Genomic DNA, 52,742 nt, shown 5'->3' with positions numbered 1-52,742 from the left:
TACAACATTTTTATGCACCTTAAGTGGGCTTCATTTAGCATTTTCCTAAATATACCAACTTATAGAAGAATAGAAGTAGTACCTTCAGAATTGATTTTGTGATTCGTATGTATATATATTACTCGTTTGTATATATTATGTTTTGTTCATGTAATTATATTCTTATATTTGGATGGATTGATTGATAACTTGGAATACAAGGAACTACATAAATTTTCGAACATAATTCATAAACCAAAAAAGGAAACATATTTAGGATGGTGTATTTTATAGGCCCTGATAAGAATATATATTCTTACAGCATATCTTATACAAAACCCCAACTTCACATTCATTTATTCAATAAAACAAGAAATTAGAAAGAATGGAGAGGTATGAAAGAATGATGGAAGTTGGGCATGGATCATCGATCTGGTGTAGTTTAATCATAAGGCATTGGATAAGCAAACAAGCGAATTCTTTGTGTGAATGATGTAAGTATTGTTTGAAGGTCTTGCAGACATGCATCGGAATGGATACATTCGGCGTGACCTCAAATGTGACAAAGCTTCTTGTTACCAAAGATGATGATGATGTATAATTTTTACTTCATTAAGCATAAATAAGAACTAAGTTGGTTTTATGATTCAACCTTATCGAGCTTTCTCTCGAGTAACCTTGTAATCGTCAAATCAGATCTCTCTATCTCAAACGACTAAACACCATCATTCAAAGTTTAATTGTTCAAAATCTCTATCGCTAACTCCTCTCGAATATCAGTGATTTTAAAGTCATTAAAACCGATTAATTTTTTCATGAACTAATTTGTAACCCCACAAGTTCCTCTCAGATACCTATGATTGATTACTAACTACTTGGAATTTATATAACAGATAAAAACAATATATCAAACTCAAATAAACATGGATACTCGATTAAACGTTCAAAATATATGAATAACAAAGTAAATAATCCTCTAACATGCTCACATAATCCACTTGGATGTAAAAAAAAATTAGCTACTCATAATAACAAAGAACAATAGTGAAAGTGAATATACACTACCGAAAGCTTGCAATGACGAAATCCAAATATATGTTCGGAAGAAAATAATGCTGCCCTTTTATATAACTGGTCTTAATACCCGTACGATGTACGGTAGCTATCTAAATTGATCATAAAGAATTCAAATATGCCTCAAACATGATTCGTGAGTATGAAATAAATTGTGTTTAAAGTACATTGATGATCAAAACTAATTTATAATAAACAGTAAGAGTTAATGACATAAATAGTCCATGTGGTTTACCAAAATAGTCACCTTTCGTCCTTAAAAATCCAAAATCTCAAGGACAGTCCTTTATAGGAGGATAAGGTTCACGTTTGGTCCTTTGACTATTTGACCGTCACCTTTTCTCCGTTAAACCCCCAACGTGCCTTCCACGTGAGGGGTATTCTAGTCATTTCCACTATAAAGGACGAAAGGTGACTATTTAGGTAAACCACAAGGACGATTTATGTCATTAACTCTTTACAAAAACCTGATATTTTTTCATCATTTTGTTTCACTTACTTAAAGCGTAGATACTCTAAAATTAAATACATATATACACATACATAAACACAATAATACATATATTTTTATTTGAAGATCAATCTATCCAATTCCATTCACCTATTCAAATGAAATGGCTACCATTAATCAAAGGCAGAGAACATAAGAAACAAAAGAATGAATGAAGATGGGGATACCACCATTTTCCTGCAAACCACTGCTGGGCTTTTTTAGGCCATCTGACCATCGAATCTTTCGTCGAATCTTTCAGGCCATCTGCTATATATATCTAAATGATGACGATGGAGTTGGGGAGGTCGGCGTTATGGTGATCGGATTTTATAGATAAAGGTATACATCTGGATATAAATATCGATTCGAGGTGGGGCGCGGTGGTTGGATTAGATATATATGGATCTAGATATAAATGGTGACAACAAATTTTATAGATTTAGATACAGGCCGACGGTGTGGTGCCCGACGGATATGCGAACACAGCAACATGTGTGTCTCCGTTTATGGCTGCCAGATGTGGTCTGGAGGGTCGAGTGGGGGGGGTGATGTTCGTGCTGGTGCTGAATGGGCATGACGGAGTTGGTGATGAGTAGGGCCGATGGCTGCGGTGAATTGTGAGGTGTCGACGGTTTTTGGTGGTGGGGTGATTAGCGGTGGTGGTAGTGTGGGTCTTATATGACATGTGGTTTCCCGATGGGGTGATGGAGGTCTGGGGTAGGTGTTGTTGATGTTGATGTCTAGCGTGTGGTTTTTCGGTGAGGTAGTCGGAAACTCCAAATACAGTTTCAGAAAAAGGTACAAACTGTAACTTAACGAGATAGAGAGAATGATAGAGAGAGGGGGTGACAATATGAGATATATGAAAAAATTTAGAGATATATGTATAGATTTATACATAGAAAGAGATAAATGCAGATGTATCGATATATCCATAGAAAGGTTTAAAGGGATTGCAAAAGAAGAGGATGATTTTTTTTATTATTATTAAAAGAAATAATTACACCTTTTGTTTTTTGTAAAGAGTTAATGACATAAATCGTCCTTGTGGTTTACCTAAATAGTGACCTTTCGTCCTTTATAGTGAAAATGACTAGAATACCCCTTACGTGGGAGGCACGTGGGGGGTTTAACGGAGAGAAGGTGACGGTCACATGGTCAAACGACCAAACGTGAACCTTATCCTTCTACAAAGGACTGTCCTTGAGGTTTTGGATTTTTAAGGATGAAAGGTGACTATTTTGGTAAACCACAAGGACGATTTATGTCATTAACTCTAAACAATAATGATAAATATAATATATGTTTAGTTCGTTAGAGTTTGGATTACCTTAAATTTTGAGAACCACATCAAAATCGAAACTTGTAAGCATAGTGGATGATGACAAATAGCCTTGTGATTTTAGATCGTAAACTCAAAATTTTAAAGTTTTCATGTTAATAACTTATTATAACTAATATAAATAATAGGAGTTGAAGAATTTAGGAAGAAAAGATAATTTATTATTGAGAAAACGATCAATCCTAAGTCTAATAAGGAAATTCTAAGTTTAATAAGGAAATTAAATTTATATACAACTAAAAGAAGCTAATTTAAGAAAATAAATTAAAAGGACACGTGTCGATTAAGGATTCCGGCACGTGTCGTTTCAAGAATATGCCAATCCTGTTTTAGTTTATTGGTAAATATATGTATGTATTTTGAACGTCTCCTCTTTCTCTAAAAAAATTTATAAAAACACAATGTTTGTATTGAACATACGTGAGCTTTGGCCCGGTTTAGTATGTGGCCCTTTCCTATACTGATTCATAGAAAAATTAAGAAAAGGAAATATTACATTTCTCATCACTTACAAGATTTTTACTTTTTCGTCTCTAAAGTGGAAAAATAAAGTAGAAAAATAGCAAAACAAATCCTGAACTGGGCACTTTTGGTCACCGCACCTAATTGAGTTAGTTTTCTCCGTTAAGGTTGCCCACGTTCGTTATTTTTCTCACTTTTCATCATTTACATATTTTTCACTTTTTTTCATTTTGATAATTTCAAAACTGTCTATTGATAAAGAAATAAAATTTATCGAACAAGACAATGACACAAATGTATGACTTACACGATGAATAGGTTAATGGAAAAAGTTTATCTACACCGATGGGTAGTTTTGAAATTACCAAAGTGAAAAATAGTGAAATAAAATGGAAATGTCGAAAGTGAAAAAAACTAACTAACATGGGCAATTTTTTAACGGAGAAAAACTAATGTCGTTAGGAGAGGTGACCAAAAGTGAAAAAGTGTCAAGTTTGAGGATTTTTTTTGAAAATTTTCACTTTTGGATGAAAAGTGCGAATCTTACATGTTTAGTTTCCCTAAAGAGAAAACTAATGCAAATAAAACTCTTTTACTTTGTAGCCGTGGGTTTCTTCTTTTGGTCAAAATCTCCTTTATTCATGTTGAAAATCTAGGATAACAAATTTAATATGACTTCATGTAAATTGGTTGTGAAGGTTCCTAGCCGACAATATATATATATATATATATATATATATATATATATATATATATATATATATAATATATATATATAAGGGATGGGAATATAAGGCTGTTAGGTAGTTAAGCTTAGGTGTGGAACACTCACATATTGTTTTTTTAATCCATAAAAATCAGGGGGTCATGTGATTTAATTAAATTTCAACAGATATTAAAAAATTAGTATGTGAGGGGTTCCACATCTAAGCTTAGGTGTCAGATAACCTTATATTCACTTTTTCCATATATATATATATATAATATATATACAGGGAAAAGTTAAGGTGGTGTTGTTATGCATCCAAGTTGGGTGAAATCCCTCTCACATATTGATTTTTTTAATCTATAAAAAACATGAGAGACAATTATTAATTCATTATAAATTAAATATTACTTGTAAAAAATTAGTTTGTGAGAGGGATTTGAACCAACTTTGGTGCATAATAGCACAACCTTCACTTTTCCCCATATATATATATATATAGTTTCTTTATTTTGAGAACCATTTTTTTTGTAAGAACCATGAGAACTCTTAAATTATATATTTGTTCACAAGTTTTTTTTGTTCATTCACATGTGAAATGATATAAAAATGTATGTTATAGAAGAAACTTTTTGAAGAAACCTTAAAAGTAGTCTTTTATGAACTTGTGAATGAATTTGTTCACATTTTCTGTTCACATGTGACACACGACTATATATAAGGTTTTGAAAAAAAAATTCTTCTGCAACATATATTTTTATAACGTTTCACATGTGAATGAACAAAAAAACATGTGATCCACTAGTACTAATACCCGTATGTGTTGTACGGTTCACTTAAAACTTATAAACATCAACAATATAGTTATAAAAAATATGTCATGTAAACCTGAGCATACTGTCCGTTTGAATGTCACTACTCAGCTCGATGGAACGACCTTTCCACCCGCCATTAAAAAAAATAATCAAGAAAAACATAGAACGAAGGCTAAATCAATCAATTTAAATCTAATAAATTAATTTTTTAATCCCTCGAATCAATTAACATTGAATACAATAACATATATAATAATAACATATATAATACCGAGAGTAAATATCTGTGCGTTGAGGTGGTGAGTTGGTGGGGGTGATAGCTAGGTCATAGAGTGTGATAGGTCACAGGAGTTGATATGTCATAGAGTATGATAGTTAAATGCCTTAGCTGTAGATGCTCCGTCCTGGGATTTAAAAATTCGTTGAAAGCATATCGAATGACATCTCTAATGAAAGAGCATGAAATTTTAGGAACACCCATACAACTTTTATAATTTATCGATGTACGATTTTTGAGATAAAAGATTTTGAATGAATTGGATGAATTAATGATTTATGGAGGAGAGAGAAAAAAAATGATTGTTTAAGATTTGAGGAGAGAGAAATGATATTATAGTTATTTTAGGTAGGAGGGACATTTTGGAGAATTACTTAAAATCAATATTGAAAATTTAAGTTTAATATTAAAAAATTTGAGAAAATTTGTTTTATAACGAGCATAGTGCCCGCGTGTTGCGACGGCTATAAGGTGATAGATAATATATATAAAAGGGAAGCGGTGGAGAAGGAGGGCAGTGGCAGAGGGTAATAGAAGGCCGATGAGAGTGTGTAATGATTATAGAGAATGGGGAAAATGAGTGTATATAAGAGTTTTATGTTTAAGTAGGGGTATTTTAGGAAGAAAAAAAATGCTGAATTTTAAGATATTCAATACTCTTTATAAGGGAGTATAGATATAGTATAGATAATAATAATCAATACACTATACTAATACTAATAATCAATATAAAGTTTTTGTTATACATCCAAGATGGTTCGTAAACTATCATAAAATACATAGATGCTTTTTACCTGGATTCAGAGGCGGAGCCAGGATTTCATGTTGAGGGGGGGCTCAACCGTATTTATTTCCCGATCGTTGTATACATTATAATGTGAAATAAATAAATATTTAATAAAATTTTAGTAAAAAAGAATTTTATTACGATGATTTACTTTTATAGACTAAATTTAAAGGTTTTACTTGAACTGTCATAGCTAGAGATCAAACATTTATAAATTAGGGGTGACTTGCTTTGAATGGAAAGCATAAATGGTTGGCGGGAGCTAAGCACCTCCCAGTCCCCCTATTAGATCCACCCGTGCCTGAATTCAATGCTTAATACAAATAACTTTGATAGCAATATAACATGTTGTCGACTTAATTGTCGTCGAAACCAAAAACTATGATGATATTATAAGAATTTAGTATTTAACTATTTATATTGTAGGACATTAATAGGACGTTAATTAAAACGAATGAGATTATTACTATTACCCGAGATATATCGATCCATACGTATCTACTATGATAATTTATTTAAAAAATATATTAAACTAGGGTTTAGGTCCGTCCAATGGACGCGTAGTCTTAAAATATATTAATCAAAGCTAAAAAATTGGAATTCAAATATATTAAATAGATATACCGAAATCAACTTGAAAATTTGCTAGTTGAATAGTCACTCTATCGGTCAAAATACTTTTAAAATTTTCTGCTCATTCACCATTGACCGAGTCATGTATGATAGTGCTCTGCAAATAGCAAAAAAAAATGAAAAAACTGGTAAGTTCTCTTAGTGTGTTTCTATATATTTAATCCAATTTTAAAAAATAAACCCCAATTAAATTAACCATAAGAATCGAATAAACATACTTGTCTACAGATCCAGGAAAATTATTCAGGATAAAAAAGAAACCCAACCAAGGACATTCCAAACGTAGATCAAATGATTTTATCGGCTGATGCAAGAAAGATAGGGAAACAAGTTTATGATAAAAAAAAAAGGTCGAGCCAAAAACCTTGCAAAGCCATCACTTGTTGTGTTAAATCCTAAATATAACGTGGTTCAAAGGGTTTTATCTAAAGGTATGATGTGTCATATTTTATACCATTTCCCACGTGACTTTAGAACCAATTAGTCATTATTTTTATAGTTTTATATCCAACTTTCGATGTTTTGAGGTTGTGTTAAGTGTTTTCAGGTTGGAAAACGATTAGACGAATGAATTGGTTGATTTTGATCACATATGGAAGAAACGGGATAAGGATTTGGTCGAAATCAAGGGAAAGACGAAGAAAACGAGTTTTGGAGCTAGTAACGCCCGTTACAACCATCACGCCCGTTACATAAGAATTTCCCAAAATCCCTGAAACGGGGCGTTATGCATTTAAACGGCCGTGAAGAATGCGAAGGCGTGTAACGCTCGTTAAATGGATAACGCCCGTTAGGGCCCTAGTACAAAGATAACGGCCGTTAGTGACATAACGGGTGTTACACGGGTTTTTTTTGTATAAATACACGATTAGGGTTTTGCATTAAGGGTCGAATTCTTGCATAATTTTTCTTAGGTTTCTCATAGTTAATAGCACTTTGGAGCAAACGAGTTATTAGGGTTTTACATCTTTTTAGCTTTGGATTGTAATCATTATTGCTACCAGATTATCTGCAATCGTTTGGTATAATACGATTTTTTTTTTCTCTATTTGTTTGTTCTTGTCTTTTTAATATGAGTAGCTAAATCTCTAGCACCCGCTTGGGTAGTAAGCATGTCATATGGTCGATTTAATGTTGCTTGCAAGTGTTGAACAAGATTTTTATGTTTAATCGTAGATCCACATTTATTTGGGTTTAAATATTGTTCTCATCTTTTATATTGATTGATAATTGTGATTAGAAGTTCGGAAGAAATCTATGTTATTGTCAATTGATTTATGAAAAGGTTAATCGGTCTATATTTAACCTAAAGTCGTTGGAGTTCGGAAGAACCTAACGATAAAGATTTTAAACAATTAAATTCACTTTGAATGTGTAAACACTTATGATAAAGGAATCTGATTAGGTGAATAAGCAGTTCGGAATAAAGTTTTTAAAGGTTAAATCGTAAAAATCAACGCAGGATCTAATGCTTAATTGTTTTGAAGAGAAATTAAACGCGGAAGCAATGACTATATTTAGAGCAATTAAAGTGTCAAGTATAACGGAAGTTCATCTTGTCTATCTTTTGAGTCGTTCAATAAATGCAAGTAATGTTTAGACCCGATGATTGGCATGTGAGCTGATCCAAGTAGGTGTTCCTTTTAAAACTGTGTTAAGATTCAACAACAAAATTCTCTTTGCGATTAATCCTACAGGATTACTAACTTTTTCTTCTAACTTTTGCAACGTGGCAATTCGGCCACAAAACCCCCTTTTAATTTGAATCATTTTATTTTTACCAATTGCTTAATAAGTCCTTGTGATCGACCTTGGTTTACCAAATTAACTATACTGCATACGAATGGGTCCACTGCCCGCAAGTGTGTAGTAGTCAGTAGCTAGGTATTTCGTGTTTATAAATTTAAGACTAGAAAATACATATCAAGGTATTATTTAAAATTGATATCATGTTTTTCATAAGATCCGAAGTATACTTGTCATACACAAACTAAAATGATGAACTGTTCCACCATGCTAAATAATCATACTAAAACATTCAACACCATCTCAATATGTAACATTTTCCCCTGATAGAATAACAACGGCTAAAAAGTTACACCATTAATGAGCTAGTTTCAAAACAGATTGAAAATAATCATAGTCGATATATTAAAGTAATCATAATCATAATCTTACTCATAGCAAAAATTGATTTTTTATCTAAAAGCTTATAGCATGATATAATCGTAAATCTTAAGTATACACCATTAATGAGCTACTTTCAAAACGATATCAAAATAATCAAAGTCAATATACTAAAGTAATCAGAAACCTACTCATAGTAAATTTAGACTTTATATCTAAAAGGTTATAGAATGATATAATCATAAATCCTAATATTTAATATAGGTTACATATACAAAATTTAATATATAATATTTAGATTAGTTAAGTCATATATTACAACTTAATCAATACAAAAACTAAAGAAGAAACATATGAAAATTAACTCCATATAAATATTGATTTTAGTTTACCTTTTTTTTTTCAACTTTAGTTAAATAAAAAATTTACAGTTTCTTATATTCTAAAAGTGTAAACTATATAATTTGAAAAATACATACCAATTCATCAACAAAGACCATCTCGAACGTTTTGATTTTCTTCAGGTTGTTCCACTCCGAAACATTTCATACATGCAAAACACGGATTTGTAAATGATGGTTAACATGTGTTGGCTTAAGATCTACAAGATGAACTAATGTGGTCAATTTTTTTTTTTGTTGAAGAAAAAGCCATAACGAACCTATAATGGACAACAAACTAAATTAAAAGAAATAATAATAACAATAACATAAGAATTAATGTTAAAAATAATAATAATAATGATTAATTATGTGCAAAATATATAAAAAGAAAATCCCTTTCGTAGTTGATCGTAACTTCTTTTTTTGTTGTCGTACGTGAGTTATTATAGATTACCAATAAAACCGAAAAGTGTAAATTAATTATTTTTAAATTCGGTGAAATTGTAAATTGGTGATGAAAAACCAAAAAGTGTAAATTAATTATTTTTAAGTGTAAATTGGTGATGGAAAACCAAAAAGTATAATTAATTATTTTTAAATTAGGTTAAAGTGTAATTTGGTGATAGAAAATCAAAAAGTGTAAGTTAATTATTTTTAAATTGGGTTAAAAAGTTTAAATTGATGATTGAAAACCAAAAAGTATAAATTAATTGTTTTAGATTCGGGTTAAAGTGTAAATTGGTGATGAAAAACCAAAAAGTGTAAATTAATTTAGATTAATATTAAAAAATTAGAGGATTAATAAGGATGGAGGGATTAGGCTAAACATAACTTATAATTTGAGTAGGATATACGTCGTTCATAGAAAACACCATGTGTCGCGTAAATGATGCTTTAATTTTGTTTTATTCTATTGGTAGATATATTAATATTAAAACTTAATTGCAAAATTGGTCCCTGTGGTTTGTACATTTTAGCAAGGGTGGTCCCTTTTCGAGAATCATTGTAATGGGGGTCCCTATTTTGAGAATTTTTGGCAAAGATGATCCAATTTTGACGGATCCATTGAAGGTGTCCGTCAAGTGTACACTTGTGGGGGTATTTATGTACGTTCCACCCCACAGGGACCAATTTTGCAACTAACACAATTATCTGCTTGTTAGGTCTCAAATAGTAAATTTATATACACTTTAAAATTTTAATAATGGAAATATACCTTATATAGATATTTTTATTTTTGAAAAATGATTTATATATGTACTTTTGTTATTATATAAGCTTAAATAAATAAATGATTGTATGTTAAAAATTTGATATTTATTAAAAAGAAAAAAGCAAATCTGTTCGATTAATATAAATGTCATATATGTTATTTTAGTTATCTATTATCGTGTCAAATACACACAAAGTTAGCAACATTTTTTGAAATAAAATAAATTATTAAGTAAATGCAAATAAAAAAACTTATAAATTCTAATTTATAAATATAAGAAAAAGCAAACTAGTAACTTGATATTTGCCTTAAAAAATAAAATCTTTGATATATTCTTAGAATGTAGATATAAGTTATTATGTGAATTGGAGTTTAATCATCAATTGAAGTATTTATAAGTTTTAGAATTTCCAGTGAAAATATGTTTTTAGTAATTTATAAGAGTATTATGATGGATTTTTAAAAATTGTAAGTTAATTAAACTTTTTCAATAACTATTAATATAATGAATAATTAAAAAATTTTAGTTTCATATTTTTTGATTTACAATTTTAATTATGATACATGTAAATTTAATTTTTAGTCTAACTAAGATTTTTAAATTATTAAGAAGTTGTTAAGCCAATAGTCCTTTATTATATATAAAGAAAAATTGGTTGCAAGATTGGTCCCTACGGTTTTCCATTTTAGCAATGGGGGTCCTTGTGGGGTGGAAAGTACATAAATACCCCCATACGTGTACACTTGACGACCACCTTTAACAGATCCATCAAAATATGACCAATTTTGTAAAAAATTCTCAAAATAGGGACCCTCATTGCAACGATTCTCCAAAAAGGACGCCCTTACTAAAATGTACAAACCACAGGGACTAATCTTGTAATTAACTCTAATATTAATATATAGGCATCTAGCCACATTGTTATGTACCTTGGCTTATTTTAACTTTTCTTTCAAATCACCATGTTTTAGCTCATTTTTATCGTCTTTCATCATGAACCTACGATTCAATAAAATCACATGTTGAGCATCAAAAGTCCATCAGAACAAACATAAAAGAGATTATATCACGTAAAGTAAGTATAAATATAAAATAGTCGATATCATGAACCGGTGGGAACCCAAGTAGAAGCCAGAGATTGGAGCTTTGAAGAAGTATAAGTGACTAAATCATAGTAAAAGCAGCAGTCAAGCTGAGGCCGATGAAGAAGCTCTGAAAATGGCAACTATAGATAGTGGCAACGATGTGAAGGCAAAAAGAAGACAGGTTGATCTCATGAACGAGAACCCATGTATCATTAACAAATTGCTTAATGTTCCTGTGTAAGAAAACGACAAGTTCATGAAGAAGCTAGATCAAAAACCGATGTGATATGTTCATCCATATGACCATACTAACTTCGTAGTAAAATATATTGGTCTTTTATACTTTCCCCTTTTACCATCTAATGTTTGGGATGTCCTTCACCGCTATAATCTCCTACATGATGTCATGATCTCATAGAATTATAACTTTTAAACTTTATAAGATACGTATATAGATTCATCAAACCAAAAGGCTACAAGATGTTCCAAATTTGGAAAAATTTAAAAAAATGGAACACGTATGCCATCTATTTTAAGCATGAACTAAACGATTAAAATTACATATATAAAAGATGCCCCAAAAGGGCCATGAATAACTACCATTTCTATCTCGACTAGAAATCCAAAAATACAATAATTAAACAATATAGTGAAACATCAACCGCGTAATGGATAACATGATTTTTATGTTTCCAGAATAACCACCACCATACAAAACAAGAGATTTTCAACGCACGTTTAAATTTGGGTGGGAAAAGGGAATTGTGTACATATCATCAATTGTGCATGTTAATAGGCAAATCAATATTGAGCCAGTCAATGACACGTTGTGCGAGCTCGTTGAAAAAGGCACAAGGTGAGAAGTGATAATCAATTGATTCGACACTATGCTTACAAAGAAGACAAGATATGTCACTGATTTCCAGCCTTTCCGACTTAAGTTTAAGCGAGGTTGAAGACAATCGGGAAGCAATATCCAAACAGAGATATTCACTTTTTAAAATACTAATGAATTCCAATGTGTCTTAATCGGCTCAGAAGGGAGAAGGGCATGTTCAATACACACGAACTGAAAAGCCATCATGACCTGGAATGTTCCACACCCAAGAGTCTTCACACCCAAGAGTGTTGTGAAGCCTCGCTCCGACCAAGGATAGCACTGCATCAAGACCAAACCCATTCCCCATTGTTCGATTCTATCACCGACTCAGGCTTGTTTATTTACATCCAAAGCATATAATCGCGGGAAACTAAGAGAAAGAACCTGGTTGTATCCATAAATCATTCCAAGAAGAAATTATCCTATTACCGAACCGTCTAGAAATAAAAGTAGAGGGAACTGTAGATAAATTATGAATTTCCTTGAAGGAAGCACATAATTTTCCCAAAACACAACTGTTCTTGGTTGTGAAATTTGTGAGACATTGCTGACCGTGTATTGTCATGATAACTCGTATCCAAAGAGCTCCTTTAGAAGACATAGCCCAGCATCTCCATTTGTACAACAATGCAAGGTTTAACTCATAAATTTCCAAATACCCAAACCTCCTACAATGCAAGGTTTAACTCATATATATTCTTAACCAAACTGGTACAACTGAATCAAATAGAAACTATTTATATTTCGGAACCCATTTAAACACAAAAGCTCATTTATAAGTATCAGATTATCAATATTTAGGGTTCTAGGGAGCTATATAAACTGTTTATGTTCACAGTAATCAAAACACCTATCAGTTTGGAAGCACATGGTTAATTGTTAGTTTGTTAATGAACACCTTCTAATTTTGAGACCCTATTAGATATAATATATGTTCAAAACTTCTTTCCCGCATGGGATGCCATAAGGCCCATAACAGACTACGAACTCTGGTTTCACACCACTTTGTCATAAATATAATATTATATTTTTCAAAAATATCTTATAATGTAGGTATTTCACTACATACACTTGAACGATCATAAGATATGAGCCACAAAATAGCGATGTGCGTAATGATAGATTATCAATGTCATCGGTGTGCATCATAGCAGGAAAAAAGCATATATGTTGAACTACTTGAGTCTAAATCTGCTAGGAGTTTAGAACTTTACCGTTCCAACTTGTGCAAATAGGCTGCTCGCTATTTCATTAGGGTAATAACGAAAAACATCTGACCTGAAATCAAACAAGAGGATAAAATGGCAACAATCAACATTTTTTTATTATAGTTCTCGTGAGCATAAGAGCAATTACGGACTTACAATTTGCTACGAAGACGGTTCCATTGTTGTACTTGTAGCAAGTTCAATAAAACAGCTTTAATTCTCATCAAAATGCATGTTCATTATTTTATTCATTACGGTGTTAGCCTCAAAACAAAGACTAGAAAAACATGGTTGAATCATAGCACGATTTGTTGCAGGTAGCTTTTTGAGTAATCCTTCGATCCCCTCCAACATGGAAATAATGAGACAAACCTTGGCTTTCCTTTGCTCAACCCGCACACTTCGATCTTTCCAATAACTCTTGATCAGTTCTCTGTTTCCCCCAATTTGAAGTTGCATCTTCATCTCTGGTTGTGCGTTCCTTTTCTTATGCATCTTTGCATTGTCGCACTCCATTGGTGCTTTACCTTTGGTCTCAGTATTAGCTTTCTGTTGTTCTAGAAGCACCCGTAATTCGGCCATACGCTTTCGTGCTAATTGGATGTCCTTCACTGCAATAATCTCCTGCATGATCTCAGAGAGTTTTATACTTTATAGGATACGTATATAGATTCATCAAACCAAAAGGTTAGAAGATGTCAAAATGTAAACTTTAGGTAAGTAGAACTCAAGACCCAGACTAAAAAAATGGAACACATACCATATATCCTTCTTTATGCAATACGATGAAAATTAAAGGATTGAAAACAATACCGATGAATGGAAAAAATGTTACCAGATTGAGGCTTCCCAGATGATAACTCATATACCTTTTGTTGAAACTTAATATGAGGGTCTAACTTATGCTTAATGCCTGCCTAAATGTCTTTAAAATAATAAAATCTAGAGCAATAAGTAGGATGCATAACGCATATAAATATATATATATACTCCCAACTTCCAAATGTAGTAGTTTACGTACCTCACGGGAGAACATGGTTAAGGTGGCCCCTGGTGAACTATCCAGATCCAGCAAATAGTTTTTCACTTCGGTAGACAAATGGACTTTCCCTTTTGGAAGGTCGCTCGGTTCCCCCATAAAAAGCTTTCTTGGATAAATAGTTAAACTCTTTAAGTTAACAAACGGGGATGGTTGACGAGAGATTAGTTCCACGGATGAAGATAGAAGCTGCGGAATATTTAGCAAGTCAAAATTATACGTACAAAACAAAATAGCTTGTCTAACCTTCATCATAACGGGTTCAGCTTTCCAAAGGAGTGATTGATGGGAGATTAACAGGTTATGAGACATGATCCAGAATGACAAATATAATGAAAAATAGTGGTTGGTGCAATATAACATAACAATGAAATTTGGGTGGTAGGTGTGTGAAACTATGGCAGTACTAATGGGATGGCATGATCATCTACCTCAACCTAAATCTAACCCGTGTAATTGATCTTGTCAAAAAGTTACTCAAACTAACCCTTTTATTAAATGAGTAGTCATATTGACCCGTTTACGCCTCATATTAAAAGAAAAGGGTGTGCCATTAAAAACTTACATCTATGTTTGGCACTTTGGTTCATAAGTATGCAAACAATAGAGTGACTTTCATTCCCATTGAAAATGTCTGGTTAATATATGTCTGGTTGTTAATAAATTCTGCTGTTCTAAAAAAATATATATGTCTGGTTGATAGCATTTTTGAAGAGAATACTACGAATATTATTTTTTTAAATTTATAATATTTAACTTTTTGTACTGATAGTTTTAAACACATTCAGATGACCAATTTATCTAACATGTTAAGTATGCAAGTAATTGTCACTCAATATCCCTCTTCTACCTTATCTTGTTCTTAATTATTTTTTATTGCTTTTAGACTGATCGGAGTGTGGGGATAAGTGTCCCGACGCCGCCACTTTGCCTGCTGCTACACTGCCCCGAGGGGCAGCAAATGCCAAAAAAAAGTTGGCCGATCAATATTTGCCGCCTGGTTTCTTTGTGTTTTTCAAGAAAAAAAGAGGCTCTTTTATACATACATCCATTTATATATATATATATATATATATATATAGTTTCTGCTGCTGCTGTATATATATATAATATATGGGGCGACAATCAAATAAGAACAGTCTTAAAATAAGAACACGGTGAGAACACTTAAAAACTACATTTTGATGCATTAAAAATCCATAAAACTAACATAGTGTATAACTAATTATCATATTCTAAGTGTTTAACAATACATTGGTTTGTCAAAATCGAGAAAATCATGTTTTTTGTTTTGTGCATCCATATTGGATGCATATTCATCAAAATGATGCATCCAACAAAAAAACGTGATTTTTTCAATTTTGACGGATCAATGTGTTGTTAAACACTTAAGTAATGATAATTAGTTATGCACTATGTTAGTTTTATGGACTTTTAATGCATCAAAATGATGTTTTTAAGTAATCTCACCATTCTTATTTTAAGACTGTTCTCACCGGAGTGTTACCCATATATGTATGTATATATATATATATATAATGGTGGAAGCATGTTGCTAGAAGCATACTAGTTAACCCCCTCACAAACTCCCCCCCATGAAAATCACATGTTTGAATATAAAATCTCTCCCCCCTGAAAATCATGGTGGAAGCATGTTGCTAGAAGCATACTAGTTAACCCCATAAATAATAAATATATATAATTTCCGGTGAGAGAGAGGGGAAGAAGAAATCTGGAAATGGGAAGAAGAAGAAGAAGAGAGAAGAAATCTGGAAATGGGAAGAAGAAGAATAGTGGTGGTGGGTGGTCAGGGGTCAGGCGGTGGTGGGTCAGGCGATGGTGGTGGGTCAGGCGGTGGTGGGTGGTCAGGGGTTGTGGAGAGGATCAGAGGAAGGAAGGAAGAAGAGTCGTCAATAAGGGGAGAAAGAGAGATGGTGGGTGTATGTGGTGAAGGTTGTGCTATATATATATACATATTTTTTTTTTTTTTGTTTTTTTTATATTTATTGATTTAAAAGTAAAAAAAAAAAAAAATAGAGGGGCAGCCCCATAGAGGAGCCTCACTCCAAGAAAAAGGAGGGGCAACTCTTTGGGGAAGCCTCCGCCATGAAGTCGCCCCCCTACGGAGAGCCCCAAAGTCCCCCCACTCCTTATAGTCTTAGGAATACTAGAGTGATAAATATTAATTTAAAAGTCACATGACAAACATAAAGACATACCTCAATAATTTTCAAATTAAGTGTAAGAAATTGGACATTGTAGAGTTGTTGAAGCAGACAAACCATTCGATGAGCACCATCAGCAACATTTGGATGTAAAACCGATATATTTGCCTCCTTTAAACGATGGAAACTATCCGTGCAAAGGATAGTCACCTGTATAAGTCAAGGAGGCAAGATTAGGAGCAGAAATCACATGCTCCCTGGTTTCATAGCATCCTCTAATAGTAAGATTCTCGAGTTGAGGTGCAACCACATTAACAACCTCTACATCCTCGAGGTCCCCTCATCAAATGTCAGATTCACTGGTCCAGGATGACAAATACTGAAACTACTCAATCCGTTTTTTTCAGTCTTCTAATGTGAGATTCTTCAAGTTTGGACACTTGGATAAAAGGCCAGCGCAATTGTCAGTATAGTCATCACTACAGAAAGTGACACGTTGGAGATAAATCTATACCTAGATGACCAAGCACTAGTTCTGACAGTTTCTTCAGAGCTAATAAAAGAAAGGATTTTGTGAATCAGATCATCTGGTAACATGCTTAGTCTATCCAAATCATTATCACTCTTTCTCATCTTCTTTTTACCATCCCTAAAATCCATTTTCTTCCCCCAATTATTACTCTACCTTCAAGCAATATATGTATAATATATATATAATATGAACAGTAAAATAAATATATGTATATACTCGTATAATGCTAGAATAAAAGCTTAGAGCACTCCTAACGCCCTCGTGACCGGTGCCACATTAGATTCATCACAAGAGCACACCATTAGGTGTGTTTCCTTCCTTATAGCATTCGTGAAGGGAGTGGGATACGAGTAGGGTAACGAGCGAACTTATTTTTGTTTTTTTTTCCTTCAATCTAATATATATATATATGTTTGTGATCGGTTGTATATAAATAAGAATAAAACTTAGCTGCCGGTAAAAACGGAAAATATGAACGGAAATAGGGACAAAGGCGACTGGAAAAAGGGGTGGGGCTAGTAGCAGACGACTAGCAGTAATAAGTAAAAACTGATGGGTTTAGGTTTGGGCCTAAAACTGTGGATATAATTGGACTGTACTTTGGAAAATTGGACCTGCTAGAGTTCAATTGACGATTTGGGCCTACTTAACATAGTAGAATGTTAAATTATGGTAATACGGAAGTAGTAGATTGGAAGCTTTGTTTGTTTTTAAAGCAATCATATGTAAAACAATATAAAGCAATCATGCAGAAGTAGTAGATTGGAAGCTTTGTTTTTAAATTATGGTAATACGGAAGTAGTAGATTGGAAGTAGTAGATCGGCATCCATATGTACATTTAAAGCAATCATGCAGCTAAAACAATATAAATTTAATTCATCGTTGCGGACCTATCTAAATCTATCAACTAACAACTTAGCAGATAATATACTACTACAAAAAGGGGTTTTTTACAATGTTAAAAAGTACTTTTTTACACGGTTTTGGTTCCGTGTAAAACGGTTGTGTAACTGATTCTACCCTTTTTATACGGTTTTTTACCCGTGTCAAAAGGATAAGCCTTTTTACACAGTTTTAGTTTTAACCGTGTAAAAAGTACCTTTTTAAAATAAAAAATATATTTTCAGCCACTACTACAATAGAATCTGAAGGTGTAACGAAAAATATACAAGTTCTATCCATTGGTTCAACCAACATCTAACCCTTACTTTAAAACATCAATACATAAACTTTGTATTGATGAATATAAGCGGGAAATTTTATATCCATACAAGTATATTAATAGCATTATACATAATGAGTATAAATGGATAATAAGGAAGTTACAATCAACCTATATGAGCTTCCAACAAAAATAAAAATAAAAAACCGATTCACTCCAAGCATCACCACCTAAAACATAAAAATTCAAAACAACAGACTTCAGGTCTAATGTCTAATTCCCTCCAAAATTAACAAAGATAAGCAATTACATATTAAACTAGCAACAAACTTCCAACAATTACTATAGTATCCAAATAAAATTTCAAGTAATGACAAATGCCTCGTTGCTCAATGGTCAAACTACATTGATTGGAATAAACATATTATAACTACTACCTTATACTTTAAAGATGAAATGAGTGTACCATAGCAAAAATTAAGCAGATTACCAAAAGTTAGCATCTGCATTTTCATATAAAAAAAAAGGAACCCAGTTAGACTTTATGTAAAAGTAACTTAAACAAATCTTCAAGCTTACTAAACTACAAGAAAAAACCTCATCAAAGGGAAATAGTAAGATCGACATAACATTATGTAATATTAATATCTTTCACAGCAATGAAGAAAGAACATACTTAAGTAAATCTGTAAATCATTAAATTCAAATAATTATACCATTAAAACCAATCCTAATATTTTAGATAAAAGGAACACATTTACCATCAAAATTTTATCAAGAGAGCCACATCTTTTCAGTTAATCAAAGAGCTAACAATAAGAGGTGACTTACAACCTCGATGGAAATCATCTTCGTAATCTCATGAGTACCTTTACCAATCTTAAGGGCAATGGGTTGTCTATCCCTGATGTCATCTTTATATTAATAAAAAATAGATATATATATATATATATATATAAGTTAAAAACAACAATAATAAAAGAAATACTGAAATTAATTAAAACAAATAAATAGATCTACATGTATATATAAATAAAATAAAATACCTTAATATATATCATATCCAACAACAGTTTTCAGATCTTTTGGGATTTCAAGTTTTTGAGATATATAGAAAAGAAAAAAGAAAGATACATCAAGATTGAAAAAAATATATACTACAACAACAATTGTATCCAATCCCTGAGCGGGGTATGAGGGAGGTGAGCTGTAGACAGTCTTATATCTACCCAAAGGTAGAGGGACTCCTTCCATAAGGACCTCCGGCTAAGAAGATGTAAGAGCCGTAAAAAGCTAAAGTGTTTATACCTGTCTGTCGAGAACATGATAAGGCGACATACCTGGGGTTTTAAACTTTTAGGAAGAAGGGAAGTTTCAATTTTTTTTGGTGGGTGAGAAACTAAATGGACGGATACATGGACCTACTAGTTTTTGCTATAGGCATTCACACGGTCGCTAAAAAACTGTTAGGAGCAAAGCGTCTTCTTCCAAAAAAGCGCATGGGAGCACCTGAGAACGCCGCGGAGACGCCGTCCACACCGCTCCAGGCGGCGTTCTCCGGGAAAATTTTTTTGAGGCTGGCACAAAAGAGACGGGAGACAACACTTTGTGGAAATGAGCCAACGGCTCTTTTGGACCCACTCCCAACGTCTTTTTTGACAAGAGTTCATTTTTTTTCCCTTCCTTTCTCACTATATACACACACATTTCATTTTATAAAAAACACACACACCATACAACAACATATATATACATACTAAAACACATACAAGTAAATTAGAATCATCTTCATATAATGTCGTCTTCTTCATCATCGTCATCTTTTGATTCGTTCGGTTCCGAGGATTACGATGATGCTGTTGAAAGTGCGGTTGTTGCCGCTGTTACTTTGGCCATGAGGGTCGCGCAAGAGGAGGAGGAAGAAGAAGAAGAGAGACCGCGTTTTAGAAGAAGGGTGGTTCTTGTACGTCATCGGGCCGAGGCACAAGAGAACTTGATGCGAGACTACTTCGCGGATCAACCAACTTACACCCCGAGACAATTTAGACGACGATTTAGAATGCATAAGGGTTTGTTTTTAAAGATTGTGGGCGACATGGAACAGGAGTATAGATATTTTAAACAAAGAGTGAACGCCGCGAGAAAGTTTAGTTTTATCTCACTTCAAAAGTGTACAGCCACAATTTGACAACTAGCGTACGGCGTGGCAAGTGATTTGCTAGACGAGTATTTGCAAATGGCGGAGAGGACCTCACGAGAGGCGCTTGACCATTTTTGTAGTGGTACGTTTCCTTTATGTTAATTTTGTTATATATGTTACATTATTAGTTTGTATATATTAGTTTGCGTACATGTTTTTATAGATATATTAGTTTGTATATATTATTTTATGTACATGTTTTTATAGATATATTAGTTTGTATATATTATTTTACGTACATGTTTTTATAGATATATTAGTTTGAATATATTAGTTTACGGACACGTTATTATATATTTTTTTAGGTGTAATAAGATTGTATGGACGTACATACCTACATAGACCAACATGGACCGATCTTCAGCGTATATATGATATGCATGAAAGAGTTCATGGTTTTCTCGGTATGATTGGTAGTATTGACTGTATGCATTGGCCGTGGGAGATGTATCCCACGGCCTGGCGAGGCACCTACACACGGGGTGACATAGGTAGACCCTCGTTGATTCTTCAAGCGGTTGCATCGTATGATCTATGGATTTGGAATGCTTTCTTTGGGCCACAAGGGTCTCGTAATGACATCAATGTATTCGAGTCATCTCCTGTGCTTGAAGATCTTATATCTGGTTTGGTCCCTTCAGGTATATATTTAATATATATGTTTATTTACTAATAAGTTTAATTTATATAGTTATTTATTTAGTTTATTTGTTTATTATTAATGTTTAATTTATGTAGTTATTCATTAAATTTATATAGTTAATTATTAACACCTTTTATTTACTAATATATAGCTTCCTTTTATGCAAACGGTAACTTCTATGAGAGAGGGTACTACCTAGGCGACGTGATATACCCCGAGTATGCTATATTCATCAAGACTTTTACCGATCCAGTTGACGGGAAGAGAAAACTTTTTAAGAAAAAGCAAGAGTCGGCGCGTAAGGGTATAGAAAGGGCTTTTGGTGTGTTAAAAAAGGGATGGAAGGTCCTTAATCATCCGGCTCAGTATTGGGACAAAGTACTCATGCAAGACGTGATTTATGCTTGTATCATCTTGCATAACATGATGTTGGAGGACGATGTCAAGACTACAATCCGGATGAACCTTCTCTTGTACCGGGCTATTGGGAACAAATGACTCCGCTCGAACAACGAATTCAAAACCGCCATGCCATAAAAAACCGAGAAACACACAACATGCTTACGGCGGACTTGATTGATCATCTTTGGTCTACCCAAGCACATGACATTGATAACGAGGTCCTCCCGGATCTCAACGACTACGTTGGTTCCGATGATGAGTAGCTTGTTTTTTTTTTTTAAATAATGTTGTAATATGTGATTTTTAAGAACTTAAGTTACTATGTTGTTATTAATTAAGAACTTTATGTTATATAATAACTTAATTTGGTATGTATTATATTTGTTTTTGTTAAAGTTTTGTTATCAAAAAATGTATTTTTAATTAAAGTTTTTGATAGAACAATGAAAGTTAAACTTGAAAACAAAAAAATTAAAAAATAAAAATAAAAGCCAAGAACCCCTCAAACCCGTTGCTCCAAGAAAACCCCTCATTTTTGGTGTCATGCCACATGTCAAAAGAAGGTGGAAGGGATGGGGTTCTTGGAACCCCTTACTCCTAATAGTCTAATCAACCGTGTCTGATATTCCGCAAACACTTTTTTACACGGCTGAATATCTTGAACCGTGTCAAAGTTTCCGTTTTTTCTCTTTTTACACAATCATGTTGCTAACCGTGTCAAATAAACATAGACTAATGCCCCTTTTTGTAGTATTATGCCTCATCAACTTATGATTTAATTTTAACTTTCACGGTTGGGTATGTCTATAAGATTTTTCTTTAAAAAGCAATCATGCAGTTAAAACTTAAAACAATACAGTCTATCTTGATAATTTCTGACAGATCTATTCAAAGCAGATGCAATTTATTGAATAATAATTTGAAAGCCCGGTTACAACAAACGGAAATTCAAAGAGGACAACATTATTAAAGTTTGTAACTTAGACAATATATGGCGACAATCCATTTGATAATCAAATCATATATATCAAAAACAAGTGTACGTCATCATTTAATTTCTTTCCACATAGTATGCCGTGGGGTTCACCTCCTTGAATGTCCCTCCAACCAAACTGACCCCAACTTCGTCATCGTCGTCCGCAGCCACAGATTGATTTTTATGAACTTGGTCCGTTAATCCAGGAGCTTTCACTTGAGTTTTCACGTGAGTCGAGTCACTCAGTTTCGATTCGTGATAACGAACATGACCATCAACACCAGGTGCAGATAATCTATCAAAAGAACCCTTATTATAATTGCCAGGGTTCGAGTACTTGTCTGCACGATTTAAATCCGTGAAAGTCGGAGGAGCATTTTGAACTTCGATATTATCCAGGTTGCGTTGACTATCCTGAGGCTTGCCGTTGCCCCTTATCACCGCTTTTGAAAGGCCCGGACCTGACTTCGTATAAAAACCGCTATCGGGCCCGTAAATATTGATATTGCTGCCAGGACGCTCAAACATGGAATGGGAGGGAGGTCCACTCATTTTTTTAATACAAAGGATTTGTGGTTTGGTTTAATGTTTTAAGCTTTTAGCACATTGATCAAATTTATGATGAATACATACATATATAGACCTCGAGCTTATTCTATGGTCAACGTCAATATGGTATTTTAGGCTTTTAGCCTTCCTTCCTCTTCATTCTTTGTGGTTTTATTTTAGTAGAATCAATTCTCTTCATTCTTTGTGGTTTTAGTAGAATCAAAAAGTTGGAAAGATAATGAATTTTTATTCCCTATATACCAAAAACCAACATGTTATGTATAACTTTCTATGCATAAGCTATTACTAATACTATTTTATTTTCACTTTTATTTACAATATTATCTTTTAGACTTTTACTTTTTTACTTTTAACCTCACTTAAGTTTTCAATTTTATATTTTTGACTCCCAACTTTTCACATATGTCCGGTTTAACCCATGAGTATTTTCTTTCGTTTGTTTTTCTTGTTTCTATTCTATGGTTAAACCAAACAAAATAGAAATGAATTCTCTTTCTCATTATTCCATTCATATGTACCAAATACGTACTATTTCAATTTACGTGTTTACTTTTTCAAATCGAAAATCACAATGATTAGAAATACAAAGCTAAAGCTACACTTAATATCGTTACTTTGAAAGTGAACATATAACTTACAACAAAATAATTCGGTGAGATATGGGCTATTTACACATAGGAAATAGTGTTTGGTACATAGAACACCATTGCAAAGTCTGGAAATTATTTGTTTCACCCAGGAGAGTTTATCAAAGAAAAATTTGACTGGTTAGATATTTCACTACAATAACAAATTAGTCATTTATATCAAAAAGCCTATTATAACAAGTGCTAACAAACTTAAATTAAATTGTAAATGTTTAGACACTAATAAATACGTACAATATTATTAAGTCTCATTAGCTAATAGTAGAGCTCAGCTAGACTAAGCGAGGCAGAGGCAGTACTCTGAGCCAAATCCGAGACTTGCACGTACTTTTGAGTGTAAAGATAATATTTTCCCGATATTATTTACAACTTTAAAATATTATTTACAACTTTAAAGTACAAAGATAGTATTTTCCAGACGTTGTTTACAGTGAAGAAGCTCAAAAAGATATAGATATAACATTACGAGTTTGGTACTTCTTGAGTCAATGGTGCAACATTCCACCTATATTTGCCTCATTCTTGCCACAATTTGTTTTGAATGTGTACAAATTTGTGCGTATATATTAAACTGTTACTTTAGTTTTATATATACAATTTTTTACTTTTAATATGTAGATATGAATACATAGTTAAATGTGTTATTTTGATTTTTCTAAAACGAAAGCATTGATAATGTTCAGTCAAAGTCAGGATAGATTTACAAGTTAGCTTGAAAGAATATTTGGAAGCTTAGAATATCACAAGTGTTTTGATTTTTTTGACAACAATTTAGATAACTACCACTAACATGTGAGATGCTCAGAAGGTTCAAGCTAGAATCAGGTTCTTTTAAATTGTTAGTGATTGTCGAATTCTATGAGGTGCCCATTGTCGTTTATGGCTGCACGATCACATGGAAGGAATCTGGAGAGAAGAAGAACAATGTCACTATCACACCAGTCCTTTTGCATATAGAGCCATTGGATCAAGACACATAAAACTACCAGTCAACATTTAAGGGTCGGCTTATGCCTATATAAATCATACTTAGTATATCATAGAATATGTGCATCCTTATACTCAACTTAGGCTAGTATTTGCATTAGAATCAGATTGTGAAAAGAAGTATTTTTGGAACCACGTGAAGATGATCGCGAAGCAATCTCCACATGAAGATATTCACTTATTTAGGACTAATGAATTCCAATGTGTCTTAATCCGCTCACGAGGGAGAAGGGTACGTTCAATGCACGTACAACTTGAAGTTACGAGCTGAAAAGCCATCATGACCTGGAATGTTCCACACCCGGCGAAAAGTCTTCACTTTCTGCCAATTGTATGCTATGGAGTAGAGAAATCAGATCAGAGTGTCGTGAAGCCTCGCTTCCACCACGGATAGCCCTGTGCCAAGACAAAACCCATTCCCCATTGTTCCATTTATCACCGACTCGGGCTTGTTTATTAACATCCAAAGCATATAATCGTGGGAAACTAAGAGAAAGAACATGGTTGCCTATCCATAAATCATTCCAAGAAGAAGAAGTTGTCCCATTATCGAACCGTCTAGAAATAACATTAGAGGGAACTGTAGATAAATTATGAATTTCCTTGAAGGAAGCACATAATTTTCCCAAAACACAGCTGTTCTTGGTTGTGAAATTTGTGAGACATTGCTGACCGTGTATTGCCATGGTAACTCGTATCCAAAGAGCTCCTTTAGAAGACATAGCCCAGCATCTCCATTTGTACAACAATGCAAGGTTTAACTCATATAAACTTCCAAATTCCCAAACCTCCTACAATGCAAGGTTTAACTCATATATATTCTTAACCAAACTGGTACAACTGAATGAAATAGAAACTATCTATATTTCGGAGACACAGGTGGCTCAACAGTACTATGGGACTAGGCGATCGCTTTAGGCCCCAAAAAATGCAGGGCCTCAAAATTTTGTATAATAGACTTAACGTTTGAATTTTGACGAAGTACCATTATATAATTTGCATTGCAGTAACACTCTTACAGATTTTTGAATCAGAATCTGCATCTTTTCATTAATACTAGTTCCATAACATAAGTCGAGCTAACTTTTTTTTGTTTACTTTAATTTATATGCTTAGCAACTAGGCCCCCAAAACGACTTCGTTTAAGGCCTCCAAAAACCTTAAGCCACCACTATTCGGAGAACGTATTTAGACACACAAAAGCTCATTTATAAGTATCAAATTATCAATATTTTGGGTTCTGAGGAGCTATATAAATGGTTTATATTCACAATAATCAAAACACCTATCAGTTTAAAAGCACATCACTACAAAAAAATACCATTCAGTGACACACAAAAAATGTCACTAAATACCGAAAAAGTGTCACTAAAGACCCCTGGGTAATGGGTGGCAGAAAAAAAGTGTCACTAAAGACGACGCCACTAAAGGTTTTAGTGGCACTTTTTGGTGTGTCACTATAGGTCTTATGGTTTTAGTGACACTTTTTTATGTGTCATTATAGGACTTACCGTTTTAGTGGCACTTTTTTTTGTCACTATTGGCTTCAAAACTATTAGTGACAGTTTTAAGTTGTGTCATTTTAACCTTAACGGCTTTTAGCGTTACTATCTGGTTGTGTTGCTATAGACTTTACAAGTTTTGTGACACCCAGTTTTATGTCATTACACGTAATTTCTGGCATAAATTTGTGTCATTGGACTTTTTTGGCAATAGTTTTAATGCAGAATACTTTTGCCATCAAAAAGATTCACATATATATTAATAATCAAGATTGTCTGAATATCACAAAATGAAAAGAACTATTCCATTAATATAATTACATCTGCAAGTATCATTGGACAAATTTTTGTCATTAATATTCAAAAAGAACCCAAAATAGTCATAAGTCAAGCAACCTAACTTAGTAGACTTCATCCAATGTAGCAGACATCAAAAACTATGAAACCAACTGCCCCTTATCCAATGTAGCAGACTCTTCTAGCTCAATCTCTCATGACAACAAACAATCTATGACATATGAAAGAAATGCTAGAAATTACACTCTAATATAAATAAGGACTAAATAAATCTAACATACATAAGTCTAGCTATTTTTTCATATGTAACGGCACTCAGACATAGATTATGAAAAGTATGGCATGATAAAGAGAATGTCGGGTATGTAAATGTAAGTGTACCTAAGTAGAAAAGCAAGAAAAAGAACTTTAACTAGCTATAAATTCTTTTAAAGGGTAAAGTTCATAATATATACCGGTATTATTGATTCCACTTCCAGCTCAAGGTCTTTCGTTTCCATTTGTCAAGTTGTTTCGGTCCATAGAATAATTATCAGAAACATGAAACACCATAAGATATATCAAACGAGAGCCACAAGTATATTATCACTAAATGGAATAAAATATGCATATGATATACCTCCATATTCATGGTTCTAAGGACACTAGTTAAGTTGGCACCAGGTATGTGTTCCCTAATGATGTTCACAAGAGTACCTACAAGACCTTCTGTTTGAGTCAATCATTGTTCAAGAGTTGCTGGATCTGCAGATGATGAGGTACCATTATCCTTGACAGAGGGCATCTTTCCTATGCACCGAACAAAGCCTCTTTTCTCTGGACCCTTGACCTTAGATAAATCATCATTTCTCCAATCACCATCTAAGGTGTGTGTGTTGGTAGAGTCAGTCGCAACAACATGCAGGGCTGCCTATATATCAATAATATATGTACCATTAACATGTATAAATACAATTAATAATCTTAAATTTTAATGTCCACAAAACACCTTACCACAACTCGAGCAGCTTTCTCATTAACAATGGTGACATTTTCACGTGTGCGGCTTTTTTCGTATATTTCTCCCCGTGTTAGTTCCTTGCCGTTATTTTTCATAGCCTGTATAAAATAATTAATCTATTTTTAACTATGATTTTTTACTTTAACAACTAAACTCATAGATACCACTACAATTGAATTTCCAAATAGATAGCTTATAATTTACCTACTCGTGAGCAAGTCTAGTGAATGATTTTGTACCAGTGACATAGGGTTTGATGTGTCGTTTGTGTATAATGAAAAGCGGTCAAGTTTTAAATTTATAAAATTAAGGAAATACCAAACTAAACACACTCACGGACAGTGGATCCGTTCGTTTGTAATAAAGCTATTAGGTAAGACCAGGTTCGTTCGCAGGGACTATGTTTAAGAACTAAGCAAGATTAAGTAATACTAAGATTTGTTGGGGGGTTGGTTTAATGACCCAATGTTAGTTTGTTTTGAAAGCAGTTAGTAATTTAAGCAAGTTAGTAATTCCGAAGAATTAATCTGAAAGAGAGTTGTTTTAAACAAAAAGATTAAAAGTCATCTACCTTGAATCAGATCCATGGCATGTTTCAGGTTGCATTATTCAATACAATAGTTGGGATCTAAATAAGTCACTAGACTCGGCCACGTGGGTACCACCGTATCCGCTAACAAATCCGTATTTCCTACTCAAATCCCCTAACCGATTAGCTACAAGTGTGAGTACCACCCTGTCCACCTATAGTTATCTAACCAATTAGTTTGTTTAACTATTAAGTAACAATCTTGTCTATCGATTTATCAATCCGTTAATACGTTTAATCCTATTATTATTAAATTGTTCTTTACCAGGACATAAAGCCGACTATCTAAACCTTAGACAATCAAGATCAAATAGACACACAAATAATACCATTACAAGCATGCATACATAACCAATAGTTCAACAATAAATAGCAAGGATTAAATATATATTAAGATCACGACAAAACATTAAGTGTATCTAGCATGCAACCATCACATAATCATTTTACATCATCTTAGTAGATGAATAATTATTTAGCTACTCATAATAAAAGAACAATCACAATCAATAATATATAAATCCATAATGTACCGACAGAGAAATAGAGAATTGATTGATGTCGAATTACTGCTCGTCATGGTTGCTTCTGTGACTCTCGCTCGTGACATACACCTCCTCCTTCCCGATTGATGATTAAGATGATTATGTTGTTAAGTATTGATGTTTGATCTCCGGATGATATGTGGGTGTTAGGAGGGTTTAGACATGGTGAAAATACCCTAGAAATGGCCCCAAAGTCGACTGGAATGAGTATTTTGCGACCCTAGGGTTTTAGAAGGGTATTTATAGGTTTTCGGATAAATCCTAGTTGAACCGACCTTGGGAACGCCGTTGGCAAAAGTCCAAGCGACGCCGGTGGGCTCCCAGCTCCGCTGGTTGACTTCAGGATTACTTCCAGCAGCGCTGGAGGCTTCAAGTGCAACACAAAAGTTGTAGATCTTTCTCTCGTCTTTCCGTGGATAGCTTATTCGTCAGAAACGGAGTCCGTATGAAGAAGTTATGCCCAAAATACTAACACGTGGTCATAGGCTTCATGTCAACACTAGTTTCTTCATCTTAAGTCATGAATCTCGACCTGAGTCTTCATCGAACCATCATTTATCTTCCTTTAAGTCCTTCATCACCATTTCTTGACGTTTTCCTTCATGCCACGAGCAATTAACCCGAAATCACACACACACACACACACACACACACAGACACACACACACACACATATATATATGTCATTAAGTATCATAAGTTCATTCAAATGACTATAAAATGGCCAAAACAAGTGCGAAAAAAGTCTATATAATTATCGCTCATCAAATACCCTCACACTTAAGCTTTTGCTTGTCCTTAAACAAATTGTCCAAAAGAAAAATAAAAACATTAAATGATGAGCGGACAACTTAAGTGACAAAACTTTTATACTTTTCAAAACATTCAAAGGCTAGTCATGTAATTTGTTTTTGAGAAAGCTTTAAGACAAAATCTGTAAGCTATAGCTAGAGGTAAAGATAATGAGTCAGTCAAAACTAAAAGTTAACCTTATATTCGTGTTAATACCTCTAAAACCGTTCTATAATTCCACATGTCCTACAGCTCAATCTTACTTCCTTCTGCTGACTAGTTAAGCACTTAATTAAGGTTTGTATAGCAATCAAAACTACTAGCTATTAGCAAGGCATTCACATTTCAAGGTTTGTGTACTTGTGAGTCACTACTTAGATATACTCCTACACTAAAGTCATGCTCGCTAGCTACATACTAAAGCAGTTGTACAATATTATGATCTTTAATAGTTGAGACAGCGATGACAGGTCGGTGGTTCCCCACACGCAGAGCGACATAACTTGATGCGTTTAGATTTTACTCGTTATTAGTTCTTTGAACTTTATTAATCTACTGATTGTCTTTCTTACAGAATTTACTACATTTATCATGCAATAGACATTATTAGAGACCCCAGATGACTCATACTTCTACTCCGCATGCAACTAGTTTACATTAAATAGTGTAAGAATTAAGGCGAACCATACATCTAAACTAGTTACTACACAAGCACGTATAATTAAGTCCAATTAATACACCTTTACTAATGACTAGATAGCTCTAATTGCTAGGCATATTAAAGTCCGGTTAAATGTGTTATGGTAAACATAATCGTATACAGTTTCAGTCTAAGCTCTAGTCCAGTTGGAAGCATGAACAACCACAAATCTATAGTTACCAAAGCTAATATTGCTTAATTATCGTCATCTTTTGTCTTCTTGCGAAGCTTATTTCTCCAAAAATGATTTTAGACACAAGAAAAATTTTAAATTTTGCATGAATTGAGTAGAAAACTTGAAATTTGTACTCATTAAACACCGGGTTTTTCCTATTCCATCCCCCACACTTAAATTGTACAACGCCCTCATAGTACAAGACATTAAAACTAAAGGACATAAAAAGATAAGAGTTAAGATACTTCCCGGGTTTAAGCACTTGAAGATGGCAAATGTGGAGTCACTAAGAATCATCATCTTCAAAGCTCAAGTCGACTCCATTTGATGGTGATCCATTGAAGTTCCTCCAGCTCCTTTCTTTTTGTTATTTTTGATTTTTTTGGATTTTTGGGTTTTTCTGTTTTTTTTTCCCAGACTTTTCGCGATCTGGTGAGCTGGCTTGAACCCGGAGAGGCGCTGGCAAGCTAGGAGCGGCGCTGGACTGTCTTGAGCGGCACTCGTGAGCATTGAGCGGCGCTAGGAAGCCTAGGTGTCTTTCCTAGCGGCGCTGGAGGTCTTCTAGCAACGCTTACGGATCCTGTACGTGTTTCGATGTCTGATTTCTTCAGCGATTTGATGCTTAAACTCCCCCACACTTAGATTTTGACCAAGTGCATGGTTTCCTTCAGACTGTAAAACTAAATACTCCTGTACACTTCAATCAAAATATCAAAATGGAAAATAACAAGCTAAAGCAGAAAAATAAAAAATAAAAATACAGCTTGGGTTGCCTCCCAAGAAGCGCTAAGTTTGCCGAGTTTTCAGCCAGACTCTTGCCTACATGGTCTATTTGTTACCTTCAAAGAACGAGAGTTCATCTATGATAACTCCCGTTACACTTTCCTCATCATGATACAACTTCACCCTATGACCATTTACAATAAATGACCCTCCATTTGACTTAAAAAGTTCTACATAACCTGCTGGGAACACATGCTTAATCACATACGGTCCCGTCCATCTAGAAGTTAACTTTGGTTGCTTCAATTTGAACTTGGAAAAAAACAGAAGAACCTTATCTCCAACCTTAAAATCTTTTATCCTAATTCTACGGGCATGCCAAGCCTTAGTCCTTTCTTTGTAAAGCCTAGAGTTGTCATATGCTTCTTGTCTAATTCTAATTCATTTAGTTGTAACAATCTATGTTCCCCAGCTGCATCTAAGTCCATGTTACAATTCTTAACTGCCCAAATCGACTTATTAACTATCTCTAACGGTAAATGACAAGCTTTCCCAAAAAGTAAACGATACGGGTTGGTCCCTATAGGTGTCTTAAAGGCTGTCCTAAATGCCCATAGAGCATCATCAAGCTTCTTTGCCCAATTCTTGGGATTACTTTCTATGGTTTTCTCTAAAATTTGCTTAATTGCTCTATTAGTGTTCTCTACTTGGCCACTAGTTTGGGGATGGTAAGAAGTGGAAAACCTATGTGTTACACCATATCTTTTTAACACTTTTTCTAGTTGGGAGTTTGCAAAATGGGTTCCTCTATCACTAATAAGGGCTTTTGGCATGCCATATCTACTAAACAAATTCTTAAGAAAATCTACTACTACCTGAGCATCGTTAGTGGGTAAAGCCTTGGCTTCAACCCATTTTGATACATAATCTACAGCAACTAAAATGTATCTGAATTTGTGAGACAGTGGGAATGGTCCCATAAAGTCTATCCCCCAAACATCAAATATTTCACAAACCTGGATACCCTGTAGCGGCATTTCATCCCACTTTGTTATGTTCCCTTTGCGCTGGCATGCATCACAGTTTTTGACTAAAGTTTGTGCCTCTCGATATATCGTCGGGCAATAAAACCCTGCATCAAAAACCTTTTTGGTAGTCACAGATGGTCCATAATGTCTACCAGTCGGTCTTGAGTGACAACCATCAAGGATTTCCCCCGTTTCTTCCTCGGGCACACACCTCCTCATAATTCCATCTGCATACATTCTAAAAAGAAACGGGTCGTCCCAATGGTAATACTTTAAATCAGAAAAGAATTTCTTCCTTTGCTGATAAGTAAAATCTTTTGGCACAACATTAGTAGCGCGGTAATTCGCAATATCAGCATACCATGGTGTCCTATCAAGTTTTTCAACTAGCCTAGCATTCATTAAATATTCATCCGGGAATGCATCATCTATGTCTGACTCTCTTAATTCCTCTAAATGGGGGTTTTCTAGTCTACTAAGGTGGTCAGCAGCTAAGTTCTCAGCACCCTTCTTATCTTTAATTTCTACATCAAACTCTTGCAACAATAATACCCACCTAATCAACCTAGGCTTGGCATCCTGTTTACTTAATAAGTATTTGACGGCAGAATGGTGGGTAAAAATCACAGTCTTACTTAACAACAAATAGGATCTAAATTTTTCTAAGGTAAACACTATAGCTAACAACTCTTTCTCAGTTGTGGTGTAATTCCTCTGGGCTTCATTTAGGGTTTTACTAGCATAGTAAATAGGCCTAAAATGTTTCTCTATCCTTTGTCCTAACACTGCTCCTACTGCAAAGTCACTGGCATCACACATTATTTCAAAGGGTAACTCATAATCGGGAGACACTACTATAGGTGAGTTAATTAAGTGGTCCTCAAGTGTTTCAAAAGATTTTTCACATTCTGCATCAAAATCAAATTTTACATCTTTTTCTAAAAGCTTAGTCAATGGCCTAGCTATCTTTGAAAAGTCTTTAATGAATCTCCTATAAAATCCTGAATGTCCTAAGAAACTCCTAATTCCCTTAACATTAGTAGGTGGTGGTAATCTTTTTATCACATCTATCTTAGCTTTATCTACTTCTATGCCTGCCTTGGATACCTTATGTCCTAAAATTATCCCTTCTTTTACCATAAAATGACATTTCTCCCAATTTAACACAAGATTAGCCTATTCACATTTACCTAACATCCTATATAGGTTATTCAAGCATACATCAAAAGAATTACCATATACAGAAAAATCATCCATAAAAACTTCCAAAGATGTTTCTAACAAGTCCTGAAAAATTGCAGTCATGCACCTTTGAAAGGTGCCAGGGGCATTACATAATCCAAAAGGTATTCTACGGTAGGCATATGTTCCATATGGGTAGGTAAAGGTGGTCTTTCCTTGATCATCGACTGCAACAGGTATTTGTAAGTACCCAAAGAATCCATAAAGAAAACAGAAATACTCGTTACCGGCATCATTTAATTTCCTATAATCAATGCAAACTCTCCAACCCGTGATTGTTCTAGTTGGGACAAGCTCACCGTGGTCATTAGTTACTACAGTCATACCCCCCTTCTTAGGCACACAATGTATAGGGCTGACCTACTCACTATCAGAAATAGGATAGATTATACCTGCGTCTAACAACTTAATTACTTCTTTCTTGACAACATCTTTCATATTAGGATTCAACCGTCTCTGCCGTTGGACGACAGGTTTTACATTACCTTCAAAATGAATTCTATGTTTGCAAAAAGACGGGTCTAAACTTGGTATGTCGGATAAACGCCAAGAAAAAGCTTTTTTATGATTTTTCAAAACTTTTAAAAGACGTGATTTCTCTATACCCGATAGTTTAGAAGATATGATTACTGGAAGATAAGACTTACCTTGTAGGAATGCATATTCCAAGCCTTTCGGTAATGGCTTGAGCTCTAAGTCAGCCGGTGGGTCCTCCAAAGAAGTAGGCAACGAGCCTGGTTTTACTGCTTCCATTTCATCGAATACATTATCCTCAAGCTCTCCTGCATCCCATGGGTGTACCTGCAAATTAGTTCCAATATTATGTTCAGTCAACTCCTCTGTGTTCCCTATTTCAAGTACTTCGTTAATTGACATGTCTAAATACCTATCTAATTCATCAACTTCTAAACAATCCTCTTCACTACAAGGGTATTCTAATCCTTTACCAATAGTAAATCTAAGTCTGTCTTTTCCATTACCTAGGGAAATTTCTTTATCCTTAACCCTAATGATTGCATCTGCTGTATGTAAAAATGGTCTACCTAATATTATGGGTACCTTAGCATCTTCTATCATCTCTAGAATAACAAAATTTACCAGAAAGGTTAAATTTCCTACTCTTATTCGCATGTCCCTAGCTATTCCTATTGGGTGGTCATATGATTGGTTTGCTAACCTAAGGCTTATAAAAGTCTTTTCTAAATTCTTAGAGGAAATTTTAAGTTAAAGTGAGTGTGGCATTACATTAATACTAGCTCCTAGGTCAGCTAAAGCATCACAAGTTACATTATTATCTAAAGTACAAGTAACAAGAAAACTCCATGGGTCCCCCAACTTTGGTGGGAATTTATCTGCTAACGGTGTAGAGCACTCCTCGTCCACTTCTATTCCTCTTGGCTCCTCAGAGCTCCTGCTGCTTTTTATCTTCTCCTTCAAGACCCTCGGGTAAGATGGTATACCTGCAAGATATTCAAGTAATGGTATGGTTACGAGAGTCTCTTTTAATACATTGCGGAGTGTTTTAGTCCTCGCTTCCATCTTCTCTCTTCTCATGCGTTGATGGAAAGGCACGGTTTTACTGTAAGGTGTGTTTTTCGGTGTTGAAACTGGGTTCTGGGGATTCCAGCGGCGTTGGAAGTATTCCTGGGGTTTCCAGTGGCGCTGTCAGGGTTGGTAGCGGCACTGGGCGTGTTCTAGGTGCCACCAGTGGCGCTGGGGTACTCACCAACGGTGGTAGGAGTGTTCCAGGGGCTACTAATGGCGCTGGTTTTGCCGAAGTGGTTTCGATTCTTCCTTGCTTCTGTTTCCAGTTCCCGCTTCTGCTTCATTCTCATCCTTACTCCTTTCTTCATCCTCCAGTGGGTTTGGTGGTGATTTCGTCTCCTTCCCCGATCGAGTTGTTATTCCTTTTAACTCGTCTTGCTTAGCCTTTCCTACTGATAAATACCCGAACATACCTCCTCCTATGATATCTAAATATTTTCTTAATTGATCATCCACTCCATCATAAAAGATATCCAGAACTTCCTTATCATCCATCCCTTCACCATAACATTTCCTATTCATCCTAATTAATCTTTTCCATGACGCACCAATTGTCTCTTCTTCTTTCTGTTTGAAATTCCTAACTTCCTCCTTCAACCTCTTTGCCATTTCTCTAGGGAAATACCTACCAACAAACCTATCCTCCAATTCTTTCCACGTACTAATACTTAGCTCCTCTAATTCATCAAACCATTCCAATGCTTCTCCTGCCAATGAGTACCCGAAAAGAACTAGTTTAACATTATCCTGGATAACATCCTTGTATTTGAACTTTGATGTGCAAAATCGAGCTTTAAATGTATAAACTAAAATTATCCAAAAACTCACTACTACGCACTCACGGGCAGTGGACCCGATCGTTTGTAAAGTCTGAGTTTGTTCTCAGGGATTGAGAAATGATTAGTTGCTTGTAAAGTGGTCTGGAAAACGGGTGTTGCTTCGAAATTCCTTTTGACAATTAAATAAATGGGTTTGCAAAATGATTGCATAATTTTAAAAGAACGGTTCAGACTGTATAATTAAAAGTCATCCACCTTGACTTCCCTTGACTTCAAATGTGATTTCATTTGATGAAGAACAAATTCTCTAGAGTTTAAAAGATAATCGTGACAATATTAAGCTACTCACGTGGTACCACCAACCGCGAACAAATTATAGAATAACCTAACTACTAGTCGAATTACCCAAGCCGGTACCACCAAAACCAAGACAATTCTTCTAACAATCAGTTTTATTGACTATCAAATTATCAATCGAACCTATGTGACAATAACGTGGTACCACCAACCGATATCAATCACGTTGAAAAAATTAATCTTTTCTTAAAATGATATTCACTATCATACCATGAACTAGTGATAATTACTTATAGACAAGTAACCGTTTTAAAATCACATACACATTCAACCGGTACCACCAATGAAGAATCATATGCAACCAATATCGAAATTAATTAATGAAAAGAATTAATATCATCAAGATCACAGAACAACGATAATTAAATAAACCCTTTTGAATTAAAAATATTGCAATCACATTATCCGTCTAGTTTCATCAAGGTGGATGATTAAACAGTTAGCCACTCATGATCAATTCACAATAATGAATAAAATAGAAGAGAAACATGATGTACCAATTGTTTGAAGAAAATAAAATGCAAGACAATAAGTAGATACGATCTAGATGGGTGCCCGTGAATCTTCAACGAATCCGCCTAAGAAATAATCTTGATTGGAGGAAGAAGAACCCTTGTAGAACAGCTCCTAGAAAGATTTTTGATAACTGGAAAAATTAGGTTCTGGTTATATTTATACCCCCTCCAATCTGATGCTTAAGTCGGCTAAAATCCTTTTCAGATTCGGCCTTTCACTGCGGCGCAGTGGCTATGTGGCCTCCCACTGCGTCGTAGCCAATTTCCTCTGACCAAAGTGTACGTTTTCCATGGCTCTGACTGCGGCGCAGTGGACTTGTGTCCTCCTGACTGCGGCGTAGTCAAGCCTTTGACCTGGGTGATCGTTGACTTTCGTTTCACTGCGGCGCAGTGGAACGTGATACCACCCACTGCGGCGCAGCCTAATTCTTCTGATCAAATCCTTTTCTTGCAACGATTCCCACTACGGCGAAGTGGGCATGTATACCCCTCCACTGCGTCGCAGTGGAGCATATCTTAGCCGAATTCATCTTTTTCCAGCTTTTAACTCCAAATTACATTCTCTCGACCACATCAAGCAACTCTCGTTATCAAGAATCTTTATCTTGGCCAAAGATCATCCAAAAATGTGCCAAATGAACGCGTAACCTGTTAAGCACCTGAAAACATTAACAAACACCATAAACGCGCCAAATGCACATACAATCAACTTAAAATACTCAAATAAATGGCCATTAATGATGTGGGTAATGGGTATAAATTAGTCACATCAAACATTCCACAGTGATAAGTGAAATCCCTCATATGCTTATGTGGATCCCGTTTCTCCTTCCCGTCAAACAAGTATTCCCTAACTAACTTCAAATGAAGCTTGTTCGGGGCGAACACGTCTGGTAGGTCAGGAGTACAAATGGGAGATTCGGGACTAGATGGAACTACCCTAGTCTCCATCATCGAGAGATCAAAATCCTTCTCAACTGCCATGTTGCTGCTAATCTCTGTAAAACAAACACTAAAAGCAACTCGTGAAAAGCAACAATTTATTGATAAAAACAAAAAAGAAGAAGATAAAAAATTAAAACTAAGCTAATCTAACAAAACAAAAATTTTTTTTTGTATTTTTAAAATTTTTTTATTCTTTTGAGTTTTATATATTAATGAAAACAAAATCTAAACTAACTTAAGCTAGAAGGAAAATAAAAGACAGAAAAGTAACCTTCTCGTGAGTGAACACGAAAAAGGGTCGAATCACAAAATCTCACTAAATTCCTAGACAAATAGTCCCCGACAACGGCGCCAAAAACTTGATGTGTCGTTTGTGTATAATGAAAAGCGTTCAAGTTTTAAATTTATAAAATCAAGGAAATACCAAACTAAACACACACTCACGGACAGTGGATCCGTTCGTTTGTAATATAGCTATTAGGTAAGACTAGGTTCATTCGCAGGGACTATGTTCAAGAACTAAGCAAGATTAAGTAATACTAAGATTTGTTGGGGGGTTGGTTTAATGACCCAATGTCAGTTTGTTTTGAAAGCAGTTAGTAATTTAAGCAAGTTAGTAATTCCGAAGAATTAATCTGAAAGAGAGTTGTTTTAAACAGAAAGATTAAAAGTCATCTACCTTGAATCAGATCCATGGCATGTTTCAGGTTGCATTATTCAATACAATAGTTGGGATCTAAATAAGCCACTAGACTCGATCACGTGGGTACCACCGTATCCGCTAACAAATCCATATTACCTACTCAAATCCCCTAACTGATTAGCTACAAGTGTGAGTACTACCCTGTCCACCTATAGTTATCTAACCAATTAGTTTGTTTAACTATTAAGTAACAATCTTGTCTACCGAATTACCATTCCGTTAATACGTTTAATCCTATTATTATTAAATTGTTCTTTACCGGTCCATGACATAAAGCCGACTATCTAAACCTTAGACAATCAAGATTATGTAGACACACAAATAATACCATTACAAGCATGCGTACGTAACCAACCGTTCAACAATAAATAGCAAGGATTAAATATATTAAGATCACGACAAAACGTTAAGTGTATCTAGCATGCAACCATCACATAATCATGTTACATCATCTTAGTAGATGAATAATTATTTAGCTACTCATAATAAAATAACAATCACAATCAATAATATATAAATCCATAATATACCGACAGAGAAATAGAGAATTAATTGATGTCGAATTACTGCTCGTCACGGTTGCGGCTGTGACTCTCGCTCACGACGTATGCCTCCTCCTTCTCGATTGATGATTATGATGATTATGTTGTTAAGGAGGGTTTAGATCTAGTGAAAATACCCTAGAAACAGCCCCAAAGTCGACTAGAATGAGTATTTTTCGGCCCTAGGGTTTTAGAAGGGTATTTATAGGTTTTCGGATAAACCCTAGCTGAACCGACCTTGGGAGTGCCGCTGGCAGAATTCCCAGCGGCGCTGGTGGGCTCCCAGCTCCGCTGGTGATGTTCCAGGTCCGCTGGTTGACTTTAGGATTACTTCCAGCGGCGCTGGAGAGAAATGAGCGGCGCTGGAGGCTTCAAGTGCAACATGAAAGTTGTAGATCTTTCTCTCGCCTTTCCGTGGATAGCTTATTCATCAAAAAGGGAGTCCGTATGAAGAAGTTATGCCCAAAATACTAACACGTGGTCACAGGCTTCATATCAACACAAGTTTCTTCATCTTAAGTCTTGAATCTCGACCCGAATCTTCATCGAACCATCATTTATCTTCCTTTAAGTCCTTCATCACCATTTTTGACGTTTTCCTTCATGCCACGAGCAATTAACCTGAAATCATATATATATGTCATTAAGTATCATAAGTTCATTCAAATGACTATAAAATGCCCAAAACAAGTGCGACAAAAGTCTATATAATTATCGCTCATGAGGGTTCTTCCATTTTTTTCACGACTATTTCGTTTTTTTCTCACAGATTTCCTATAAACTAATAACAAGAGTAATATATAGTTGATACTAAAGACTCATTAGTAGTCGAGAGATCAATGGTTAATGTCGATACCTGGTATTTTGGATCCATCCATTGGGTCACCAAGTCCTTAAACTGTTCTAGATTCACCCTTTTATCAGTTTGTGTTGCCACAATTTGATCAACAGAAAGATTTGAATCATAGTTTCGTGATTTTACTAAGTTTCTTCAAGTGTTCAATTTTTTTCCCATGCTAGACAGAATCCATTTTTTGATAACACGTGTCTCCCTTGGCGCAAAAACAAACTTTTCATACAAGTAAAACTTATACATGTTAACAAATATATAACAATAGTTAAATTTTACAACCTTTACATAATTTTCATTCTAAAATTAAGAATACCTTTACGCCAATCACAACAGTTTAAATCAACATTTGCAGACCTTCTTACAATGGATCCTAAGAATTGTGTGAGTACGACATAGAATGTAAGCTACTACATCTACAAGAGTACGTCATTTTTCCATAATCAAGTAATTCAGATTCAACAAGTTGTATGGTTGCAAAAAACATACCTAATGTTATAAAATACTATATTAAAAGTAAAATTATAAAACACTATAAACTAAAAAATCTAAATTAGTAATTAATACGAGCATTTAAAAAAGTAATCAGATAAATTCAAATTGAAAGTGAAAAGAACAACATGAGATCTTTCAATACAGAGTAACAATCACAAGACATGACATTACAAATAATATAAAGTATTCAACTCAATTATGTAAACACATCAATCTGCCTATTTTCCTTTCATAAAAATTAAAAAATATTACTTAATTTTACAAATGATATACGTGAGACTTGAAGAAAATGGGGGAAAAAACAACAGAATAATTAATTAAATTCAATACAAATATTAATCAAAAACCATCTTAGGACTAAATAAATCTTAGTTATTGATTATGATTTAAAAAACCTTAAAATTGAATGAAGGTATGACATTATATTTAAGAAAAATAAAATTTAATAAAGACAATTGTAAAAAAGAAAACAAAAAGTTAATGAAGGATCACCTTGGTGTTCAAATAACAAAGAAGGAAGGGACGATGGTTGCTGAGGAAAAGAAAAGTGAGGGTTTGTAAAAACTAGTGTTGAGATGGAGATGAGTTAGGTTAGAAGAAAGGATAATTGAGAAAATAAAAGATTATTCTAGATAGATAGAGTGATGAGCGGGAATACATAAAGATTTACCCGCCTGTTGATCGATTAAAGAAAATTTTGAGGCCCGCCTATTATCAATTCATGGAAATTTTAAGAAATTAGTGGCGCCCAGTTAGAACTATGAAATTATGAAATAAAAAAAGTTAACATATAATGGCATAAAAGTTTAAATGACACAAATTCTCATCACCTATAATGACATATATTTCTTTCTGCCACTAATATCTATGTACATTACTAACACAACCTATAAGTGCCACTAAATATATATATCTTTTAGTAACACATGGCATATGCCATTAAAAACCACCATATAATAGCATATAAAAATGTGTCACTAAAAATGTGTGCCACTAAAAGGTAATTTTTTTTGTAGTGCATGTTTAATTGTTACTGAACACCTACTAATATTGATACTAATATAGAGTAACTCTATAATATATGTTCAAAACTTCTTCTGCGCATGCGATGCCATAAGAGACTACCTTCACATTACTGTCATAGATATAATATCATATTTTTAATAAAATATCTTACAATATAGGTATTTCACTACATACACTTAGGACGATCATAAGATATGAACCAGAAGATAGCGATGTGAATAATTAGATGATCAATGTCATTGTTGTGCATCATAACAGCAAAAAAGCATATATTATAACTTGAGTATATATCTGCGAGGAGTTTATAAGTTTACCATTCCAACTTGTGCAAATAGGTTGCTCGCTATTGCATTAGGGTAATAACGAAAAACATCGTACCTGAAATCAAACAAAAGGATAAAATGGCAACAATAACCATGAGCATAACAGTAGCAGCAGTTATTGCCCCATACCCATGAGCATTGGCGTGAGCAGCTAAGCTAAGGTTTTTTATTATAGTTCTCATGAGCATAAGAGCAAATGACTTACAATTTGCTATGAAGAAGGTTCCATTGTTGTACTTGTAGCAAGTTCAATAAAACGGCTTTGATTCTCATCAAATGCATCTTCATTGTATTACTCATGACGGTGTTAGCCTCAAAACAAAGAATAGAAAAACATGGTTGAATCATAGCATGGTATGTTGCAGGTAGCTTTTTGAGTAATCCTTGGCTTTCCTTTGTTCAAACTGCACACTTGGATCTTTCCAATAACTCTTAATCAGTTCTTTGTTTCCGTCAATTTGAAGTTGCATCTTCATGTCTGCGTGTGCCTTCCCTTTCTTATGCATCTTTGTATTATCGCTCTCCATTGGTGCTTTCCCTTTAGTCTTAGTTTAGCTTTCTCTTCTTCTAAAAGCACCCGTAATTCAGCCATAAGCTTTCGTGCTGATGGGATGTCCTTCACTGCACAATCTCCTGCATGATCTCAAGCAATTTTATACTTAGATGTAGATAGATTCTGTTGGAATATGATCACGTTATAATAAACGCATGTCCAGAAATCATTTAAGCCTACGGGGTTATACAAAAATGACACGTAAACTCTATGTAATTAATTAATGTATTGAAGTAATATATTGATTAATTTGATCATGAAATAATTAATAAACTATTAAAAGATTAATAGTGTTTATTAATTAATTAAAAGAGAAGGATTAAAGTGTAAATTAGAAAAAATAAGGAAGTTTCCTAATTACACTAACAGAGGGGGGTGAGCCGAATTTAGGAGAGGGTTTTCTAATCCTCTACAAACTTGGTCACCAAGAAATAAAACCCTAACTATTTACCCTATATATAGGGGTTAAGGGTTAAGGGTTTTGTGTGACAATTAGAATTGTAAAAACCCTAAACTTAATCCTTCCTCTCGTTCCTCTTTGGTTTTGGTCGAACAAAAGCAAAAACCAAACTTACAATTTGGTTTAGTTTCATACGTAAACTTATATTAATATAAGTTTAAGTCATGAAACTTTTATTACACATTATCAATAGATTTGATTTGGTTGTGCAGTTATTTTAGTTTCGACTTCAACAAAAGGTAAAAGCACACAACGGGTTTGTGAGTTCATGATTAGGTACTAGCATACATCATGGGGGTGTCAAGTGTGCGATCGTAGAGGGGTTTTAGTTTAGACCCTATAATAATAATAATAATAATAATAATAATAATAATAATAATAATAATAATAATAATAATAATAATAATAATAATATAATAATAATAATTAATAATAATATTATTGGAAGCTTTGCACAAAGGTACACATATTCTATTCATTACTTTGTTAATTAATAGTATTGCATATACGTTTCTATTCCGCTGCGTACTCGTGATTTGTTATGTGTTTATGTTCAAATATTCTAACAGTGGTATTGTAAGTGCACATCTATGTCAATAGCAGCCTAGATTGTTTGGGCTTATTTGTAATATGTCTTTGTCATGTGATTGTTATTAATGAACTTTGTATTATGCATAGAATACTAGATTAAGTTTAAGTATTGAATGTATGATAATATTCTGCTAAGTATGAAATGCGACCTCGTATTTGCAGGGTCAAATATGAGTCAAGCTATAGGAATACGACCCCGTATTTGCAGGGTCAAATACAAGGCGAATCAGCAATTACGACCTCGTAATTGTGACGGGTTGGGCATAGATTTGCAAGGCCGACTCGCTGAAGTCCAATCGGGTGTTTTCCTATAAATACCGAACCCTAACAGAGATTACGTTGAACATTTGTCGAATTATCAAACTAGTATAGCGGGTTAATAGGTCAAAGGATTGTTCCGCTAGCCCGAAGAAGATCTGCGAGGCAACAGATGATCTAGGGGCTTCTTTGTGAATCACCAAGTTATAGAGAGGGATTTCGAACCTCTGAATAACTGAAGCAAGCTATTGACGATCCGTTCCAGGGGTCCTACAAGTGGTATCAGAGCCTTTTGGTTTAATACCGGAAGGTTATGGCTTGTTGGTGATAGACAACGTTTAATTTAGGGTCGTTTAGACGTGATTATTTCATGAGTTTACGACTGAAAATCTTGTTCGTGGTATATCTTGGTGTTTGCAGCCGTCGAAAGTGTGTTTTTGGCTTTTAGGGTTTCGAGTTCAAGAGAACTGAAGACTCAACATCGTTTGCGACCTTGCGAGCTCGTATTACCTCATCCAACTCGTATTTTGACTTGGGTAGCTAATTACGACCTCGCCAATTCAATTGCGACTCCGTGAGCTCATTTACGACCTCACAGCTCTAATTGCGACCTCGTATATCTTTGACCTCGTGAACTTTACGACCTCGTTTATTTTAAAAAGTTCGTAAACTTTGCTAGCTCGGAGAAAATGACGTCTCAATTACCAGCAAACTATCAGGCTTTGCTGAATCAAATGATTTTGATGGATCATGAAACCGAAAAGGCCAATTCACCACCAAAGTTGATAAGCCTTGACAGATACTTCAATTGGAAGGGCAGATTCGAGTCGTACTGTAGATTGATGGATGTGAGGATGTGGATGTGCATTACAAATGGTTATACTCCTCCTACAGTGTCGGGTGAGACTCCAGGTTTAAGCAGTGCTAGGCTAGCTTCATATGAACAAATGGAGGTTGATAAAAAGAAAGATTATGAAGTTGAAAGCAAGGCATTAGGATCTCTTCGAATGGCTCTCCAAGGGGAAGTTCTGTATCTGTTTGAAAAGTATAATACAGCTAAAGGCTTATGGGATGCACTCAAAGAGCATTGTGAAGGTGACGATGATCTCAAGAAGAGTAGGAAAGACTTGTTAAAGAAGCAGTATTATGTTTTTACTAGCTTCAAAGATGAATCTCTTGATGAGACGCTGGTTCGTTACAGTCATTTGCTGGTTGAGCTTGCCTACTTTGGGTACAATCCGGATCCAGAAGATGTTATTGAGAAGTTGTTGGAGGCACTTCATATTAAGTGGTAAGGATTTATTACTTTTATCCAACAAAATCCTGACTTCAGTAAATGGACTTTGGAACAGATAATTCGAAAGCTGAGAAGCCAGGATATGAAAAGAAAGTCGAAGGAAGCAGGCAACAGTGATTTTGTTCAGCGTCCTAAACTCTATCATAGCAAGACAAGCATTCCTTCCTCAAGATCTTCAAGTGGAGGGATAACTACCTTCTACAGTGGAGATGATGAGAAATTGAAAAGGACGATGGATTCTAACAACAACTTGTTGTATGTAGGCTCTCTGGAATCAGCGATTGTTGTTCATAATGGTAATCAGAATAGTAGTTCTCCAAGCTCGGGTTTAACAGGTATGCCGATGAACATAAGATCCGTAGAGGGATATCTGGGCATGCTCGCTTCTTTTGTGTCGGCTTATGAAAAACTGATTGGAAGAAAACTAACTGATCCTGAACTGGTTAGGGAGGATTACAAGCAAGTTGATCCAGATGATTTGGAAGAAATGGACCTGAACATGCAATTGGCTATGTTAACATTGAGAGTTCAGCGGTTCAATGATAGAACTAGAAGGAAGGTCATAGACGGCAAAGTAGGGTTTGATAAAACCAAGGTAAAGTGTTTCAACTGTGATGACTTTGGACATTTTGCTCCTGAGTGTCAGAGGCCAAGACGGGATAACAATTTAGCTACAGGTCGTCAGAACTTCAATCAAGGCGGTGCTATTGCTGGTCAGAATTCAGGGCGTCAATATGCTAATACTAGAAACAGAAGCTCAGGAGAAGTTGACAACTCAAGAGCTTTGATGGTTCAAAATGACGGTACTTATAATTGGGGTTCACTTAGTGCCGATGATCATAATCATGCATTCATGGCAGAAATTCAAGACTTTGATGGAGGGATGAACGATCTTGTTGATAATTCATTCGACTATACATTGTATGCCAACACGGATGATCATGATAGTTTTCATCAGAAGGTAGAAGAGGAACCAGAACCGTCGGAACCAGTAAGAGCAAGTGACAGTAAAGTCGAGACAGGCTTCATGGCACATTTGGAAGTTATTGAACAAAAGGAACCACTAAGGAAAACTATCGGGATTTGGTTTGTCGATAGTGGATGTTAAAGACATATGACAGGAGATAAGAGTCTGTTAACAGAATTCAATCCTATTAAAGGTTCTTATGTCAGTTTTGCTCGTCCCAAGGGTGGCAACATTTCTGGAATTGGGAAAGTCATCAATGGGAAGATCAAAATGGACATTGTGAATTTTGTTGAGCAGCTGGAGCATAACCTGATGAGTGTGTCTCAGATATGTGACAAGGGGAATCCAGTTCATTTTACAGAAAGGGAGGCTCTAATTTTGAAACCAGGTTATGTCATTTTAGATGAATGGATTTTGCTGAAGGCTCCAAGGAAGAAAGACATCTATGGATTGGAATTAGGTGTGGTTGATTCAGTGGAGCCAGTGTACTTATTGACAAAAGCTTCAGAAGATGAATCTCTGCTATGGCACAGACGGATGGGTCATATCCACTTTAGAAAAATGAATCATATTACAAGCAATGGATTAGTCCTCGGAGTTCCTAGCAAAAGATTTATGGTGGAGGATAAGTGTGTGCCATGTTTAAAAGGAAAACAGACTAAGAAGCCACACAAACCGAAAACTCAGAATTCTATTGCCGCTCCATTTCAGCTACTGCATATGGATCTATTTGGGCCAGTAAATGTTCGAAGCATAGGGTATATGTACAACTGCCTTGTAGTTACTGATGATTACTCTAGATTCTCGTGGGTATTTTTCTCGAAAACCAAGGATGAAACTGCTCAAATTCATATGGAATTCTTGGAAAGAGTTGAAAACCAGTATAAAACGAGAGTGAAGAGAATCAGAAGTGATAACGGGACAGAGTTCAAGAATCAGATTATGGAAGTATATTGTCTGAGTAAAAGGAATTGAACATCAATTCAGTGCACCTTATAAGCCCCAACAGAATGGAGTAGCAGAGAGAAAGAACAGAACATTGATAGAGACTGCCCGTACCATGCTGGCAGATTCAAGGCTTCCTACTATGTTATGGGGGGAAGTAGTGAATACTGCATGTCATGTCTTAAATAGGGTTTTAGTCGTTAAAAGATTTAATAAGACACCTTATGAACTTTTAAACAATAGAAAACCGAATTTAACTGAGTTGGAACCTTTTGGATTCCCATGCACATTTTTAAAAGTTCGTGACCAACCCAAATTTGCGGAGAAAGCTGAGGAGGGAATTTTTCTTGGTTACATTCCGGGATCTCCAAATAGGAGGGTGTACAATATTAGGGCTAAGATAGTCGATGTTGGTTACAATGTCGTGATTTCCAGCTATAATTCCTCTGGACATCAAGGGTCTACTATCTTGTTCAATTATGATGATGTGTTTACTTCCTTTAATGGCCCCATTTTTTTGGTGCAGGTAAATCAGAGGAAGAAGATGTGGTATTGCTGCGAAATCAAAATAAGAGTAGCAGTTCAGTTGCACCAGAAACTTCGACTGATACAGCCACGAAGGATGGAGCCAAGAAAGGAACTAGAGGTAAACATGCCTAAAGAGCTTATGTCAGACTATACAGCAGATGGTTCATCAAAGGATACTGAAGTTGTGGACACACAAGAAGTTGAATCAGTTACTCCATTACCTCGAGAGTCATCCAATGAAAGAGAGAGAGGTTCGAACTTGGGTGTTAATCTTCAAATTGATAGGGCTGCACAACATAGAATCAACAAGTATCATCCAGTTGAGGATATTATTGGTGAACCAAGTGCAAGAGTTAAGACAATAGCTCAAATTAATAAGCTATCAGGTTTATTCGCAGAGATGAAAGAAACCGGTATAGTTAAAGAGTGCAAGTTCAGCTGCTTTGTATCTCAAGAAGAACCCAGTACTATCCAAATGGCATTGAAAGATCCATCATGGGTAGAAGCTATGTAGCAGGAGCTTTTTCAGTTTGACAAGCTACAAGTTTGGGAGCTGGTTGATTTACCAGTGGGAGAGTATCCTTTCGACACTAGATGGGTTTTTAGGTGAAAAAAGGATGAAAAAGGTGTTGTAACTCGTAATAACGCTTGGCTGGTTGTTCAAGGTTTTGCTCAACAGGAAGGGTTGGACTACACTGAGGTGTTTGCACTGGTTGCTAGGCTAGAAGCTATCAGTTTGTTTCTGGCTTTTGCTGCCTTCAAGGACATTTTGGTATATCAATTGGATGTCAAGAGTGCATTCTTATACGGTACTGTCCAGGAATTAGTGTATGTTACCCAACCGCCAGGGTTTGAAGATCCAGATCATCCTGATAGAGTTTATCGACTGAATAAGGCTCTGTATGGATTACATCAAGCACCCAGGGCATGGTATGACAAGCTGTCGAAGCATCTTCTTGAAAATGGATTTCAAAGAGGATTGATCGATAGTACTTTGTTCACAAAATGGAAGGGAGAGGATTTCCTAATTCTACAAGTTTACGTAGATGATATCATTTTGGGTCATCAGACGAAAAGATGTGCAAGGAATTTGAGCAAATAATGAAAGGGACTTTTAAAATGAGTGCTATGGGAGAGATGAACTTCTTTTTGGGTTTACAAGTCGAACAGAAAAAGGACGGATTCTTTATTCATCAAACGAAGTATGCACAAGATATACTGAAGCGTTTTGGAATGGAAGATACTTCACCGATGGATACTCCTATGCAAAAGAACCATCAACTTGGATTGTTCTCTTTTAATGATCCAGAAGTTGATCCTACTCATTATAGGGCCATGATAGGTTCATTGATGTACCTTACAGCATCAAGGGTAGATATCATGTTTGCGGTTTGTTTATGTGCTCGTTATCAGTCCTGTCCTAGGGAAAGCCATATGAAAGCTGTAAAACAAATTCTTCGCTACCTCAAAGGTCAACCAGTGCTGGGACTCTGGTATTCATTTGGGGGAGACTTTGAATTCATGGCATATACCGATGCTTATTATGGTGGCTGCAATTATGATAGGAAATTGACTTCAAGTGGATGTCAATTCTTAGGAGGAAGATTAGTGTCTTGGCAATGTAAGAAGCAGACTTCAGTTGCAATCTCGTCTTGCGAGGCCGAATACATGGCAGCGGGTGGATGTTGTTCACAGGTTCTATGGATTCAGCAAGAACTACATGATTACGGTCAGAACTTTCTTTGTACTCCTATTAAAATAGATAATGAATCCACCATATCCATTACCAATAATTCTGTTAAGCACAGTAGGACTAAGCACATAGACACAAGGTTCCATTTTATACGTGATTGTGCTGAAAAGAAGTTAATAGTCCTAGAAAAGGTGTTGAGTGACTTTCACTTAGCTGATCTGTTCACTAAGGCTTTCGACCGAACTCGTTTCAAGTTGCTAGTCCAATTGATTAGAATGAGAAATCTATAGTGACAGTGTCTCTCAACAGGAACTTTGTAAAATGTGTCTCTATTTGTGTCGTGTTGTATTGTGTGTCATATAGAGTCAGAAAAACCAAATAAAAATAAGAAAAATCAAAAAAGAAAAAGAAAATAATAAAAAGAGTAAGGTCACTGTATGAAGACGATTAAACGTGAAGATACTTTAGCTTTTAAGCCTACTTAATTGTACTTTAAATTGCTTAGTTCAGTGATACCATTATATGATGTATTGGTAGGCACAAAGTACCAAGGTTTTCTTATAATCTGAACTTTAATGTATACAATGTTCTTATGGGAAACATATTCAGATATATGGCTGAGAATGCCTGCTTTTCAAATGATTAGATCAGGTCCTTAAATCTTACGAAAGATCTAGCATTGTAATTATGTATATTTGGTCGTTATATAGAAGGTCTCGGGTACATACATGCGTATGTATTGCTTTTTCGGATGTATATTTGTGACAAGATATGCAAATATCTATTAAATCTTTTGAAAATTATGGAACTAATGTGGCCTTTGAGATTTGGACAAGTAAGTCCTTGAGGTGTCTTTGTATACTTAGCCTACCTAAAGCTTCCAACTTGGGATAGGTTGTCAGAAAGTTTGCTACATGGGTCTCATCGAAAGTCACGGGTTTCCATAAGCGTTTTAAATGATGTCACAAATATGCAAGTAATTGGCATCATGCAATGTTGAGTATATTTCCGTACGTGAGTTAAGTTATGTCTCTTTGCGTGTGAGGAATCACCGACCTGTCACCGCTGACTTGATTCTTAAAGATCGTCTCCCTATAGTTACCAAATGTCTTAATCTTAGTGCTTGTGTCAATTCTGGGAGTATATCTGAATGTGGATCACTTAAGTTCGCAAACTTGATTAAGTGGCATATTAGGCTACTCGGGTTACAGGGTGACTGTCCTTGGACAGGGTATGTCGAAAGTGTCACAAACCAAAAGGAAACCGGAAGTACCGAGCGTTTAAGAGGACAAACATATTGGTAATCGTCATGGATCACTGTTCATAACTAATAATAAGAGAATTATTTCTTGATTGTAGGCTTATGTAACATGCTAAGCTGATCTAATCAATGCAGTACTTTAGCTCTTGTAACTATGTTATTCGTTTATGTTCGTGTGTGTGTGTGTGTGTTATGTTTTTCGTGCAATGTTCAATTTTTGTTGTTGTTGTTTTTGTAAAAATAAAAGTTCCATTTGCACGAGAGACAGAGTTAGAATATAATCTAGTTTCCAAGAGGACTCAACTACGTTCTTATGGAACAGCGAATAAACGAGTAGGGTAGTTAAGCGATAGTGAAATGATCTATAGCTAAAAGAAAGTTTGGTTAATTAACTAGTATAGGTTTAAGGAAAAGAACACAGAGTTTTTAATTTCAATAAACAAATATTGAGTTAATTTATTGTTGTTCTTAGAAAGAAGAATTTTTTAAGAATGAACACAGAGTTGTTCATAGTTTTGAATTTAATCTTTAAATCAACTGTTTTGATCTTTAGAAAGAAGGTTTTCAAAGAATGAACACAGAGATGATTCATAGTTTGAGATCAATTTTTAAAAGAAATTTTGTTGAATCAAAAAGATTTGATACAGAGATGTCAAATAATTTTGATTGTGTATGTGCTAAAAATGAAAGTGCTAAGGAGTGAATTATTCGACTTTAAATGACTTAGGTAAAATAATAGACTGATAAGTATATTCATTTTATCTTGCAGAATTATTCATTTCTTCAAATTGTATGTTATTACTTTGAGAAGATTTGATGATCGTTTGTTGAGATGTGTAGGACAGCAAACAGATGTTCAATTTTATAGGTTGTTGTGAAGTCCCTCACTTGATGGTTTAACCCACAAGTGTAGAATATAACAAGTCAAGTAAGCACTAGATTGGACTAGTATTACAATAAATATAAATGCAAGAATATATATAAACTAATACGTACTTAAGCAATATAAAGATAAGCAAGTAAAGTAAATGGTGAGACACAATGTAATTTTCAAGTGTATTTTATTTATTGATGTTAAATAAAATACAAGGTTGTTGCGGAACAAAGATATTACAAATTAAGTATCTAAACAACCTTATGAATTACAAGTGATCTAATATTTGCTAAATAAACTCTTTTGATCGAAATACTTAAAGTTGTGAAGTATAGCTGTTTAGATCAAGAGTATTTGAGCAAAGGCACCAAAATGCAAAAGTGTGTTTTGGACGAGGGAAGTGAGTTGGTATTTATAGGCAAAAAGAATAAATATAATATTCTTTTTGCCGTACAAATATGGTTACATGCATTTAAGGAAATTACTTTAAAATCCTTAAATGCATTGATTAAAGTACAAGAGTAAAGTCACTTGATAGTGACTTGTCTTCTAATTAACCAACCACCTTTACATGCGTGTAAGGCTTTTAACAAAGGAAAAATGGATTATCCGGACAAAGGCATGTAAAGGCATAAAATCAATTCCTCGTAATCAGTGTTCAGACTTGTAAGGTCTAGAACACTGTCATGGACTCCAGTCAGGCGATCTGGTAAGTCTTCCAGTGAGCTCCGCTATTTGTCAGACTTTTTTCTTCAGACTTCAGTCTTCGACTTCAGTGAGAATGTTCTTCAGTGGAAAGATCTTGACTGAAGTGAAGTCCAGTGAACAAATCTGGTGGAATCCAGATTCCTGTACAAGTAAGTTGTTCACTGGTCTTCACATAATTTCTGGACAAATCTTCAGAGGGCTCCAGTAGTCACGTCTGGAGCGGCTCCAGTAAATCTGGATCTAACAAATTCCCCCTATTTGTTTAGAAATTATGCAAGGATTTTCAAGCCTTTATCTATACAAGTTTGTGCTTGAAAAATCCTTGAAAAATTATGCAAGTATTATGTATGGTTTGTAATTTTTGTCCAGGATCTTAAAATAGGATAAAACATGAAGATTTGAAGTTTGGTAGCATTCGAAAAAAATTTGGCTCAATTTTTATCCTGTGTTAATGCGGATTTGGCGAAAAAGTTTAGGAATCATCAAATTTTTCTTATGATCATGTTATCCAAAGCTTACATGAAATTTAAAGTGTCATGAGAACATATTTTGGAGGCAAAAATTATGATTTATTTATGCAAAAGTATAAGTGATTAGATTTCGGTTAGATGATCTTACTGAGTTAAAATCAAGTAACTTTTTGAAGTTAAATCAATATAGATTTGCGTGTTTAATCTCAATGGAAGACCTCAGGGTAGGTTATCGTTAGATATAAATGGAAGACCTCGGGGTAGATTATCCATAGTTATCCTTAGAATGATAAGACAGAGATCTTAAGATTCTTATTTTCTTGATGGTTTGACGAATAGATTGGGTATCTATAGGTCAATTCCTTAGAACGATAAAACATGGATTTTAAGGTTCTTGACACCAAAGTCGACATAAACAATAGGTTTAAGTCGCATATTTTGTAGTTCTAGACTAAGATAAGCTCATATCGATAATTATGACTTATAATAGTAAAGAAGAACAAATTAGGAGAATAAAATGAAAAATGTAGTTCTAGATTAAGTCATTGCTAAGATAGTAATGAAATAATGAAGAATAACATTATCATTTTTATCTTTGTTTGTATTTTTAAGCTTATATGTGCATGAATAGGCACAAGAAGCTATGTATAGATTTTGTCTGACGACTTTGATAAG

The 52,742-nt window shown here is 34.7% G+C and overlaps 3 protein-coding genes and 3 long non-coding RNA genes across 9 annotated transcripts; 2 read left to right on the top strand and 4 right to left on the bottom strand.

The window, feature by feature from the left end:
* Positions 1–13,235: 13,235 nt before the first annotated feature.
* On the bottom strand, positions 13,236–19,808 carry LOC122610259. 4 transcript variants are annotated; one of them, XM_043783272.1, is made up of 4 exons: positions 19,411–19,808; positions 14,487–14,693; positions 13,622–14,089; positions 13,236–13,535 (listed from the first exon to the last, which is right to left on the bottom strand). In XM_043783272.1, the coding sequence occupies exons 1-3, from the start codon at positions 19,423–19,425 to the stop codon at positions 13,679–13,681; spliced, it is 633 nt and encodes a 210-aa protein (XP_043639207.1). In that variant the 5' UTR covers positions 19,426–19,808; the 3' UTR covers positions 13,236–13,535; positions 13,622–13,678. The 4 variants fall into 4 exon arrangements, with proteins under 4 accessions (XP_043639207.1, XP_043639201.1, XP_043639190.1 ...); XM_043783266.1 differs by lacking the exon at positions 19,411–19,808 and adding an exon at positions 16,724–17,355; XM_043783255.1 differs by lacking the exon at positions 19,411–19,808 and having other exon boundaries at positions 14,487–14,891.
* Positions 18,544–19,208, bottom strand: LOC122610280. Its single transcript, XR_006325454.1, has 3 exons — positions 19,196–19,208; positions 18,831–18,867; positions 18,544–18,594 (listed from the first exon to the last, which is right to left on the bottom strand). It is a non-coding gene; the product is annotated as an uncharacterized LOC122610280 (long non-coding RNA).
* A 351-nt stretch (positions 19,809–20,159) lies between the features above and the next one.
* LOC122587525 (protein ALP1-like) lies at positions 20,160–21,705 on the top strand. Its single transcript, XM_043759710.1, has 3 exons — positions 20,160–20,433; positions 20,870–21,205; positions 21,359–21,705. The coding sequence occupies exons 1-3, from the start codon at positions 20,160–20,162 to the stop codon at positions 21,703–21,705; spliced, it is 957 nt and encodes a 318-aa protein (XP_043615645.1).
* A 4,816-nt stretch (positions 21,706–26,521) lies between these two features.
* On the bottom strand, positions 26,522–27,163 carry LOC122597027. The gene is made up of 2 exons (XR_006323404.1): positions 27,044–27,163; positions 26,522–26,799 (listed from the first exon to the last, which is right to left on the bottom strand). It is a non-coding gene; the product is annotated as an uncharacterized LOC122597027 (long non-coding RNA).
* Positions 27,164–38,627: 11,464 nt separating this feature from the next.
* Positions 38,628–39,868, bottom strand: LOC122585802. The gene is made up of 2 exons (XR_006321788.1): positions 39,625–39,868; positions 38,628–39,389 (listed from the first exon to the last, which is right to left on the bottom strand). It is a non-coding gene; the product is annotated as an uncharacterized LOC122585802 (long non-coding RNA).
* An 8,294-nt stretch (positions 39,869–48,162) lies between these two features.
* Positions 48,163–49,044, top strand: LOC122587499 (uncharacterized mitochondrial protein AtMg00810-like). Its single transcript, XM_043759689.1, has one exon. It carries the CDS (start codon positions 48,163–48,165, stop codon positions 49,042–49,044), a length of 882 nt encoding a protein of 293 aa, XP_043615624.1.
* Positions 49,045–52,742: the final 3,698 nt, after the last annotated feature.

The sequence above is a fragment of the Erigeron canadensis genome, chromosome 1 (assembly GCF_010389155.1).
Source record: "Erigeron canadensis isolate Cc75 chromosome 1, C_canadensis_v1, whole genome shotgun sequence".
Taxonomy (NCBI): domain Eukaryota; kingdom Viridiplantae; phylum Streptophyta; class Magnoliopsida; order Asterales; family Asteraceae; genus Erigeron; species Erigeron canadensis.
Note: the sequence above shows the minus strand (reverse complement) of the source record. Positions and strands in the feature narration are given on the sequence as shown.

Bases quoted from the DNA above. Each gene is read 5' to 3' on its own strand.
- LOC122610259 (XM_043783260.1), bottom strand. From the start codon at position 14,867: ATGTTATATTGCACCAACCACTATTTTTCATTATATTTGTCATTCTGG. The intron at 14,090-14,486 runs GTACGTAAACTA...GAGATCATGCAG, and splicing joins TAACCATGTTCTCCCGTGAG to GAGATTATTGCAGTGAAGGA.
- LOC122587525 (XM_043759710.1), top strand. From the start codon at position 20,160: ATGTCGTCTTCTTCATCATCGTCATCTTTTGATTCGTTCGGTTCCGAG. The intron at 20,434-20,869 runs GTTTGTTTTTAA...ATATTTTTTTAG, and splicing joins ACGATTTAGAATGCATAAGG to GTGTAATAAGATTGTATGGA. The intron at 21,206-21,358 runs GTATATATTTAA...ACTAATATATAG, and splicing joins ATCTGGTTTGGTCCCTTCAG to CTTCCTTTTATGCAAACGGT.
- LOC122587499 (XM_043759689.1), top strand. From the start codon at position 48,163: ATGAAAGGGACTTTTAAAATGAGTGCTATGGGAGAGATGAACTTCTTT.